The following is a 72,089-nucleotide window of genomic DNA, read 5'->3' as shown; positions in this document are numbered from 1 at the left end:
ACCTGACTGTGTGTCATTCTGGACCTCTGCATATTTCTAAGCTTCAGTTTTTCTCACTGGACAATGAGGAGCAACATATCTCTCTTTTAGAGTGCTTGGAAGACTGATAGAATATATAAAACAACTTTCGCATAGGGATACTCAAGACATCCTGGTGCTCTGTGCTCTCTTCTGCAGTCTTCACTCAGTTCCACCATCCTCACCAGGGTACTCCTACCTTCTCACACAAGAAATTGCCAATTTCTATTCATTTCCATTAATAAAATGCCTTAATGTCTTCTAACTAACACTTATATCACAGAGACTCAGAACCATAAACATGTTAGTGAATCAGGACCAACTTGGGACCTAAGATGGCAAAATCAGTCAACTTTTTCTTGAGAAGTATGGGGTTAAATGTCAATCCAAACTTCATGAAAAAGAAATTCATGAATGTGTGTCAAGAACTTTAAAACTGCTCATGTTTTTGACACAATAATTTCTCCTCTAATAATTTATCATACTTAGGAAATCTTCAAAGGTTTGCATATATGATGTTTATTATAGTATTATAGTAGTGGAAATTTGGAAGCAATCAAAATACTGTAACTGTGTAATAAACAATAGACAGAAATTATATTTAACAGTCTATAATGACATTGAAAAATGCAACTTGATTCAAAATTCTGGGTGTATCAGCTTTAATAGTATATCATATAGGAGATAAATTCAGATTGAGCAGTTTGTTTCCGATTGTATGAATGCAGAATGTATGCAGAGACCAGGTCAGATATGTACATACTTCCATTCATAGTAGCATTATTCATAACACAGTGATGGAAGCTGCTGAAGTCTCCAACAATGGGTAAAATATATAGCACAATAGAATATATTGTATGCTAAAAGAACAGAGTCATATTCAGTCCTTAAAAGGAAGAAAATTCTAAAACTTTCTGTAAAGTGGATGAAATCTGGACACATTATACTGAAGTGTATTATCAGACAGCACTGACGGTGAGACTGGTGGCTTCATCTAGCATTTGGGTGCAGCCTTGACAGAGCTACTACTGATCCATGAAGAGAGCTGCAGAGAGAGGCGTATTCATGATACTGAGCAATTAATTCCCTGATTACAATTAGGAAAACAAAGAGTTTAGCAGAACTATACTCTAAGCACATATTGGTTAGAACATGCATATGGTAGGTGCTACCTGAGAGAAGAAGGTGAAGACATGCAAAGAAACAATTCTCTCAGCACGTAGAGGACAGTTCAGGCTCTCAGGCATGGAAAAGATGTGTAAAGGAGATCACCAGGTTTCCAAAAGAGAACCCAGCCTACAGCACTCCCTAGGGAGAAAGCAATAAGAAGAGACAGGCCTTCCCCAAATGTCCCTTGCTTAGAAGAAAGATCAGGTACCACAAAAGAAGGCCAACTCTCTTAGAGCTCAGCAGCACCTGCTCAGGAAACAGATCACTTCTTCCCTTCCTTCCTTCCTTCCTTCCTTCCTTCCTTCCTTCCTTCCTTCCTTCCTTCCTTCCTTCCTTCTTTCCTTCCTTCCTTCCTTCCTTCCTACCTTCCTTCCAGATATGGTCTCACTAAGAAACTCAAGCTATCCTCAAACTCAAAGCAACCCCCCGACCCAACCTTCCAACTATTGGAATTATGGATGCACTCCACCAAGCCCAGCTCACAAATAATTGTCTATAAAGATTTTTCACATAAAAACAATTAAAGAACTGTCAAAAAACTAAAAGACATTAAAATATTAAATTTCATGTAGTCTATGATACAGTAAAAACACATGATACACACACACACACAAACACACATGTAATACATTTGTGTAATCCATACACACATGAAACATTGAAAGACTATAAGCCAGGATTACAAGTGACTTGTGAAACCTGAATAGGGAAGTTATCATTTTTACTTCATTATTTTTATTTTCCTATACTTTGCAATATTTCTTCTACAAACATATCACTCTATGGTGCAGAAAACAGAACAAAACAAAACATAAAAACCCTGTACTTCTTTAAAACTGCCAGTCCCTGTCAACCATCCGTTTCCTTTAATAGAGTAGGCTGGTTAGCTGATATGTATGAGGTCCAAAGCGGGAGTGACTTCTTTTCAAGAACCTGCTCTCAGTTTTTACAAGGCAATTTCAGCCTAGCAGTCATTGTAAAAAGCCACTCACTGGTACACAGGCACTGCTGAAGAGTATTTACAAGCTCTCTGAATCTCATATATGAGTTTATGGCTGTTGTAATGAGGGATGACTCTCTACAGGCCCATGAGCTATAATTTGAGCTTTTACTGGAGCCAGGGAAGTCAAGCTGAAACTTCCTGTAGCAGCATCAGAAGGAGCAGTTACAGCAGAAGCCAGCCATCACAATTCTGCAATCTGTCCATAGCTCAGTGATTCTTTCTCTGGGCTTTTGATCATGCATTGGTAGGATGACCGGCTCAATATAAACAATACCCTACTTCTGAAATCTGAGCTCAGGATTTACTCCCCTTAGGGAACCTTCCCAAAGGACTCCTCCAGAGTTTGAGACATCAAGTTAGTCCTAAAATCTTTAGAAGGTTGCAGTGAAGGTTACACCTATATGCAGTTTCCTCACAGGGCCTCAACAATACTCAGCAGGCTTTCCTAGTGCCTTTTGTTCTGCAGGGCTGTTCCCAGCAGGAAATCCCAACCATATGTGATTAAATGGCCCTCAGGCAACCCAGCAGATCCTTTGTGCACTGTGCATATCACTCACTAACCTGTTTAGAGGCCATTACTGGTGAGAGTACACTCTAGGCAAGGACTTCTTTCTGAAAAGGGACTACAAGGTACCACCCAGCTGCCTTTTGTCTTCAGTTGGCTCAGGCGGTCTGTCCTTTACCTCCTGCTCCAGAAACTCCATTATCACTCCATGGCCTGCTGGCCAGGTGCCTTTGCATCTCCTCCAGATGGCAAACTTGGTATCCTTCCAGACCCAGATCATATGATGATATTAGTACATTACAACATGACACATTCTTTCAAGTGTCTTCCAAGTAGTAACTAATTTTTATCTTTTCTCTTAACCAAGTGCTGAGCAGGTTTTGTAGACATTCTTTTTTATTTTGTTTGTGCTGCTGCCTTATTTTCCGGGTTTTCTGTTCACATTTTAACAGCAGTTATTAGCTCTCTGGTCGATTTTGCAAACCTTTTAAAATCCAGGTCTTTGATCTCAATGGTTAGGAGACAAAGGAATGGATACATAGATTTCTTATAATGGATACATAGATTTCTTATGAGTCTGACACCAACCTAATCTATAAACAAATCCAGATCAGCTCAGGCTACACAGAGAAACTCTATCTTAACAAATAATTATTATTATTATTATTATTATTATTACTATTTTAAAAATTGTTTTAATTATCAAATTGAATGTGGTTATAAGTTCGGTGGTTATAATGATATTACAAATTCTCTATAAGAAGGGTCAAAGTAGAACAGACCTAAATAAAAAAGGGGCTGCTAAATTGAATCAATCTACACTTTGATGACTTCGGGTTGCTGGACCAAGGACATGCTATTTTGGAAGAGGCTCTGTATTTGTGTTAACAGGAAAGAAAAAGAAAGGCTTTGAACTCCTTGCAAAGTAATAAGGATCAAATCTGATAGAAGAAGACCCCTGAAGATCTTGGCTGCAGACAGGAAGAAAAAAATCAAATTGACCAAACAGGACAGGTAACATGATTTGCTCATTCTTCTATGCGGAAGCAGCTCTGAAACTGAGATATAAAAATGTCTCTAGCCAGACTTGAATTATACATAGCTAATGGATCTTGTTTTCTATAGCAGAATACTCAGAAATCATCATACCATCTTTCATATGGCATGAATAAAGATTTATATCATAATTTGTTTATTGATCAAGCTAACTCATAAAAAAGACATTTGTCTTTAACCTGTTCAAACAAGGAACAAAAATTCATCATTAACTGATCTCTGTGCCTTCCACATTCCATACAAATATCTCTATAGAACTAAGGTTGTAAGGTTGATATATTACAAAATGAAGCACCAAGAGCGCAGCTCTGACAAGATTCACCCCCAGGGATGCTGGAATGACCTGCTGTTCCAGCTCTCTGCCTGATCTTGCCTGAACTAATGCTGTTTCCAGAGACTTGCTTCAAGAACAGCTTCAGAGAGGACTACTAATCTCCAATGACTGGTTCATTCAGTCTTTCAAATGGACCTAATTAGAACTTTAGTTAAGCCCTGAATTTTCTCAACACATAAAAACTGGACAACAAATAATTCCAGCTATCTTTATTTTGATGTAACCATTTTTCCAATTTCCTTTTTGTACCTAAACATGAATTCTTCATCCCAGTTCAGCAGGGAGCAATTATAACAAAACTGTTGTCTCAATCTGCTAAGTAGGGGTAGATGGTTTGGGTTACTTTATAAATTATAGGTATGTTGTCATTTTAAGAATAACTTACATATAATTATGCTTTGGGATGGGGAGGAAACGAAATAGGGAGCTTAGACTCAGGGATTTCTTTCTTAGGTAAAGGGGAAAGGGTTGAAAGAAAAAAGAAGTATGTAGTAATATTATATGAAATTAGACAGATATGCATGGATTATTAAATCTACTCTTAAACAAAAGCATTTTATAGCCATAATCTTACACTAGTAGAGATCTTCATGTTTTGATGAAGAATTAAAGTTATATTTTCTTACATTGATACAAAATTTTGTATATTGATACTGGTTTAAGGTTTTCATTAGTATAAATATTTATACACCAATACAAAATCTAAGATTAATTTTGTTACTTTTAGTTAGGCCTTGTACTTACGCAACTCATTTAAAATAAAAGGCTTAGTCCCAATCCTTTTAATAGCTGCTATTATACACTGTTTAAAATAATTAAGTAATGCAAGTTAGTAGTCAAAACTCATGGTCATATTAGATACTAATTTTGTTCACTACAATAAAATGTGTTCAAAGTTATTCAAATAGTAAGTAGCTAGAGATACATAATGTTTAACAATTCAGATATGCTATATACAGATAAATGGTATTCAAAAGCATCAGAGATCCACAAAATATGGCCTTTAAAATCATTTCATTATTAAAAGATCTTTTGACTATGAGGCAGTTCTGCTCCTAACAGTACTCCCATTCTACTTCAAAAAAGATGATGAACATAAATTACCTCCATATAGAGTTGTTTCACTTGTGTCAATCTAGTCACTGGGCAAAAAATGCCCAACTTTATCTGCAGACAAAATGCTGTATAAAAAGGACAAATGGGCGCAAAATAGTCTACTGCTAAGCTCTGCCAAGACAGGCTAAGTTAGTCCTGCTTCACGTAAGTTCTTTCAGATGTTCTGGGCCAGAAGGTAGAAGATAGATTCTCCAACATTATAATGAATATTGGGGACTGCTCAGGACTGTCATTTCTGTGATTTTTGGATACTGTGTCCCTGCATTTCCTGCACACTCAAATAATATTTACTCCTTCTCAAATCTCTGTTGGGTTGAAGACAAGAGAGTTATAGTCTCACAATTAAACCTAAGTTCTTTAGGATTTTAAAAGATGGTTTTAAGATGGTAACACAAGTTAAAATCAAAGGTGATTTAGGTACACGATTATAAACTCATTAAGTTAGGATAGATGATAAAATACTTTATCTAAATTGCCAAATAAAATGGACTGGATGTTATAATTTTTATAATTGTTATAATTGTATTCCATTTATATCTGAGAGAAGAAGCCTTTTATTGGACTAGAAAGGAGAGTTGTTGAGGTTTGGTCTTTTGCTGTGTATTGTAATGCTAAGTATGGGCCCCCAAGACCTGGTTTCCCCAAAGATGAGAGAGTCTGCACATAGACTCAAGTGACACCATGTGACTTTGTCCCAAATTATTTCTGATTGGTAAATAAAGATGTCAACAACCAATAGCTGGGCAGAAGAGACATATGCAGGTTTTAGGGTTCCCAGGCCCTGAGGGGTTGGGCAAGAACCATGAGGGAGAGAAGAAGGTGAAGGAGAAAGAGATACCATGGGTTAGGTGAGTCATGAAAACCTAAGGACTGGCCAATTGGAGTTAAGAGCAGCTCAGATGAAACATTGTAAGTGAAAACTTGAGCTTATTGATAGAAAAGTAGAGTGCTTAGCATAGAGGATAGGTATTTGCCCAACTCTTGTGCTATTTAAGGCTTATTGTAAATAATAAAAGTTGTGTATTTTTTATCTGAGAACTGACTGGTCAAAGGTGGAGTAAAAACTCTGGATTGGGATTACAAATTTCTACAACACTCTTATGTATTTGGTAAATAAAGGAAATGGCCAGCAAGTTCCCAGGATTTGTCTTTAGCATATTCATCTGGGTTTCATCCCAGCACAATCTACATTCTTTTCTTTTTTTCATGTTTCAAAGTTTGTTAGTTTCTTTTCTTCCTTCCTTCCTTCCTTCCTTCCTTCCTTCCTTCCTTTCTTTTTTTTTTTTTTTTGGTTTTTTGGTTTTTGTTGTTGTTGTTGTTATTTGAGACAGGGTTTCTCTGTGTAGCCCTGGCTGTACAGAGAACTCACTCTGTAGACCAGGCTGGCCTTGAGCTCAGAAATCCGCCTGCCTCTGCCTACCAAGAGCTGGGATTAAAGGCGTGCACCACCACTGCCTGGTGTTTCTTTTCTTTCTTTTTTTTTTTTTTTCTTTTTCTTTTTTTTTCTTTTATTGGATATTTTCTTTATTTACATTTCAAATGTTATCCCCATTCCAGGTGCTCACTGTACTGCAAGGAACCATTGATCTCTGGCTCAAGCCTTATCTCCAGCCTGTTCTGCTGGTTAGAAGGATTATTCTTTTCATTATAGACTGAGTGCATTAAGCTTTCATTATAGACTGAGGGTATTAAGCATCTTCTTGCTTTTCCCCACTTTGTTCCTTAGGTTAGTCCCTTGCTATTCCAGGCTTAGTTTTCTTCTCCACTGAATCAGAAACAAACCATCCTGAAGCTGTTCTTCCTTCTGATGCTGCTTAAATTCTGGATTCTCGCTAAATGCATTATTCTTCTGCTATTCCAATATCAAGCAGAAAATGTAAGATTATCAAATATCTTCCTTTAGTTTGTTCCTATTATTTTCTGACTTCTCACTTTAAAATGTCTTCTGACTGTCACATTTACAGCCCCCTCATATTACTACCCATCATCCTAATTTCTATACTTGTAATTTTTTCTTTTAAATACATGTCTTGCCTCCTAAGCAGTACACTCCTGGTTTTCTGGTAATTAACTCCTTGGTGGTCTTGCTCTGAATAAAAGTCATCTTCATTGTTCATTCATCTTTGCTAAATAAAAGTGTCTCATTCCTGGACTGGAGAGATGGCTCACTGGTTAAGATCACCAGGTGTTCTTCCAGAAGACTCAGTGCATGATACCAGGGAGTTGACCTGGCCTAGCTGCCTTGAGGGGCATATGTCATAGGTTTTTCAGGTTAGAGTCCATGACTCCTGGGCACAATGTGCCTTCCAGCTCCTGAGAGACCAAGGTACTCTCTCAGGCAGTAAAACATTCATAGCACTTTCTACTTCTCTGTATGTTCCCTTCAAAGTCAAGGAAGTATAGAAGCCTGACAAGACAATTGGTCTTAGACATTAATCTTTTGTACCCTGTATAGTTAGTGAATATTGAATTCTGGCAACTACAACTGCATTGATCCTGGCAGTTGCCACTATATTCTGTTTCTGATAAGCATATAGAAAGTTGTATTAGTCTAAATAAAATTGCCACAGTTTTGCTCCAGCTAACTTGGTTTAATTCCTTGAGGCCATATCAGGTTACTTTAGTGAGTAAATAAGTAAGTGTGTAAATAATTAAATAAGACCTTGGTGTGCATACTTACAACTCCAGTTCAGTACCTAGCACCCATATGTGTTAAGTGTCTGCCTTGCCACTGGGCTGCTGGAGTATTGCTGGCAAGCTGCTCAGGGGAAGCAGAACACAGTCAGTGATAGGGGTCTCAGTTTGTGTTTCTCTAGATGAGAGAAAGTGAGGTCTGAGACAAATGCTGTGGTTCTAGTCTCCTGTGAACCCAGATGCTGCTGGGGTACCAGGAGGAGTTGAGAACTGGGTCCAAGAATCTGTGTTTCGCCAATGCACCAGGCAGGAAGGGAACAGCTGATCCTGGGATGGGTCAGAATCCAGTTTGGTTTGGCAGTGTTAGTGAGTGCCAAGAGGACAGAGGGGCTGGAAGAGAGGAGTCCTTCTCCAGGAGATTTAGGTATGGCTCTTTATGATGAAGGCCTCTTCCTACAGTGATCCTTGATGAAGGAGATGGTCCTTGCCTGTCCTAACTGCTTTATTAGAAGTTGGATGTAAATTCATATATCTTACTCAAGGTGAACCAGGGATTAAATACCTTTTGCAGGAGGGCATGCCCAGGAAGGAAAGCTAATTGGCTGAACAGTTGGGGGCTATCTAGATACCACATTAGCATGGAAAATTCCAGGTTTTTATACTAAGTGACTCACTGCCACATTCCTCTCAGTGGGAGCATGTTCCAGTTTTGCAGGGGACCAGCTTTATGCCTACTGTTCTCAATTCTGAGATCTCCAGGGATTTAGGCTGGCTCAACCTTAGGAGTTCTTCTGGCTGGTGAAAAGGTCCACTTGCCCAACACATATGTCAGCTCACAACCATTTGTAACTCCAGTCACAGATCCAGGTCCTTTCTCTAGCCTCCTCAGACAACGAGGTTCTCATACATACATAAAAATAAAATAGCCAAACACAGAAAATAAACAAATTATAATTTTAGGAAGTATTCTCATTCCCAACTTAAATTTACAACACAATATTATGCTGAATAGGCATGTTATTGACAGGGATGACAAGTTACTTATCCTTGTAGAAAAATAATAACTCTAGAGTGAATAGCAATTATATAATTGCCCAAACTAAATAAAGGTGCTGACTAATGAATCAATTTTCTTAAGAAAGCATGCTGTGCTATGCTAGAGTTAAAACCACATTATTATTGTTAATACTTTACTAATGTCTTGGATACTGATGACATAAAGCTGAAAAGAATAACAAATACTTTCAACACAAATCACTTTGTTAAAAATTCTCAGTAGGTTGTATTGATGAACTGAGTAAAGCAAGACATTTTAAAGGGAACAAATATAAAGTTCTTTGAGTCAGACAAAAACCAGTAATAAATCTAGGACAGGGTTGAATTGAGCCAGAAATATCTCATTCTCAACGCAGTATGATTTCATATTGTCATACAATTGCCAACAAAATTCAGTACAATCCTAAGAAAAGTTGAAGATCTGGCTTTAGAGTAAGGGAGCTAGTACTATTCCTCTTAGTATGCATAGCATTAGAACAAAGCTGAGTTTCAGCTAACACATTTTAAGAATGGATTAAATCCAGCACTCAGGAAATTGAGTCAGGAGTGTTGTGAATTGGAGTTCAGCCTGGACTATATAGTAAGACTGTACCTCAAACAAAACAAAACAACAACAAAAACAACAAACCAAATCTTTGGGTTTATAGCTCAGATCATAAAAGAATGCTTTAAATAAACAAGAATAAATTTAGATTGAGAAAAGGGTTCATAAGATTCAAAGGCAACAGGACAGTAGCCAAGCATAAGAAATATAGTTAGGTCCTCATCTCAAAGAGCCTGCTGTCAAGCTGGTTAGGACCAGGTGTTTAATTGATAATAAATGATTATTTTTGCCTGGCATAGCTAGGGCATTTTCATAAAAGAAACAAAGCTATAACTGCATCTCAAAGAACAGGTAAAATTTCAACAACCAGCAGAACAGATCTTTTGAAGTACAGGGAACCACACATATAAACCTCTAGCCACGAGTTAAAGTAGCTGGTCAAAGGATATAGAAGATGAGTAAGTATAGACAAGTGCACAGATAAACTCCAAGTCTCCACCTAAAAGTCATGTCTTCAGAGATGCTTTGCCTGGCCTCCAACTCTCAGTCTAAAGCACATGCTCTACTATGACATCTCCCAGTGAGCTATACTTATTCTCAGATTCATAGTTTGTTGTCCATATTTATGTACATGTGTTTCTATGAGCATATGAACCAATATGTTAAATGATGCATGTGTGTGTGTGTGTGTGTGTGTGTGATACCAAACACAAAATTTCTTAGGAGAATATTATAACGGTCTAATAATAAAGAACTAATAATAAAGATCTTAGAAGAGAAAAGGCATAAGAGTAGATGAACAGGCCCAGTAAAAGCATGGTGGTGTGAAATACACAACAGATAGAAATAACTTAAAGAACTTCCATGTGTTTGTGCAATAACATTGGTAAATGTAAGGGTGTGGTCACCATTATGACTCAAACAGCAGACAAGAACTAAATCCTTTGTTCATTCAATGAATACGTATTGAACAGACACTCACAAGAGATTTCTAACCCAGGCTTTAAGAAGTTTAAGTTTCCCTGAAATTTACAATGGTGACCTGCCTTCATGATACACTGGTACAAAATGGTATAAACATTATGGGAGTAACCAAGTACTAGTTAATTTAATTTAAGATCCACTCCATGAGATGGAATCCATGTGTGACACTGCTTGGGTGACCAAAAATCTGAGAATAGACAAGCAATGAACCTAGGGTAAAACCAAATATTATTGTCCTGCTAAAAGAAGATGCCAACAAAAAGACTCCTAGTGACATTCTACTAAAGCCATAGATCAGTGTCTTACTCAGCCACCATCAGAGAAGCTTCCCGTTAGTACAGGAACTAATACAGAGACCCACCACTGAACAAAATACAAAGAGTGAGAGACCTTGAAATACTCAGTCCTATACGGAATATCTTCATCAAATTCCTTTTCTCAGGGCTCAGGAAACTATGCATAAGAGGAGGCATAAAGCTTGTAAGAACTAGAGTGAATGGGCAGCCAAATGAAACAGGGTCTTCCAGATACATCAAGACTACAGCACATATAAATTCACAGTGACTGTGTCAGTGTGCCCAGGGCCTTCATGGGTCTAAGCCAGATGGGGTCTCACTACTAAGAGGCAGAAATGGACATGAGATTCCATCCCTAAACATGAAGCTATCTCCAATTGACAACCACTTGCAAAGGAAAAGTTAATTTTCTTCAATGGACTCTCACTAGGTATAAAAGCCATGATTAAGAGCAGGCTCCATGCCCAAGAGAAGATAACCAACACAAAATAAACTCAATGATATCTTTGGAGAGTTTTTTGTTTCAAATTGTTTTGCTGGGGCCTTTTAAAAATTTTACTGGTCTTTTGATTATAACTTATGGTTTCCAATTTTGTGTTATTATAGTGTGTGTGTGCTTGCGTGCATATTCTTTCTAATTTTTTTCTTTCTTTGTGTTTTATCACCATGTCTTTTGAATCTTATTCCCTTTTTGAATCTATATGTATTATTAATGAAAGAAATTTATTTGGAAGTTGGGAGCAGAGGAGTCATTTTTCTGGACATGGTGGTTTCTAGAACTTTTCTACAATGATTATTTCCTATAAATGTTCTAGAGCCACCCTGAACTTCATTCTCTCAGTTCCTCTACACTCATGTGAACTCTGATTCCTACATTATACCTCTTACCCCAATGATGCTCATTTCTTGACTTAATCCAAACTTGATGTGCTAGCTTAGTGTTGACATTGAAGAAAAAAATAAACAAAATCTATTTATACTGACTTCCACTCAACTCTATTTTCCTTGGCAGTTTTGTCTGAAAGACAGACACTACTGCTTTGGATTCTTGGGTTCTGACACATACAATGCTTCCTGCATTCTTGAGAGTAGGCTTTTTTTATATCATCATTCACCCAGTGTCCCACATAATTAGGTACAGCCATTTCAGACTAAACCTCTGCATTCTTGGCACCACTCATCAATAAAACACCAGGCCATGGATATAGCATTTGGCACATCATAGCTAGCCCTGGATTCTTGTTAGCACTTTCCTAAGTCATGATTCACCATGACTTAACCATTGCTTATAAGACAAAATAGTTTCTTTCTGTAGCACTTGGAATCTCCTGCCCCAGGTTGTGTAGGCTCCAAGGCAATTATGTACATAGAGTAAGTTTGTGTGATGGTAAAATGTGACAGAATTTAGAGAGTCAACTTTATCTACTTTAATAGGTAAGCCCTATTCAGTATGGGCCATGTAGTGGGTACCTGGTATACCTGGGTTGTATAGAACCTGAGCTTCTGAATTCTCTTTAGCAACCAGTTCTTGTGACCAACAGTATAAACTCTATGGCCAGACTACCAGAAGTTAAGTCTTGGTTTGACTTGGAGTCAATTAACTCTCTTGCCTGTAAAACAGAGATAATAATAGAAGATTAAAGGGATAATGTAAAGTGCTATTTACATTTCTACTTTCAAATAAAACCTTTAATGTCTCTATATTAAAACCTAATTTTTATACTTGGTCATTCTCTTATTGACATTCTGCTTTCTCTCAGAAAAAGGGGAAATAGAGATATTTTATTCTAGGCTCATCAGATACATTCCTCACCCTGACCTCCATGCAGTGTACACAAAACACTGCAAAACAGCTCTCACTTGTGCTTGAGAAAATTTACCCTTTGGGCTGACATACATCCCTAAACTTTCATACCCAAGCGGCACTTCATACAAACTTATATCGTCTCCCCTTGCAGCTACAATGCTTTCTTATTATCCTTTGCCTGCACCAAACAGACTTTACCATAGGGCTCTTGATGTTTTGAGCTTTCAGTACCATAGTCTCTTTGCCCAAATGTCTCCCTCCCATTTAGAGCTTCCCTGATCCTAACCCCTAATAAAACAGCCTCCTCCCAGCTCCTACCTTCCTTATCCTGCTTACAGTGATTATTATGTCTGCAGGCTGTTTTCAAACCTACATTTACTCATCCATTCTATTTATCCTCATTAGCATCCCTAATGGAAGTTCTGTTTACATATATTGAGGGGGGATGAAGCCAAACATCTAATGCATAATCATACAATGCAATCAGACACAGTTCTCTGGACTTTTCTGATTTTCTCGTTCTCTCAGTACACACACACACACACACACACACATACACACACACACATGAGGGGGTTTTGCTGTAGAACAAACCCAGAGACTTGTACATACGAGGTAAATGTTCTAGTATGGAGTTATACCCTCAACTCTTGACTCTTCTTCCACTGTAAAACATCAAATATCACTTTTTAAGATAGTGAGTCATATATGTTTCCTAAGTGAGACAAAACAATATTTTCTGTCATATGAAAATAAAACATAGTCATTGCTTTGTAATTAAATGTGAAGTCAGAAGAATAAGCAATACTGACAGGCAGATGGTAGAAGTTGGGATGATCAGTAATGTCATATAAGTCCACGTTTAATGTTGTTGACCTAAACTGTATAAAAATATGATAGTCCCTTAAAACTCCTTCTAATAGTTTTTCTACATCCCTACTAATGATTCATCTCATAGTGAGTTAATCTCACTAGTGGAAAATGACAAATGCTATCTTAGGGTTCAGGAAGGTCTGTAGACTGTGAGGTGCTCAGCATCTGAATCTGGAAACATGTTTATAGAATAAAGATTATAAGCCGGGTGTGGTGACGCATGCCTTTAATCCCAGCACTTGGGAGGCAGAGGCAGGCGGATTTCTGAGTTCGAGGCCAGCCTGGTCTACAAAGTGAGTTCCAGGGCTATACAGAGAAACCCTGTCTTGAAAAACCAAAAAAAAAAAAAAAAAAAAAGAAAAGATTATATGTGAATCAGCCAATAGCTATCTTAGTGTCTACATCAGTATTGCAAAGTAAGTTAGAAGGCATTCAGTAACTACCCCCAAAGTTTACTAAAACAGTCATGTGGTGGCTCTCAACATGGTACCTGAGAGTTTAACAGACAGGAACCATACTATCTGAGAGTATGTAAAGACATACAACAGTGACAGAGACAAACAATGACAAATGACAATATTAATGCCTATTTCCACTATAAAACTTGTCAGAAATGTAGTGGTTCAGAAGCAATAGAGATTTTTCTCTTTCAGTTATGAAGGTAAGATGTTTGAAATGTGATTTAAGAGGTGAGCCATTGCAGGAAGGGGAAAAAGCTATGAATCAAACTCAGGGCCTTCACATACTAGGGAAAGTTCTACCATTTTAACAAGGTAAACAGCACTGTCAGGACTGTGATCTTTGAAGGTCCTAGGGGAAAGCCTTCTCCCTTCTACTTTCTCCAGCTTTTAGGGGCAAACCATATCCTTGACTGTAAACTTTGTCCTCAACCTCAGCTCCCATAATCACATCCCCTCTCTGACTTTGACCCTCTTATTTACACTTTATAAGGATGCTTATGGTTTCAGTGAACCCCTGCAAATAATCCTGATAACTTCTGAAGTTATAGATTCTTAACACACATGCTCTACTCATGTTAAGTCATATAACTTATAAGGTCTAGTAATTAAGAAGTAGGCATCTCTGGAAGGCCATTATTCTTTCTACCATAATGGCCTAATATTAGATAAATAAGCATACAGTTCTAATAACAAGGGACTTCAAGTCAGAAGTCCTAGATTGAACTATGCTTATGTGATCTTAGGCAATTCATCTGGCCTCTTTTATTGCATTTCCTCAGATAAAATGAAGACAATACTCCTAATACTACCATGAGGACCAAATGAACTAATTACATAAACATGCTTTGTCAACCAAAAGTTATTAAAACTTGGTTTGGTTTTACTTAACAAATATTACCTTATCTCATACTGATTCTAGCATGTGTAAATGTTGGAACTCCAGTGCCAAGTAATGTTCTACAAGACCTGTAACCAAAATTCTTATACTTTATAGCTAGTCCCCAATTTATGTTAGGCTGGCTTAGGACATTTTGACTTTAAGATTGTATAAGAAAAATATTAACTTAGTAGAAATTTCACCAAGCTAGCATTATGTGGTATGCCCTCTGAAAGGAAAATCAGATCCAAATAGTTGTTCATGCTGTGGGAGAGATGACTTTATCGACTTAATTTCTACATAATTCACTACACCTGACATAAGGAGGGCAAACTGAAAACAACAAAATGTCAAGAAGAAAGGAAACTGATAACTTTTTTGGTGGCTATAGTCCTGAGGAAAGATAAGGCCCTGCTAGAGAGGAAGTCAAGAGGAAGAGTTTGGGAAGTATTTAGAAAGAACAATGTGCATAACTTATTGAAATTTTTATTAGAAAATAAAGAAGGAGAGGTTAAGGATAACTCTGAGGATGTATAGTAACTGGATGACAGTAGACAGAAGTAGAGGAAGCAAAGTGATTGACTGTCTGAGATCGACTGAGTGCTGTCAGTGTAGTACCTTGCTTGGGTTTGAATTACTACACTGGGAAAGATATATGTATATATCATAAACCCAAGAGCAAATGTGCAGCAGGGGGACCAAGACATTAAGGTTCTTCTTCATAGTAGTACTCCTTCAGCCTCTGTTCTTGCTTCACTGTTGTTTCTTATGAGATATGTTTTCCTGCTCCCCAGGCTCCATGGTTCTCCACGTGGCTGCTTGTGCCTAGACTTAATCTCTCCCCATTGGAAACACCAAACTAAGACTAACAAGGCAACCACACTAAGAAGTGAATTTGAAGGACATCATACATTGTCTTTGTTCTCATGGAAAAAAGCATTCAGGAAAATGGGCCACAGTACTCACTACTCTTAAAACTGTGTATCATTAGAATAATTCTGTGAGTTATTACTATACTTGAGGTGAAAAACTCTTTCTCAGAAGAAACCATGCCAACTTGATTACCACTGCATTTTTTAACTTATTTTTTTGTAATGAAAACATAATTACATCATTTTCTCCTTCTCGTCCCGCTCTAACCCTTCCCATTGCCCCCACTTCTCCAACATCCAGAACATGCTTAGCAAGTACGTTTTATCCATCTGGGTGATTAAATGGAATGAATTTCAACTTTATGTTTGAGGGAATTGGGGTCGTGGAGAATCATTCACTTTCTCAAAAGTTACATGGCCAGGAAATATCAAGGAATGAAATCCAAACCTTGGCCACATCAGACTTTGTGTTCTCTATTGGGAAAAACTTGCTTCTGATGAGGACCTCCCTGATGCCCTGAAAACTTACACCTTCTCAAAAAAAAAAAACAAACTTGAATTTCTCTAGGCTAATAATAGAGAAGCAGTTATACTCTACTGGAGCTAGGATTATCCTCAGCACACTCACATAAACAGCTGGAGGCTAGCTCTTTGTTCTGGAACAAGTACTCATGACGAGTGTTGACATGAAATGAGGAGCGCGTTTCAGTTACAGCAGTCCTACGCACTGCTGTCACATGGTTCATCTTCTCACAAGTAAAACTGCCAGCTGGAAAAGGTTCCAGTTGTGTCACTATCCACAAGCTCAAAAATCTAAATCAGACGACCTTATTTAGGCTCTTCAGGAAGGCTAAGCAGCTTTTAATCCCTTTAACAGAACAATCCAAATCCACCAATTAAGAAGCACCTCTTCAGCACCTATGTCTGCGATGTTAGACACTGAGACAATATGGTAAATGACCACATTTTCTAAGGTGGAAAACAATATTTGACAAAAATTTCTTAATGTGTTTATGGTGACTATTTTTTTCACAGCAATGAGAAATGTGATGAATGTGGTCTGTGAATGTAAATGTCACTGCATAAATATAGTAAAAGGAGATAGTACAAGTTAAAGGCTGTGTGACTTTCAAAAGGATACTAATTTATATAGTACTATAGAGTTTATAGCAACCTTTTAGAATTTGGTTACTATTTTATCTCCATAATAGCTCCCCTGAGTTGAGAAAAACCCTCATTCATAGATGAGGTAGATGAATGAAGTTGTGTAATTTACTTAGAGTTTTCTCAAAAGGACATAGGTAAAACAAATCTTTCACTCATTTATTTATTCTCTAATTCAACAGAATTTTTAGTGCCTACCATGTGTCAAGTACTGCTATATGTACTTAGAAGTCAGCAGAAAATGAAATGGGCAGAGACTCATAAAAATGTACATGCTGGTTTAGGGTGGTGATGATATCAGACTATATAATAAATTATATTATGTGTTAGTAAGTGCTTTGCACAGTATACAGCTTGGGATAGAGAAAATTGGGGTTCTAGAAAGAATATATGATATTAAGCAGAGATATTATTACTATGAAGGTGATATTTTAAATGTCAAAATCTTTTTCTTAATGTGGCACTTATTTAAATTAGAATTTGACCTTTTTGCATAGTTCTGCAATTTGGACAAATAAATAACTATCTACATGTCACCCTAATGTGCCTCCATGCCCTTTCACAGTCAGTCTTTATCTCTATCCTTAAGTCCAGGATCTGGCAAGCAACTGTTCTTATTTGTCCACATGGCTTTGTCTTTTCCAGAATGTCAAAGCATGAAATTGTACAGAGAAAAATCTTCTGTACCTGGATTTTCACTTAGCATAATTTATCTGAGACTCATTTTAATGTATATCTTTATAATATATCATGCATTTTGTTTATCTATCAGGTCAAAGACATTGGATAGTTACCTAGTTAGATTATAAATACAATTAATTTTAAAAGAAGTCAGTTTTCCAAAGTAGATGCACTTTCCTTGATTCCCAAAGTGTAGGTCTCCTGCATCTCCTTTGTACTTGGTAGTACTAGCATAACAAATTTTAAATTTATTATAGGTTTGTTAATGTTATCTCTTTTTTGTTTAGGAGTTAATTGTGCCCTCCCCCCAGCCTTGAGCAGGCTGCCTCAGACCTGGTTTGCCACAGTTGCTAGCCCAACTAGGGTGGAGTCTTCAGACCTAGGTAAAGTCTTTTGTCTGCCACATCTGCAGTTTCCTCCAAGACACCACTACGTGCTGAGAGGCTGAACCTGTTGATTTTGGCATGGTGGGGGATGGGTCCCTCCCCCCCTTTTAAAACTCAGACTCACAAGTAAACATTGGCCTTGATCAGAGAACTTTGTTAATGTTAGGCATCTTTTCACATGCTCACTTAGTGTTAGTATATCTTTTTAAAGATTTTCATTGGTTCTTTGTGAGTTTCAGATCATGCACACCAATCCTGCTCTGCTCCCTGTCTGCTCATATCCACCCTTCCCCTTGCAACCCACCCAAATAAACACACACACACACAAACACACACACACACACACACACACCAAAAACAAAGCATGAAAAACATCTCATCATGAATGCTATAGTATGACACACGTGTGCTCCATAGTATATGTTTTGTCCACACATCTTCACTTGCAAATAAATGTTCATTGGAATTAGTCATTGGACTGGTTCAAGATCTCTGGCTTCTGTGACACCATCAATATTGGATCCTCACCTGGTCTTCTCCCAGATAGCCTGTTATTGCCCTGTGTCATGGAGATCCTGAAGCTTTGGATCAGCAGATCTTGCCCTTTCATGCATTCCAACCATTCATACATGATATAGATTTTGGGGTGGGCCAACTTGGAGCCCTGCATCTGGCCTGGCTCGTAGCTGAGCTAGTCAGTGCACCAACTTTCCCTTATCCACACCACCAGGACAAGCTCTCCAGAACTGCTCGAAGTAGGCCACCCAATACTGCCATCAGCAGGAGGTAGGTTCAGCAATTCTGTTTTTATGCTCATCAACACCCACAGCTCCACTATGCTGCCCAGTCAAGGTATAGGGCCTATTCTCCCGAGCACTCCAGCCTACAAGTGCTCTCCAACTCTCACACCCTCAGGACTGGCACACTCATGTCTTATCAACCAGGGCCAATACCACAGTGCTGGCTAGGAGAGGTGCAGTATAGTTCTCCCAAGTGCTCTCTGTGGTGAGGTGTAGGGCCAGCTCTCATGATCTTTTGAGACTGAGTCCATCTCTTTTGACTGCCATGGGTGGTTAGGGGCAAGCCGGGGAGGTCATCACCTCTCCCTATACACTAAGACACCTCAATGCAGCTCTCACCATTGGTGCCAGGTCATCTGCACCCCCACCACCAGGATCAGCCCTGCTGTGCTGTTCAGGGCCTGCTCTTCTGAGTGCTGCAGCTGATGAGTTGCAGGTCTAGCTCTCCCATGCCCATAACTCTGTGAGCACATTTCCTGACTGGCACAGGTTGGCAAATCGGGACGGCATCACCTCTGCACAGCAAGAACTTCATCCATGAAACCACCTCCCCAGACCCCATCATTGGATTTTATGAGTTCTTTACATAAGCCAGTTATATACAAATACAAAAGACAAATATATATTTCAAATACATTTCACCAATCTGTATCATTTTTAATGATCTGTGCTTTCAGTGCAATATCTATGAAACTGAGTGTGGCCAGCATACCTCTTCCCCCCTCCCCCCGAGACAGGGTTTCTCTATGTATCCCTGGCTGTCCTGGAACTCATTTTGTAGACCAGGCTGGCCTTGAACTCAGAAATCTGCCTGCCTCTGCCTCCCAAGTGCTGGGATTAAAGGCATGCACCACCACTGCCTGGCTGCATTTTCTTGATTAATGCAGCTTCATAATGGGTCCTCAAGTCAACCACTACCAATCTCCCACATTGCTTTCAGTTTGTTTTGGTTAGTTCAGTTTCTTTGCATACATTTTAGAATCAAATTGCCTATTTATATAAAAAGAAAAAGAAAAAGAAAAAGAAAAAGAAAAAGAAAAAGAAAAAGAAAAAGAAAAAGAAAAAGAAAAAGAAAAACATGCTGTGGCAAGAGAGTAGAATGCAAAGAAAGAGGCATCAAATATATGAGATGAAACGAGCCAGTTAGCAGAAATACTGGAAGTCAAGCCCCATGAGGGTAAGAATGTGAAGGAGAACTGAATGTGAAAGAGAAGTTATGTAAATGACCTATAGAGTGTCATGAAACAGTTCTTACCCATACCCCAGCCTACTTTCCTTCTCAGGAATACCTCTCTCTTTCTTAATAAACCACCTCTATTTCTATGACTACCCATGATCCAATTCTTGGAAAAGAAGAATTGGAAATCTCAGCAGGTTTCTTAGACTGAGATCCATGTGGACTCAGGGTCATACCATGACTCAGTGGAAAGAATACCATTGAGATTTTAATTATGCTGCTATTGTATCTATAAAATAATCTGAGGAGAAAATGAAAACAATACTGTCTTTGCTTCACGAACATGTATAACTTCTCATTTATTCAAGTTCTTATTTTATTTTTTCCATCTCTGTTTTATAGTTTTTAGCACATCTAATACATATTTTTCAAAATTGTAACTATTTCATAATTGCATAACATAATTTCAGTATTATAAATGATATTTTAAATTAAAAGTTTAATTATTGATAGTATGTAGAAATGATTAAATTTGGAGCACTGTTCTTATATCTCAGGATTTAGATAAACACACTTATCATTGCTTTTAATAGGTCTTTTGGTTGCTTTTGTGCAGTAGTTTCTTTGGAATTTTTCACATCAGTGATGATACCACATGTATAATTTTCTAGCCTAGAGTCTTTCTTCACTGGCTACCATCTCTATAAGGATGCTGGCCATCAGCAAGGGAGATGTATGTTTTCAATTTAAAAGTCAGAACACTCAGTCTTTTTTCTTTCAGTAAGATAATCAGCTATGGGAATGTTGTAGATATCTACTTTCAGGTTGGGGAAGGCCATTTCTATTCCACTTAGCATAGAGATTTTTCTCACAAATGGATGTTAAATTTAATCAGTGGCTCTTTTGCATTTACTGAGATAATATGAAGTTCATCTATACTACGTTAATAGATTTGAGGTGTATACCCATCCTGGCATTTCAAGAATAAACTATGGTTAATCATAACACATTGCACATCTAAATACATTATTAATAGGATTTAATAAACTTTCATTATGAATTGTGTCACCTCACCACTTGTGGTAGCACACACTTATAATCCTAGCCTGCAGGAGGTAGAAACAAGATGAGCAGGAATTCAAGACCAGACTTTGCTACCTAGTGAATTTGAGGCCAGACTGAGCTACAGGAAAATTTATCTACTTTATTTATGTGAAATATTGGACAATAGATCTCTTTTGTTTTGTCTTGGCTTTCACACTGGCCTTGCAGAATGGGTTGAGAAGTTTTACATCCCCTTCGACCTTGTGGAAGAGTTTCCACGTATGATTTGTGTTATTTCTTTCCTAAATGTCTGGAAATATTCACCAATGAAGACTTCTGGGCCCGAAGTCTCCTTATGTGGCAAAGTTTTAATTATATGTTTCACTGATGTAATAAACATGAGGCTATTCAGTCTAGTATATTTTTTTGCACTTGATTTTAATGGACGTTGACGAATCCTAGTTGCACATAGAAGTTAGAGTTAGTATCTTTCAAGAAATGTATACACCTCATCCAACTTGAGAAAACTACTGGAAAAAAGTTATTCATAATTTCACTTTGTTATCTTTTTAAGGCATACAGACTTTATGATGCTTCTCTTTCATCCTTGAAATTAGACATTTGTCTTTATTTTTATCCCTAGTAAGTTTAGTTGGTCTTTCAATTTTATTTATCTCTGCTAACAACCAAACTCTAATTTAAATACTTTTGCCCACTATTTTTCTATTTTCAAGGATTATTCTGTTCTTTATTAGTTCTTTTATTTTTGTATTATGTACAATGTTCTTTATTTCTAGTTTCTTAGGTTTAAAGTATATGTTGTTGGCTTCTGCCCCCTCATTATTTGAGAACTTTGTCCATATTTTGGTCATATTTACCCCTGCCTCAAATTCTCCCAGATCCAGCTTTCCACATCCAACTTTGTATCCTCTCTCTTGTTTTTTTTTCTTCCATGCATAAAGTCCAATTTGTGCTGCCCACCTATTCATGAATGTGTTGTATTACTGGACTGTGGTTGACCTGTAACTAGAAAAACTTAAAAACTGACTCTCTCCTTCACAGCTGCCATCAATTTCTGGTAGATCCTTGGATAGGAGTGATACTTCATATCTAACTCATCTCTATGCTCAGATTTAGTCTGGCTTGAGCCTACACAAAACTCGTGCAAGCTGTCATAACCTCTGTGAGTTCATAGACATAGCTGCCCTATTGTGCCTGGAGGACACCATCTCCTTGTATTCATTCACTATTCCTTCTTTCACAATGATATATGAGCCTTGGAAAGACAAGGTTGAGTATATATGATCCATTTATGGTAGACCATCCTGTAGGCTCTTATTTTCTGCACTTAGGTCAATTATGGGTCTCTGTCTTAACCACTTCCTACTGGAAACAGGAGCTTTCCTAATGAGGGTTGAGAGATACTCTGATCTATGTGTATAACAAGTCATTAGAAGTAGGTTTAATACTATGTCCATTTAGCAGAGTAAAGTAATAGGGTCTCCCCTTGGGGCTTATAAATTGTCCAGCCACAGGTTCTTGATCCAACAATGGTGCCAAATATGGGTTTCCTTGTGCAGGGGGACTTAATTCTAATCAGAAAATCTTTTTTAAAAAAAGTATGTAACGATTAACATTAAACACAAGTTTTTCATAATAGCATAACTAATTAACATAAACTTTAAAGCAACATATAAAAGAAATATAAACTGTATGGTGTTTCTTTTAAAAAACAAGAAAAATTAATTTTATTTTGAGATTATAAATCATAATCAATGCTTCTCTCTTTCCTTTCATCCTTCCAAATCATCTTATATATCCATTCCCACTCTCCTTCAAATTCATGGCCTTGTTTTTCCGTTAATTGCTTTTGCATACATACATGTATTTACATAAGTAGTGGTTTTTCTATCTTTTCCTTTTTTTTGAAAATAGATTTTTTTCTCACATAATATACTGATTATGATTTCTCTTCATCCACTCTTCCTAATTCCTCTCTATTTCCCTTTCAATCCAGATCCTCTCCCTTTCTGTCTCTCATTAAAAAAACAAACAGGCTTCTATGAGACAAAAATAAAATAAAACAAGATGAAACAAAAACTAACACATCAGAATTGGACAAGACAAAGAGAAGGAAAAGAACCCAAAAGAAAAGAAAATACAGAGACCCACTCATTTGCACACTCAGGAATCCCATAAGAACACTAAACGGTAAGCCACAGTTTATATTCATAGGACCTGACACAGACCTGTGCAAGCCCTGTGCATGCTGCCTCTCCATGAGTTCCTATGCTTTTTGATCATGTTGACTTAGAGGGTCTTGTTTTCTTGGTGTCTTCCTTCCCCTATGGCTCTTATACTCTTTTAACCTTCTCTTCCACTGGTTTACTTGAGCCCAGAGAAGAGGGATTTAATAGAGACAACCTGTTTTGGGCAGAGTGTTCCAAAGTCTTTCATTCTCTGTATAATATCCAGCTGTGAGTATCTGTATTTGTTCTCATTTACTGCAGGAGGATTATTCTCTGATGATAGCTGAGCAAGGCACCGATCAATGAGTATAACACAATGTCATTAGGAGTACTTTTATTACTATGTGTTTTATTGTTGTCGTTGTTGTCTTTGTCATCATCATTGTTGTTGTTTTAAGAACAGTAGTGATTGGTTTTACCCTATTTCCCTAGGCTAACTAGTCTTACATTCTTGGACAATCAGTGTTATGTATGGATTCCATCTCATGGAGTGGGGCTTAAGTCAAATCAGATATTGGCTGGTTACTCCCACAAGCTATGTGCCACCATTGCTTTAACATATCTTGAAGTCAGGACATCACTGTAGATCAAGGAGTTGTAGCTGGCTTGGCATTTATGTTTCTGTTTTGGCAGCATTCAGAGTACTTTCCTGTACTATGGATACTAGTATATATGAGTAAAGGCTCTATATAGGTACCACATTGACACTTCCATGTTTAATTAGTTGTGTGGATGCTATCATCAGCAATGGGGCCTACTAATCAGTTTGGAGAGAGTGACCTATATAGTCTTGGCAACAGCCTACTCCCATGATCTTCATGCCATTACTGCATTAGTGGCCATTTCCTACCAGGCCAGCTATTATTGAGCTTCAAATCATCCACAGCCGGGTAAGATTGATGGTTGTTTTTCTCTGGCAGCACACACAGCATCTTCCAGCACTATGACACCTAGTCAGAGGTATGAAGCTTCCATGTCAGTGCCAGGAAGCTCTATGTTTTGTCCCAGAAATAGGTGTCCTCAGAAATAGTGTCGGAGTGAAGTTACTTAAACCCTGAAAGACAAATGTCATATTTTTTCCTCTCTTTTGTTGATGTTAGTTTTGTATCTTCAGATACATTTCATTTGGAATAACCATAGAGGTCAGAAAATTAGTAAGGAATCATGGGGTCTGGAGCTTTGAAGAAGAGAGGATAAAACCGTGGTAAAGGCTTAAAGAAAGAGGAACAGGACGGGAGAGGTCAAATTGTGATGAGGAATGGGAGAGCAAAGTACAGGAAGGAATACAGTGAGAGATAAGACCTTTTGAAAGGGTCATATGGAAACCTACCAACTATAGTAGAAGCTTACGTGCACGCGTGCACACACACACACACACACACAGAGATAGAATGTTGTTAACCAATAATGGACAACAATGCCCCTTGGATCTTAAATGTGTTTTCTTTTATGGAGTTGTTGGCCAGTGAGTACTCATAGAACTTCAAACAATTGCTTACCCATTGGAACTTCATGGAAATACCATTCTTCTTTTCTAACACAGACAGCATTAGTGGTTTGATTTTTTTTCTAACCCTGGTTTGACTGCAACTCAAAATTTGAAATATATATTCATTTCTATCTAGTTCAGAGAAATTCATAATTTTCTTTTGCTTTTTTTGAGTCACAATTTATTTCTAAATATTTTAGTTTTGTGGAATTTACTATTAGTTTCTATCTTTTCCTTAGGCTTCTTATTATTGATTGGTATTTTTTTGCATATTATGTGTTTATGTATGCATGTGTGCAAGTGGAAGACAGAGGACAACTTGCAGGAGTCAGTTCTCTCATGTGGGACCTCGGGATTGAACTCTGGTCATCAAACTTGGTAGCAAGTGCTTTACCTACAGAACCATCTCACTGGCTCCCTTCCCATTATTGCTTGTTTCTTTATTTGTTGAGAAAGGGGTTTTGCTAGTTTCTCTAAGCTTACCTTGAACTTATTATGATCCCTTTGCCTCAGTTTCTAAAGTGCTAGAAAAATAGGTATGTGCCACTATGTATATCTGTATTTCACTGTGATCAGAGACTATACTCTATAAGATTTAAACAACTTTATTGGGGACTTCTTAAGTGAGTATAACTGTTCAATGTTTACTACTAAGAATTGCATTCTGATATTGCTGAATGAATTACTCCATAAATATTTATTAGACCAAACTGGTTGATGGTATTCTTTAGGACTTCTATATCCACACCAATTTTCTAATTGTTTTCTTAATTATTATGAATTTTTGAATCTCTGGCAGTAACTATTTCTTCTTTCCATTTCTGTCAGTTCACATGTCATTGCACTGTCCTATGGATACACAGACCCTGTCTGGTTTCTTCTATTGTCCAGTGGGTCAGGAAATCACAACAGACTTGAAGGTTAGCCAATCACTGTTCTTATTTCATTTACCTTCCTTGTCTTTCAAAATGTGGAGTTTTTCCATTCTTTTTGGATATTAGTTGTCAAAAGATAAGAGGAAATCTAATCCACGTTACTCCATCTTTCCAGAAATCCTGAAGGCAATAAATGGGCAGAGAAAGAAAGGAGAAGAAAGAGCAATATTTTAAAATGGCACCTCTGAAGCAAGAAACTGAGCGGAGAAAGCCCCTGGACCACAAGGAGGACAAGGTGGCTATAGTAAAGATTTAACAGGCATATCAAGAGATATAAAAGCAGAGAAATTCAGGTCTTATCAGAACCGTGGATAACTCTGAAAAGGAGAGTGGACCCGATCAGTGGTTTTAAACAGAGGAGTGACATGTTCTCACTCATGTTTTAACATGTTCTACTATGAAAAGTTACTGTGCTGGGTCTATTTAGAATAAAAATAGATGCAAGCAAATCAGTTCGTAGGCCAACAGTACTAGCACCATATGATAAAGATGTACAAAGATATAGTAGTAGAATTGCATTACTTTGCCTTTTTAAATTGTAATAGTGTTGTATGTCTGAGAGATAATTTTATAAATTAACTCTCCTGTTATGTTTACCAAATAAGCAATAGGTGTGTATCCATTTAAGGCTTTTTCTTGCCTTTCACAACAGTAAAATGCACATCTGTTCTTACTTACACTTCTTAGGTATAATAACCGAAACATATAGGACTCATTTTTCAATTGGCCATCACTGAAATGGGATGGATATGGATAGAGATCAAATCTCCAACATTCATGTTTGTTAGTGTAAGAGCAACAGACCCTATCCTACTCTCTCTTCATACAGAGCCCTTGCCCAACAAATAGTTAACCCCATGTTCTAGAATGCTGAGTGTGGAAGTAATAGGTAAGGGAACCAGATCTACAGGAGGCAGATCCTGCACCTGATTGGTATGTACCTGACTCAACTTGCCTCTGACTTCTGAGACCCAAAAGGATTGGGCTTTGCCTAAAATGAACTCTAGCTGACAACCTTGAGTAGCTTGCTGGAGAAATTACAGTGAAGTTTAATAAGTCAATTTATATTTAGATAGAGCAATATTTAAAAGTTGCAAAATACACTCATACATGGCCCATATTCAAGAAATGTCCCGATTCTAGTTAGACTAATCTGATTTGCTCTACACTATCCATCCATCTGAACCCTATGGGGTGAAAAAGTGGGAGGAAAAAAGTAGAGATGTCCAGAAATCTGTGGTCTATTAGAGAACATTTGTTACCTGGCTATGTTTTTGAAGAGAAAATGTATAATTCTCTATGTAGAAAGCCACAGAAAACTCCCTGACTTCAATGTTTGATAGGTAAGGCTTCATGGAGAAGATGAAATGGCAAAGAACACAACCAGCCATGAAGGAGCTTCCAGGATGCAGAGTTCAAACAAACGTAATATTAAAGAAGCAGGATAAGTTACCCCACATATACCTGCCCCAGTGAATCAGTATAGACTAAGTGGAAGATAAGGTATAGTCCTTGTATCCCAAATTCAGGAATGTGCCCCAAACTGGTACCCACAGAGTAAGTCCTTCTGATCTGAGGATTTCATCTCCTTTTGAGAGGCAAGTTCTCATCATTATCATAACCATTACAAGAGGCATCAAAATTACTGGCATAATAGTCATCTTTAATGAAGGGCTTATTAGCCAACTGAGCCAAAACTACAAACCACTTTGGAGCAGACCAATCACAAGACAGGTTTTTATAATAATGTCCTAAAATGATGATTAATTCCAAGTGCAGTATCTGACATATAGCTTTTAGCTTTCAAAATAAAACTGCTAATGACACTTTGTTATATTATCACTAAAGTAGAGAAAATATAATTATTTTCACAAAACATATAAGACAAGACAGCATTTTAAAATTTTGAGTTAAAACTATGATTTCTGTTACTTAACTACATTTTGTTTTAGACACTTAAACTTTTCAGCACAATGAAGTAAATGTTAGACATTCACAAATACAAGTCTACATAGCTAACAAAAGAGCAAGACAGGCTTCCTCATGCTGTCAGATTTCAAAATATATGAGCTTTATCACTGGGCTTAATCACTTGCAATGGAATTTAATTTGGTTCTTTAGACAGACCCCAAGAATCACAAATTTAAGAATTCTATATCTGCAGTCAAGTCTTCTGGTTGGAGCAAATTCAGGAAGCAGGTATCAGGGTGGCCCTGGTGGGCACCTAAGCTCAAAACTATTCCCATTGAAGCAAAGGCCCACCCTCTTTCTCTATGTGGATTCCCCCCTTTTTAAGTAATAGCCACCCAAGAGCTTTAACATCTTACATGTTAAGTAGTAGCCTCCCTAAGCCAAGGATGCTGATCAATTATCACTAGATCAAAACTGGTGATGAAAGGTGGGGCAGTTGGATTGGGGAGCTAGGGAATCCCTGAGACATTAGTCACCCAATCATAGTAAAATAATTACTCTATCTGAGTCTTGCAATTATCTTTCTAAACTAGTGATCTAGTGTCCCTTTTCTAAGACTCAAATCACTAATGAAGAAAATTCTCACTAAGGAAAAAATGAGGCACTAGGTGAGTTTTGCGCACATCCCACTTTATCACATTTCTTTTAGTCTTTATATTCACAGGTGGCTTAAACTGAACAGAGAAGATTTAAGCACGTGGCTTAATTAGTGTCAGAGGGAAGGTATGAATATGTAGGTGGATTACTTTATTTATACTAAGCTAAAAAAACATAATTAAAATTTTAAAGGGAAAACAAATAGCATTGTTAAACCCAACAGTAATAATCCTTTTTTCTCTTACAAACCCACTACCAAATACTTACAAATGGCTCCAAAAATTACATCCATGATTAACAGGCCAATGTCACCCACCAAGTGACATTTTTAAAAATGCAATATCTGGAATGCTCCAACATTTCATCACACACAACTTCAGATGACTTCATATTGATTGCAATGTTTCTAGACTGTATAAACAAAGAAACAAACAAAATCAATTCATTTACCTAAGAGCAATTCCTTCCAACTTGTCAAAATAAAAGTAGCTCACTTAGTGAAATCTACAGTGTCAGCATTAATTGGATTCCTTCTCCTTCAGTCAGATTTGACTTTCAGTAAGGTTACAAATCTATCTTGAAGTTATTTCTACCTTGCTGCCACAGGTTAGTGTTTTTGTGATTGCAAGGGCCATCAGAACTTCAGACATCTTGAGATGTGCAGCTGTGTTGACTTCAGTAAGCACCAGAATGTTCCAGATGGGACATGTGGGTTAAGTTTGAACTAAACAAGTTGTGAAAACCCTGTGTTGGCTTCCAGAAGCCTGAGTTTGCTGGTGGGCTTCTCCACTAGATTCTATTTGTCTGACACATGAAACTCCAGATATCTATAATCATGTGAAAAACTAAAACTGAGCTCTGGAAACGAAAGGCATTATTAGACAATGCAGCTAGCAGTTCCCATCTTCCTCATGTACTTTTTATAATGAAACTTTTGAGCATCTTTAAAAACAAACTTCCAAATGCTGGTGTCTGATCTTACCTAGAGAGGCCATGTCATAAGAAGAGAATAAAGTTGAGAATCATTTCTAGGAATCAACTTTACTCATTTCTAAGCTATATTAAACTTGACTGGAAGAAGAAATACACTGAATTTCTGTTACGTGCTAAGCATTTTCTAAATGTTACACCAAGCTATTCTCACTTCCCAAGTGGACAAACACACTCAGATCTAGAGATGTTCCCAAATTTTGCTGGTGGTATTTGCTGAGGTCTAATACAAAAATGATCTATGTGTCCTGATGTAAAAAAACCAATGTTTTTTTTTTCTTTTTACTCTAAAAATAAAAATACTTACTGTATTTTTTTAAATCATTCTACACTCCAAGAACAGACCTTTAAACCACTCCCAGAAAAGAATGCCAATGGACCTGGAGGAAGACTCAGGCTGCAACTCTCAGCTGACTTCACTAAGTACTTCTGTAATAGGGACTCCTAAGAATCACAGTGGGTGGATATGTTTGTGTCTTATATGATAAAGCAATACTCACTTGGGTCCTAAGACAAAATCTTAATTTGAACATGAGAAGATGACAGAAAACAAAGCAAATGAATTTAATTCTGATAAAGCCATCCCATGTATAGTATTATATGTGGGGAAAATTTTTATCTGGAATTCAGTAGAACTGAAGTTCAGACTTTCACATATTCAGTTAAAGTTTGCATTAATAGTCTAAGGTGAGTATGCTGTGGTCAATAACACATGAGCTTTACCAAATGGCTACTGAAAACCCAGAAAAGGATGGATGTGGGTAGATAAGAAAAGAGTAATGAGAAAATGGGGAGGAAGGAGGCCTGGGTACGGAGGAATAGCATACCCATGACTGCCCTTGCTTGGTGCCCAAAGACTCTGCTTCCTTGGACTGTAACCTTTTTGAAAGTAAGGTAAGCAAAAGTCTCTAGAGAGAGTATCATGGCAGTCTTTACATCCTAAAACACCATAAATTTTGTTCTTTGTCAGAAGGCACTTAGGCCCCTCATAGGTGGGAATAATACTTTCTCCAGATTGCTGCTCAGATGGCCTGACATGTCCACTCATACTCTGACAATAATAGCATTTGGTAATTATCAAAGAGAGAAACTGAAGCAATAAAAATTTCATGGGGGCTTCTTTAAGGATACTGACATCATAAGAGCCATTACTTTATTTTACAACCCAGCATAATTATGAGCCACGAAATAGTACACTTTTAAAGAACAACTTTCATAGTATATGAAACATACATACTATATGAAACAATAGATACGTTTTGTTTTTAAAAGGAGAGGCCTTTGGTACTGCGAAGATCATATGCCCCAGTACAGGGGAATGCCAGGGCCAGGAAGCGGGAGTGGGTGGGTTGGGGAGCAGGGCAGGGGAAGGGTATAGGGGACTTTGTGGATAGCATTTGAAATGTAAATGAAGAAAATATCTAATAAAAAAGGAATTACCTTCTGTATAATGCTTTTGACAAACAGTATTTTTGCCTTTTCAAGTCCTATTACTGGCCCCTACCTCATTTTTTAGAATTAATTATTATATATAAAATACTCCAGATGGCATGAAACACCCCATGTGATCTTGTACAGTTCACTGGGCATTAATATAGCCACATATATCTCCATCAAGAGAGGTGACTGCTCTTATTCTGACTCTTTAAATTAGTTGAGAAGCAGAAGCCAAGGGAATTTTTGATTATTCAAGAAATGCAGCTATAAAGAGGTAGGGCTGAAAGTTAAACTCCAGTCTTTCTGACTACAAAGACTATAATTTTATCTATTATGCTAAGCAAGTAATAAAAAGAAGACAGGCGCAACAAAAAGAATACAAAATATCGAACTGTTGAAGTTCTCACAGAAGCTTATGGTAGAGTTTCCAAGTTCTAAATAAATGCTGAAATTCAGTGCAAGGCTGACTTTAAACTTTTACTTCAGTATGGGTGTGAGGCCCCAAAGTCTTTCTGACACGCTCACTTTCAGAAAAAGAAACACAATTCCAAAAGAGTCAACAACTGAGAACTATAATAGCCACAGGAAAAGCCTAACTTTATGGGGTTGTATTAGTTTAGGACTCTCTGAGAAATAGGGGCAGTGTTGTCTCTCAGGGACTAATCCATGAGCATGTTTGTGAACAGAAACTCATTCTAAGTAGTTGCTAAGATCTAGGGTCTTTCTAGATGATAACTATCCCCAAATTAATACCCATACAGGAGATAGTTGACCCCAGACACATGGCAAATCTGCAACTCTAGGCCAGGCTCCAGTATCTAGTATGGTGAGTCACTTTTCCTTCTGATACTGCTGTGATTTTAGTCACATTTTAAATTTTCTTTATACTTTCATTTCATGATACTAACTTCATAAAATTATCTGAAAAAATAAAGTAGTAAAGCAGACAAAACAGAAGACAGTAATCAAGTAATGCCAGCTGCTGCCACCATTGCCTGGTGGTGAGTACAGAAGAGTTCATTCGTCATGCCTAATGCAGTTTTCTAATTATTTTGCTACACATCAAAACATGATATGTGTTATATACATATTCTTTTCCAAGAGACATATATTTTCCCAAAAGGCTAGGCCCAAAGATACCAGAATAACAGTGAGAAGTAGGGTACTGAAAGAAAATCTCACTCTGTTCATCTTAAACACTTCTGAAAACATTACTTTTATTTGAAGCCCTTATACTTAGCCACAAAAAAATAGCTTACACATGATCAGAGATTATTTCTTCTTCTCATGGCTTGCAGCATCCCATACATTGCCTTTTCATATTATTCCTGTTTCAGAATACATGACAGTCTTAAAATGTATATATGCTATAAAGCCCAGATTCAATTTTTTTCATAATGGTTATATAATAAGGATAAACTAAAATAATGATTACAGCGTCAGCATTGCAATAAGATAGTTATATGTTCAAATCTTGGTTCTTGTATCATATAGCTATAGCTTTGAATTCTTTTAAATCTACGTCTTAATCTGTAATGTGGGACAAACATACCTATTCAAATGTTATTAGACAACATGATAAGAGAGGCATATTCAACACACTTATCTGAACACAGTAAGTTCTCAATAAATGGTAACAATTACTTCAAAAGACATGAATTGGATGAGCTTAGTGGCCTGGGTTCATTTGCAATTTAAAAAACCCTTTATTGTGCACCTGCCAAGTATTTTAACACTCTGCTACCTTCTTTGAATGCTATGATAAAGAAAACCAATTGCACACACAAATCCTCTACATCAAAGTCTCTGCTTTTCACTATATAGGACCCTACAGGAGAGTGTCCCAGAGTATGTCTTCATTGTGGAAGGTGGGGTCACTACCACCCTTTCTGCAATCATCTTAGAGATGAGAATGTAAGGAAGGAAGATAAACATGCAAGGGGTGGGGTTAAGTTTGATTAGAAATGAATCAGTCCATCCCACAGAAGACAGCACCCAAGATAGAAGCTATATAAGGGTCACTGTCCTGATCCATCAACACCCTGCAAGCTGCATCAGGCCTTATCCTACTTGTTCCTTTGGTGAACCAGGTGAGAGGAATTGAAATCAAAGACATTTGGTGCTCTTGTGCCAGATATCCTGATATGAGTCTGAACTTAGAGATATAGAGTACTATATTTTTCTACTTTTCTTTTTGTTGTTGATTCTTTTATTTTTGGTTTGCTGTTTAGTTTAATTTAGTTTATTCTTGAGTCTTTAGAAATAAATGTCTTTATTGAGGTGAAGAGCCAGTAAAAGTCTGTCTTCATCTAGGCCAGTGATTCTCAACCTTTGGTCAAGACCCCTTCAAGGGGTCATTTATCAGATATCCTGCATATCAGACATTTACATATAACTCATACAAAATTACAATTATGAAGTGTTAATGAAAATACTTTTATGGTTGGAGGTTACCATAACACGAGGAACTGTGTAAAGGGATCACTGCATTAGGAAGGTTGAGAATCACTGTTCCATGCCATCTCATATGCTTTGTATTTTCACATGGCATCTTTTCTGAGCATATGAAAGAGACTGGTAGTATGGTGGTGTTTCTTTATTGTTCATTGTTGTTTCATAGAGCTTTGAAGTCTAATTCTCTACTTTCAAATTCTTGGGGGTTTTTTGTTGTTGTTGCTGTTGTTTTTTGTTTTTTGTTTTTGTTTTTGTATTTTTGAGACAGGGTTTCTCTGTGTATCTCTGGCTGTCCTGGAACTCATTTTGTAGACCAGGTTGACCTTGAACTCAGAAATCCGCCTGCCTCTGCCTCCCAAGTGCTGGGATTAAAGGTGTACGCCACCACACCCAGCGTTCAAATTCTTGTCTGGATTACTAACTTTAAAAAGAAAGGATGTTTAACTGAGTGCTAAGATTGTAAGAGTTTCAGGCCTGTGATAAGGGCTAACTCTAGGTTCTACCAAGATTTCATCGACACACTTGACACATTTTTAAATTTTCTGTAGGAATTTTGGGTCTAACTTGCTTTCTGATGAACAAAAAGGATTTAGGTGTTAAATTATCTGTCACTTTTGCCCCAACTGGGAATGGTGGAACATGAATATAATTCTGCAACTTGGGAGGTGGAAGGAAAGATCAGGAGTCAGTGGCCAGACTTGGCTACAAAGCAATTTTTTTTAGGCCAGCCTGAGCTTCATGAGATCCTGTCTCAAAAATAGATAGATAGATAGATAGATAGATAGATAGATAGATACATACATACATACATACATACATACATAGGAAAAAGAAAGAAAAGAGAAAGAAAGAAAGAAAGAAAGAAAGAAAGAAAGAAAGAAAGAAAGAAAGAAAGAAAGAGAGAGAGAAAGAAAGAGAGGAAGGAAGGAAGGAAGGAAGAAAGGAAGGAAGGAAGGATGAGCCTGGGCAAATAACTTAACAGGTAAAGTTCCTGCCATGCAAGCATGAGGATCTGAGTTCATATGTATAGCACTTTTGTAAAAGCTAGCTATGGTACCACGTGTTTGGAACTTTTGTGCTGGGGTAAGGACTGAAACAAGTAGCTCTCTAGATCTCATTTGCTAGCCAATTTAACCAAATCAGTGAACTCCAAGTTCATTGAGAGATGCTGTCTCAAAATACAAGGCAGAGGGCTTGGAAAAGCATGCAATGTCTACAGAACTTACAATACATGTGAGGACCTGGGTTCAAATGCCTAGAACTGACATAAAGCTGGGCATAGTGAGTGAACATCTGAAATTCCAATGTACCTGGAGCTAGTCTGGCAACAGGTGATGAACAGCATACAAACAGGAAACCATGATTCAAACAATGTAGAAAGTGATGAACCACACCTGAAGTTGTCCTCTGATCTCCACACATGCACCATGGTATACACATGCCTATACTCATGCACAAATACAAACACATACATACACACACACCTTCATATATTATACACATGTTTACATACACATACACAATCCCCTCATACATAAAGAACAGATATAAAAACAATGTAAAGGCTAATTGAAGAAGACACCAAATGATGATTCTGGTTTCCACACACATGCCCACATATGTGCAAAAGTTCCAAAACACATATGAATACACACCCACACAAACACATACATGTATCACATTCATGCCAGGAAAGAAATGAAAAGGAAGAGGAAAGAAAATCAGAGTTAAGGAGAGGGATACGATGGAGGAGAAAAGGATACAAGAGAATAGGACAAAACAGACAAGGCAGAGTAGAAGACTCATTGTGTATGTGGAGTCCTAGGAACTATGGAAGCCCACAGTAACCCCCAGGACATCAAAGTACCCAAAGAGATATTATATAAAGAATATAGTAATCAAAGACAAATAATATGGAGACCTGGGATCATCTCAGTTGAGTCAGTAACATGCCCAAAGTTTCCTTTGTGTTGATAAAAACGCTGACCCATACTTGTATGTTGAGGTGGAAGAAAAAAAAGAGGTTTAAAAAGTTATTTTATCAGTAGTTCTCAACCTGTAGGTCTAAATCCCTTTGGTGGTCCAACAATGCTGTCACAGGGGTTTTCTTTTTTTTTTAAAGTTTTTTTTTTTTTTTTTTTTTTTGGTTTTTCGAGACAGGGTTTCTCTGTATAGCCCTGGCTGTCCTGGAACTCACTCTGTAGACCAGGCTGGCCTCGAACTCAGAAATCCGCCTGCCTCTGCCTCCCGAGTGCTGGGATTAAAGGCGTGCGCCACCACGCCCGGCACACAGGGGTTTTCATATCCAAAATCCTGCATATAAAATATTTATGTTATGACTCATACCAGTAGCAAAGGTACAGTTATAAAAGAGAAAGAAAGAAAGAAAGAAAGAAAGAAAGAAAGAAAGAAAGAAAGAAAGAAAGAAAGAAAGAAAGAGTGAAAATAATTATATTGGGGGGTCACTACAACATAAGTAACTGTATTAAAGGGTCACAGCATTAAGAAAGTTGAAAACCACTGCATTATATTAAAATAAGACCTGCTGGTAAACTAAAAGAAAATGAGGCCTCTCTCTTTAGTTCTCTATATATCTCTGTTTCTTCTCCATCTAGGTTCATTTAAACTTGAAAAAAACAAAAATGGCATATCTCTTAAGAAGTGTTGTCACCATCATTGATGTATTCTACCAATATACCAAGCAAGATGAAGAATGCGGCACACTGAGCAAGGATGAGCTAAAGGAACTGCTGGAGAAGGAGTTCCGGCCAATTCTGAAGGTATGTGTTAAGTCAGGATTTTAAGACCAGATTAGTTGGAACATGCACTGCCCCACCTGACTCTGAGAAAACTCCAGTAATAGTCTTTTGGGCTAGGTCATCATAAATCTATTAAGTCAGCATATATTTTTTAAAAGCAGATGTTTCTTCCATACTTTCCTGTGCTCTTCCACTTATACTCTAACTTCCTCATGCACTCAAGCTTCCCATCTAACATAAATAGATAAATTTGTGCTAACAAATTGATCAATTGATCGATTAATTGATCAATCAATTGAAAGTTTCTAATAACCTTTCACAAATGCTAGCCCCTATTAACCTAAAGTAATACTCAAATATTTATGTAACACACAGTACACAAATATACTAGGTGCTGCTAGGTTATTTTATCTGAGAATGTGACTGAACATGTCTTTATTGGTGTGTCTTTCATATACAGAATCCAGATGATCCGGACACAGTAGATGTCATCATGCATATGCTGGATCGAGATCATGACCGAAGACTAGACTTTACTGAGTTTATTCTGATGATATTTAAACTGGCTCTGGCCTGCAACAAGGTTCTTGGGAAAGAATACTGTAAAGCTTCAGGGTCAAAGAAGCATAGGCGTGGCCATCGACACCAAGAGGAAGAAAGTGAAACAGAAGAGGAAGAGGAGACACCAAGACAGAAATCAGGTTTCAGATTTTCAAGTTGGAGTGAGGGAGAGGAGCATGGACATAGTTCTGGGGGCTCACGGGGACGTGCAAAACATAGACGTGGGTCCAACTCTAAGAGGTTGGAAAGGCAAGATGAATTATCCAGCTCAGAGGAATCAAGGAAAAAACACCATGGGTCTATCTTTGGTCACTCTTGGAGTAGTAACAAAGAGAAAGATGGTTCCAGATCTGAAGAGCTAGGAGAAAAAAGAGACAAGTCATATGATAGCCCCTCTAGAGAATCTGGGGAAGAGTATGAGTCTGGATATAGGTTAAACCACCAGGGAAGGGAAGGTCATAGTGGATTGTCATGTGGATTGGAGAAGAACAAATATGAGTTAAATTACATTCAGTCAAGAAAGGGTGGAGAACAAAAGCTTGGGTATAGTACTTCAAGTTCAGGAAACAGTAAGATACAAAGTCATGTATATGGTTTTAGTAATTCTACTGGATGTTGCAGACCACAAAATGCTTCAAGTTCTTGTCAAGCAAGTAGATCACAAGGGCAAGGAAATCAGTCTTGCTGTACCCAGTCAAACTGTCAATCAGGAACTAGTGGAGGACAAGGATATGGGTGTGTCTCAGAAGGTCAGTCCTCTAGATGTTGTCAACCTAAACCTAGATCCTGTAGCCAGTCTCCTAGTCAGAGAGGGTATGTATCTAAACAATGTGGTCAACCACAGAACTGTGGAAGACAACAAAGAATGGGTTCAAGTCACTCTTCTTGCTGTGGACAATATGGGTCTGGAGCAACTCAATCTTCTAGTTGTGGTCAACAGGGAATGAGTTCCTGTGGACATTCTTCAAGCTCTCATCAAAAGGGGTGTAGTTCAAATGGATTTTCCAAAGGTGATCAGCATTCATCTGGTTCGGGGCACTCATCCTGCTGTGAACAACATGGAACAAACTCAAGTCAGTCCTCTGGCTTTAAACAACATGGACATGAATCAGGTCAGTCTTGCTGTGGCCAACATGGTACTGCATCAGGTCAACCCTCAGGTTATAGTCATCATGGGGTTGGCTCAGGGCAGTCATGTCGCTATGGGCAGCATGGGTCCGGTTATGGTCAGTCATCTAGCTGTGGGCATCATGGATCTGGCTCAGGTCAGTCACCTAGCTCTAGGCATAACAGGTCAGGCTCAAGTCAGTCATCTGGCCTTGGGGAGCATGGGTCCAGTTCTCAAGGGTCGCCTCGTTCTGGGCATCATGGATCTGGCTCAGGTCAGTCACCTAGCTCTAGGCATAACAGGTCAGGCTCAAGTCAGTCATCTGGCCTTGGGGAGCATGGGTCCAGTTCTCAAGGGTCGCCTAGTTCTGGGCATCATGGATCTGGCTCACGTCAGTCATCTGGGTCTGAGCAGCATGGTGCTGTCTCAGGTCAGTCATCTGGCTCTGGGAAGCATGAGACTGGACCCAGTCAGTCATCTCGTTCTGGGCATCATGGTTCTGGCTCTCAGCAGCATTGGGGTGGCTCAGGCCAGTCAACTGGCTTTGAGGAGCATGGGTCCAGTTCTGGACACTCATCTAGCTCTGGCCAACACAGGTCAGGCTCAGGTCACTCATCTGGCTCTGGGAAGCATGAGTCTGGACCCAGTCAGTCATCTAGTTCTTGGCATCATGGTTCTGGCTCTCAGCAGCATGGGGGTAGTTCAGGCCACGCAACTGGCTTTGGAGAGCATGGGTCCAGTTCTCATCCATTGCCTAGTTCTGGTCAACATGAATCTAGCTCACGTCAGTCTTCCAGGTCTGAGCAGCATGGGACTGGCTCAGGTCAGTCATCTGGCTTTGGGAAGCATGGGTCGGGTTCTCGTCAGTCATCTAGTTCTGGGCATCATAAATATGGCTCAGGTCCATCATCTAGATCTTGGCAGCATGGGAAAGGCTCAGGTCAGGAATCTGGCTATGGAGAGCAGGAATCTGGACATGGTCAGTCTTCTAGCTCATGGCAACATGGGACTGGCCCAGGTCAGTCATCTGGCAGTGAAGAGGAGGAATCTAGACCTGGCCAGTCTTCTAGCTCATGGCAACATAGAAAAGGCTCAGGTCAAGAATCTGGCTATGGAGAGCAGGAATCTGGACATGGTCAGTCTTCTAGCTCATGGCAGCATGGAAATGGTTCTGGCAACAGGTCATCTGGCTTTGGAGAGCATGAGTCTGGACCAAGTCATTCATCTAGATCTTGGAACCATGGGAATGGCTTGGGTCAGTCATTGGGCTTTGGGCAGCATGGGACAGGTTCTCATCAGTCAGAAATTTCAGGACAATATGAATCTGGCTCAGGACCATCATATAGCTCTTGGCAGCATGGGAAAGGACTAGATGAGTCTTATGGATATGGAGAGCATGAACCTGGACATAGTCAATCATCTAGTGCTTGGCATCATGGAAATGGATCAGGTCCCTCGTATCGATTTGGGGAGAAAGAATCAAGACCAGATCAGGAAGACTATCAACATGGAGAGTCGGATCATGGCAAATATAGACATAGACTATCCCAAAATGAACATCACACAAAGTATGGCTCTGTTAGATCTCCAACGAGATCACCAGTCCACCCCGAAACCAGAAAGGGTGAGGAACACTCAGTAGTCCCACAGAGATATTCTGGATCCAGTCTCGGTCAGGCAAGACATCAACAGAGAGAATCTGTTCATGGCCAACAGAGCAGACATCAAGGGCCCTCTCAGGACAGCAGTAGACAGCCTCAGGCCAGCCTGGGACATCACTCACAGTCTGGCTCTGGTAGATCACCAAGGAGATCACCAGTCCACCCTGAGTCCAGTGAGGGTGAGGAACACTCAGTAGTCCCAGAGAGACATTCTGGATCTGGTCACGGTCAGGCAGGACATCAACAGAGAGAGTCTGTGCATGGTCAACGGGGTAGACCACAAGGGCCCTCTCAGGTGAGCAGTAGACAGCCTCAAGTCGGCCATGGACAGCACTCACAGTCTGGCTCTGGTAGATCACCAAGGAGATCACCAGTCCACCCTGAGTCCAGTGAGGGTGAGGAACACTCAGTAGTCCCACAGAGACATTCTGGATCTGGTCACGGTCAGGCAGGACAACAACAGAGAGAGGCTGTGCATGGCCAACGGGGCAGACCTCAAGGGCCCTCTCAGGACAGCAGTAGACAGCCTCAAGCCAGCCAGGGACAGCACTCACAGTCTGGCTATGGTAGATCTCCAAGGAGAACACCAGTCCACCCTGAGTCCAGTGAGGGTGAGGAACACTCAGTAGTCCCACAGAGACATTCTGGATCCGGGCACGGTCAGGCAGGATACCAACAGAGAGAGTCTGTGCATGGCCAACGAGACAGACCTCAAGGGCCCTCTCAGGACAGCAGTAGACAGCCTCAGGCAGGCCAGGGACAGCCCTCACATTCTGGCCCTGGTAGATCACCAAGGAGATCACCAGTCCACCCTGAGTCCAGTGAGGGTGAGGAACACTCAGTAGCCCCACAGAGACATTCTGGATCCAGTCACGGTCAGGCAGGACATCAACAGAGAGAGTCTGTGCATGGCCAACGGGGCAGACCTCAAGGGCCCTCTCAGGACAGCAGTAGACAACCTCAGTCCGGCCAGGGACAGCCCTCACAGTCTGGCTCTGGTAGATCACCAAGGAGATCACCAGTCCACCCTGAGTCCAGTGAGGGTGAGGAACACTCAGTAGTCCCACAGAGACATTCTGGATCCGGTCACGGTCAGGCAGGACATCAACAGAGAGAGTCTGTGCATGGCCAACGGGGCAGACCTCAAGGGCCCTCTCAAGACAGCAGTAGACAGCCTCAGGCCGGCCAGGGACAGCCCTCACAGTCTGGCTCTGGTAGATCTCCAAGGAGATCACCAGTCCACCCTGAGTCCAGTGAGGGTGAGGAAAGCTCAGTAGTCCCGCAGAGACATTCTGTATCCGGTCACGCTCAGGCAGGACATCAACAGAGAGAGTCTGTGCATGGCCAACGGGGCAGACCTCAAGGGCCCTCTCAGGACAGCAGTAGACAGCCTCAGGCAGGCCAGGGACAGCCCTCACATTCTGGCCCTGGTAGATCACCAAGGAGATCACCAGTCCACCCTGAGTCCAGTGAGGGTGAGGAACACTCAGTAGTCCCACAGAGACATTCTGGATCCGGTCACGGTCAGACAGGACATCAACAGAGAGAGTCTGTGCATGGACAACGGGGCAGACCTCAAGGGCCCTCTCAGGATAGCAGTAGACAGCCTCAATCCAGCAAGGGGCAGCCCTCACCGTCTGGCTCTGGTAGATCTCCAAGGAGATCACCAGTCCACCCTGAGTCCAGTGAGGGTGAGGAACACTCAGTAGTCCCACAGAGACATTCTGGATCCGGTCACGGTCAGGCAGGATATCAACAGAGACAGTCTGTGCATGGCCAACGGGGCAGACCTCAAGGGCCCTCTCAGGACAGCAGTAGACAGCCTCAGGCAGGCCAGGGACAGCCCTCACATTCTGGCCCTGGTAGATCACCAAGGAGATCACCAGTCCACCCTGAGTCCAGTGAGGGTGAGGAACACTCAGTAGTCCCACAGAGTCATTCTGGATCCGGTCACGGTCAGGCAGGACTTCAACAGAGAGAGTCTGTACATGGACAAGGGGGCAGACCTCAAGGGCCCTCTCAGGATAGCAGTAGACAGCCTCAATCTGGCAAGGGACAGCCCTCACCGTCTGACTCTGGTAGATCTCCAAGGAGATCACCAGTGCACCCCGAGACCAGTGAGGGTGAGGAACATTCGGTAGTCCCACAGAGACATTCTGAATCCTGTCACTGCCAGGGAGAACATCAACAGAGAGAGTCCGTGCATGGCCAACGGGGCAGACCTCAAGGGCCCTCTCAGGACAGCAGTAGACCACCTCAGGCCGGCCAGGGACAGCCCTCAAGGTCTGGATCTGGTAGATCACCAAGGAGATCACCAGTCCACCCTGAGTCCAGTGAGGGTGAGGAACACTCAGTAGTCCCAGAGAGACATTCTGGATCCGGTCACGGTCAGGCAGGACATCAACAGAGAGAGTCTGTGCATGGCCAACAGCGCAGACCTAAAGGGCCCTCTCAAGACAGCAGTAGACAGCCTCAGGCCGGCCAGGGACAGCCCTCACAGTCTGGCTCTGGTAGATCTCCAAGGAGATCACCAGTCCACCCTGAGTCCAGTGAGGGTGAGGAACACTCAGTAGTCCCACAGAGACATTCTGGATCCGGGCACGGTCAGGCAGGATACCAACAGAGAGAGTCTGTGCATGGCCAACGGGGCAGACCTCAAGGGCCCTCTCAGGACAGCAGTAGACAGCCTCAGGCAGGCCAGGGACAGCCCTCACATTCTGGCCCTGGTAGATCACCAAGGAGATCACCAGTCCACCCTGAGTCCAGTGAGGGTGAGGAACACTCAGTAGTCCCACAGAGACATTCTGGATCCGGTCACGGTCAGGCAGGACATCAACAGAGAGAGTCTGTGCATGGACAACGGGGCAGACCTCAAGGGCCCTCTCAGGATAGCAGTAGACAGCCTCAATCCAGCAAGGGGCAGCCCTCACCGTCTGGCTCTGGTAGATCTCCAAGGAGATCACCAGTCCACCCTGAGTCCAGTGAGGGTGAGGAACACTCAGTAGTCCCACAGAGACATTCTGGATCCGGTCACGGTCAGGCAGGATATCAACAGAGAGAGTCTGTGCATGGCCAACGGAGCAGACCTCAAGGGCCCTCTCAGGACAGCAGTAGACAGCCTCAGGCAGGCCAGGGACAGCCCTCACATTCTGGCCCTGGTAGATCACCAAGGAGATCACCAGTCCACCCTGAGTCCAGTGAGGGTGAGGAACACTCAGTAGTCCCACAGAGACATTCTGGATCCGGTCAAGGTCAGGCAGGACATCAACAGAGAGAGTCTGTACATGGACAAGGGGGCAGACCTCAAGGGCCCTCTCAGGATAGCAGTAGACAGCCTCAATCTGGCAAGGGACAGCCCTCACCGTCTGGCTCTGGTAGATCTCCAAGGAGATCACCAGTGCACCCCGAGACCAGTGAGGGTGAGGAACATTCGGTAGTCCCACAGAGACATTCTGAATCCTGTCACTGCCAGGGAGAAAATCAACAGAGAGAGTCCGTGCATGGCCAACGGGGCAGACCTCAAGGGCCCTCTCAGGACAGCAGTAGACCACCTCAGGCCGGCCAGGGACAGCCCTCAAGGTCTGGCTCTGGTAGATCACCAAGGAGATCACCAGTCCACCCTGAGTCCAGTGAGGGTGAGGAACACTCAGTAGTCCCACAGAGACATTCTGGATCCGGTCACGGTCAGGCAGGACATCAACAGAGAGAGTCTGTGCATGGCCAACAGGGCAGACCTAAAGGGCCCTCTCAAGACAGCAGTAGACAGCCTAAGGACGGCCAGGGACAGCCCTCACAGTCTGGCTCTGGTAGATCTCCAAGGAGATCACCAGTCCACCCTGAGTCCAGTGAGGGTGAGGAAAGCTCAGTAGTCCCACAGAGACATTCTGTATCCGGTCACGGTCAGGCAGGACATCAACAGAGAGAGTCTGTGCATGGCCAACGGGGCAGACCTCAAGGGCCCTCTCAGGACAGCAGTAGACAGCCTCAGGCAGGAGAGGGACAGCCCTCACATTCTGGCCCTGGTAGATCTCCAAGGAGATCACCAGTCCACCCTGAGTCCAGTGAGGGTGAGGAACACTCAGTAGTCCCACAGAGACATTCTGGATCCGGTCACGGTCAGGCAGGACATCAACAGAGAGAGTCTGTGCATGGCCAACGGGGCAGACCTCAAGGGCCCTCTCAGGACAGCAGTAGACAGCCTCAGTCCGGCCAGGGACAGCCCTCACAGTCTGGCTCTGGTAGATCTCCAAGGAGATCACCAGTCCACCCTGAGTCCAGTGAGGGTGAGGAAAGCTCAGTAGTCCCACAGAGACATTCTGGATCCGGTCACGGTCAGGCAGGACATCAACAGAGAGAGTCTGTGCATGGCCAACGGGGCAGACCTCAAGGGCCCTCCCAGGACAGCAGTAGACAGCCTCAGTCCGGCCAGGGGCAGCCCTCACAATCTGGCTCTGGTAGATCACCAAGGAGATCACCAGTCCACCCTGAGTCCAGTGAGGGTGAGGAACACTCAGTAGTCCCACAGAGACATTCTGGATCCAGTCACGGTCAGGCAGGACATCAACAGAGAGAGTCTGTGCATGGCCAACGGGGCAGACCTCAAGGGCGCTCTCAGGACAGCAGTAGACAGCCTCAGTCCGGCCAGGGACAGCCCTCACAGTCTGGCTCTGGTAGATCACCAAGGAGATCACCAGTCCACCCTGAGTCCAGTGAGGGTGAGGAACACTCAGTAGTCCCACAGAGACATTCTGGATCCGGTCACGGTCAGGCAGGACATCAACAGAGAGAGTCTGTGCATGGCCAACGGGGCAGACCTCAAGGGCCCTCTCAAGACAGCAGTAGACAGCCTCAGGCCGGCCAGGGACAGCCCTCACAGTCTGGCTCTGGTAGATCTCCAAGGAGATCACCAGTCCACCCTGAGTCCAGTGAGGGTGAGGAAAGCTCAGTAGTCCCGCAGAGACATTCTGTATCCGGTCACGCTCAGGCAGGACATCAACAGAGAGAGTCTGTGCATGGCCAACGGGGCAGACCTCAAGGGCCCTCTCAGGACAGCAGTAGACAGCCTCAGGCAGGCCAGGAACAGCCCTCACATTCTGGCCCTGGTAGATCACCAAGGAGATCACCAGTCCACCCTGAGTCCAGTGAGGGTGAGGAACACTCAGTAGTCCCACAGAGACATTCTGGATCCGGTCACGGTCAGACAGGACATCAACAGAGAGAGTCTGTGCATGGACAACGGGGCAGACCTCAAGGGCCCTCTCAGGATAGCAGTAGACAGCCTCAATCCAGCAAGGGGCAGCCCTCACCGTCTGGCTCTGGGAGATCTCCAAGGAGATCACCAGTCCACCCTGAGTCCAGTGAGGGTGAGGAACACTCAGTAGTCCCACAGAGACATTCTGGATCCGGTCACGGTCAGGCAGGATATCAACAGAGACAGTCTGTGCATGGCCAACGGGGCAGACCTCAAGGGCCCTCTCAGGACAGCAGTAGACAGCCTCAGGCAGGCCAGGGACAGCCCTCACATTCTGGCCCTGGTAGATCACCAAGGAGATCACCAGTCCACCCTGAGTCCAGTGAGGGTGAGGAACACTCAGTAGTCCCACAGAGACATTCTGGATCTGGTCACGGTCAGGCAGGACATCAACAGAGAGAGTCTGTACATGGACAAGGGGGCAGACCTCAAGGGCCCTCTCAGGATAGCAGTAGACAGCCTCAATCTGGCAAGGGACAGCCCTCACCGTCTGGCTCTGGTAGATCTCCAAGGAGATCACCAGTGCACCCCGAGACCAGTGAGGGTGAGGAACATTCGGTAGTCCCACAGAGACATTCTGAATCCTGTCACTGCCAGGGAGAACATCAACAGAGAGAGTCCGTGCATGGCCAACGGGGCAGACCTCAAGGGCCCTCTCAGGACAGCAGTAGACTACCTCAGGCCAGCCAGGGACAGCCCTCAAGGTCTGGCTCTGGTAGATCACCAAGGAGATCACCAGTCCACCCTGAGTCCAGTGAGGGTGAGGAACACTCAGTAGTCCCAGAGAGACATTCTGGATCCGGTCACGGTCAGGCAGGACATCAACAGAGAGAGTCTGTGCATGGCCAACAGGGCAGACCTAAAGGGCCCTCTCAAGACAGCAGTAGACAGCCTCAGGCCGACCAGGGACAGCCCTCACAGTCTGGCTCTGGTAGATCTCCAAGGAGATCACCAGTCCACCCTGAGTCCAGTGAGGGTGAGGAACACTCAGTAGTCCCACAGAGACATTCTGGATCCGGGCACGGTCAGGCAGGATACCAACAGAGAGAGTCTGTGCATGGCCAACGGGGCAGACCTCAAGGGACCTCTCAGGACAGCAGTAGACAGCCTCAGGCAGGCCAGGGACAGCCCTCACATTCTGGCCCTGGTAGATCACCAAGGAGATCACCAGTCCACCCTGAGTCCAGTGAGGGTGAGGAACACTCAGTAGTCCCACAGAGACATTCTGGATCCGGTCACGGTCAGGCAGGACATCAACAGAGAGAGTCTGTGCATGGACAACGGGGCAGACCTCAAGGGCCCTCTCAGGATAGCAGTAGACAGCCTCAATCCAGCAAGGGGCAGCCCTCACCGTCTGGCTCTGGTAGATCTCCAAGGAGATCACCAGTCCACCCTGAGTCCAGTGAGGGTGAGGAACACTCAGTAGTCCCACAGAGACATTCTGGATCCGGTCACGGTCAGGCAGGATATCAACAGAGAGAGTCTGTGCATGGCAAACGGAGCAGACCTCAAGGGCCCTCTCAGGACAGCAGTAGACAGCCTCAGGCAGGCCAGGGACAGCCCTCACATTCTGGCCCTGGTAGATCACCAAGGAGATCACCAGTCCACCCTGAGTCCAGTGAGGGTGAGGAACACTCAGTAGTCCCACAGAGACATTCTGGATCCGGTCACGGTCAGGCAGGACATCAACAGAGAGAGTCTGTACATGGACAAGGGGGCAGACCTCAAGGGCCCTCTCAGGATAGCAGTAGACAGCCTCAATCTGGCAAGGGACAGCCCTCACCGTCTGGCTCTGGTAGATCTCCAAGGAGATCACCAGTGCACCCCGAGACCAGTGAGGGTGAGGAACATTCGGTAGTCCCACAGAGACATTCTGAATCCTGTCACTGCCAGGGAGAAAATCAACAGAGAGAGTCCGTGCATGGCCAACGGGGCAGACCTCAAGGGCCCTCTCAGGACAGCAGTAGACAGCCTCAGTCCGGCCAGGGACAGCCCTCACAGTCTGGCTCTGGTAGATCACCAAGGAGATCACCAGTCCACCCTGAGTCCAGTGAGGGTGAGGAACACTCAGTAGTCCCACAGAGACATTCTGGATCCGGTCACGGTCAGGCAGGACATCAACAGAGAGAGTCTGTGCATGGCCAACAGAGCAGACCTCAAGGGCCCTCTCAAGACAGCAGTAGACAGCCTCAGGCCGGCCAGGGACAGCCCTCACAGTCTGGCTCTGGTAGATCTCCAAGGAGATCACCAGTCCACCCTGAGTCCAGTGAGGGTGAGGAAAGCTCAGTAGTCCCACAGAGACATTCTGTATCCGGTCACGGTCAGGCAGGACATCAACAGAGAGAGTCTGTGCATGGCCAACGGGACAGACCTCAAGGGCCCTCTCAGGACAGCAGTAGACAGCCTCAGGCAGGAGAGGGACAGCCCTCACATTCTGGCCCTGGTAGATCACCAAGGAGATCACCAGTCCACCCTGAGTCCAGTGAGGGTGAGGAACACTCAGTAGTCCCACAGAGACATTCTGGATCCGGTCACGGTCAGGCAGGACATCAACAGAGAGAGTCTGTGCATGGCCAACGGGGCAGACCTCAAGGGCCCTCTCAGGACAGCAGTAGACAGCCTCAGTCCGGCCAGGGACAGCCCTCACAGTCTGGCTCTGGTAGATCTCCAAGGAGATCACCAGTCCACCCTGAGTCCAGTGAGGGTGAGGAAAGCTCAGTAGTCCCACAGAGACATTCTGGATCCGGTCACGGTCAGGCAGGACATCAACAGAGAGAGTCTGTGCATGGCCAACGGGGCAGACCTCAAGGGCCCTCCCAGGACAGCAGTAGACAGCCTCAGTCCGGCCAGGGGCAGCCCTCACAATCTGGCTCTGGTAGATCACCAAGGAGATCACCAGTCCACCCTGAGTCCAGTGAGGGTGAGGAACACTCAGTAGTCCCACAGAGACATTCTGGATCCGGTCACGGTCAGGCAGGACATCAACAGAGAGAGTCTGTGCATGGCCAACGGGGCAGACCTCAAGGGCCCTCTCAGGACAGCAGTAGACAGCCTCAGGCAGGCCAGGGACAGCCCTCACATTCTGGCCCTGGTAGATCACCAAGGAGATCACCAGTCCACCCTGAGTCCAGTGAGGGTGAGGAACACTCAGTAGTCCCACAGAGACATTCTGGATCCGGTCACAGTCAGGCAGGACATCAACAGAGAGAGTCTGTGCATGGACAATGGGGCAGATCTCAAGGGCCCTCTCAGGATAGCGGTAGACAGCCTCAGGCCGGCCAGGGACAGCCCTCACAGTCTGGCTCTGGTAGATCTCCAAGGAGATCACCAGTGCACCCCGAGTCCAGTGAGGGTGAGGAACACTCGGTAGTTCCACAGAGACATTCTGGATCCTGTCACTGCCAGGGAGAACATCAACAGAGAGAGTCCGTGCATGGCCAACGGGGCACACCTCAAGGGCCCTCTCAAGACAGCAGTAGACAGCCTCAGGCCGGCCATGGACAGCCCTCACAGTCTGGCTCTGGTAGATCTCCAAGGAGATCACCAGTCCACCCTGAGTCCAGTGAGGGTGAGGAACACTCAGTTGTCCCACAGAGACATTCTGGATCCCGTCACGGTCAGGCAGGATATCAACAGAGAGAGTCTGTGCATGGCCAACGGGGAAGACCTCAAGGGCCCTCTCAGGACAGCAGTAGACAGCCTCAGGCAGGCCAGGGACAGTCCTCACATTCTGGCCCTGGTAAATCACCGAGGAGATCACCAGTCCACCCTGAGTCCAGTGAGGGTGAGGAACACTCAGTAGTCCCACAGAGACATTCTGGATCCGGTCACGGTCAGGCAGGACATCAACAGAGAGAGTCTGTGCATGGACAATGGGGCAGACCTCAAGGGCCCTCTCAGGACAGCAGTAGACAGCCTCAAGCCAGCCAGAGACAGCCCTCACAGTCTGGCTCTGGTAGATCACCAAGGAGATCACCAGTCCACCCTGAGTCCAGTGAGGGTGAGGAACACTCAGTAGTCCCACAGAGACATTCTGGGTCCGGTCACGGTCAGGCAGGACATCAACAGAGAGAGTCTGTGCATGGCCAACGGGGCAGACCTCAAGGGCCCTCTCAGGACAGCAGTAGACAGCCTCAGGCAGGCCAGGGACAGCCCTCACATTCTGGCCCTGGTAAATCACCAAGGAGATCACCAGTCCACCCTGAGTCCAGTGAGGGTGAGGAACACTCAGTAGTCCCACAGAGACATTCTGGATCCGGTCACGGTCAGGCAGGACATCAACAGAAAGAGTCTGTGCATGGACAACGGGGCAGACTTCAAGGGCCCTCTCAGGACAGCAGTAGACAGCCTCAAGCCAGCCAGGGACAGCCCTCACAGTCTGGCTCTGGTAGATCACCAAGGAGATCACCAGTCCACCCTGAGTCCAGTGAGGGTGAGGAACACTCAGTAGTCCCACAGAGACATTCTGGGTCCGGTCACGGTCAGGCAGGACATCAACAGAGAGAGTCTGTGCATGGCCAACGGGGCAGACCTCAAGGGCCCTCTCAAGACAGCAGTAGACAGCCTCAGGCCGGCCAGGGACAGCCCTCACAGTCTGGCTCTGGTAGATCTCCAAGGAGATCACCAGTCCACCCTGAGTCCAGTGAGGGTGAGGAACACTCAGTAGTCCCACAGAGACATTCTGGATCCGGTCACGGTCAGGCAGGATATCAACAGAGAGAGTCTGTGCATGGCCAACGGGGCAGACCTCAAGGGCCCTCTCAGGACAGCAGTAGACAGCCTCAGGCAGGCCGGGGACACCCCTCACATTCTGGCCCTGGTAAATCACCAAGGAGATCACCAGTCCACCCTGAGTCCAGTGAGGGTGAGGAACACTCAGTAGTCCCACAGAGACATTCTGGATCCGGTCACGGTCAGGCAGGACATCAACAGAGAGAGTCTGTGCATGGACAACGGGGCAGACCTCAAGGGCCCTCTCAGGACAGCAGTAGACAGCCTCAAGCCAGCCAGGGACAGCACTCAGAGTCTGGCTCTGGTAGATCACCAAGGAGATCACCAGTCCACCCTGAGTCCAGTGAGGGTGAGGAAATCTCAGTAGTCCCACAGAGACATTCTGTATCCGGTCATGGTCAGGCAGGACATCAACAGAGAGAGTCTGTGCATGGCCAACGGGGCAGACCTCAAGGGCCCTCTCAAGACAGCAGTAGACAGCCTCAGGCCGGCCAGGGACAGCCCTCACAGTCTGACTCTGGTAAATCTCCAAGGAGATCACCAGTCCACCCTGAGTCCAGTGAGGGTGAGGAAAGCTCAGTAGCCCCACAGAGACATTCTGTATCCGGTCACGCTCAGACAGGACATCAACAGAGAGAGTCTGTGCATGGCCAACGGGGCAGACCTCAAGGGCCCTCTCAGGACAGCAGTAGACAGCCTCAGGCAGGCCAGGGACAGCCCTCACATTCTGGCCCTGGTAGATCACCAAGGAGATCACCAGTCCGCCCTGAGTCCAGTGAGGGTGAGGAACATTCAGTAGTCCCACAGAGACATTCTGGATCCGGTCACGGTCAGGCAGGACATCAACAGAGAGAGTCTGTGCATGGACAATGGGGCAGATCTCAAGGGCCCTCTCAGGATAGCAGTAGACAGCCTGAATCCGGCAAGGGACAGCCCTCACCGTCTGGCTCTGGTAGATCTCCAAGGAGATCACCAGTCCACCCTGAGTCCAGTGAGGGTGAGGAACACTCGGTAGTCCCACAGAGACATTCTGAATCCTGTCACTGCCAGGGAGAACATCAACAGAGAGAGTCCGTGCATAGCCAATGGGGCAGACCTCAAGGGCCCTCTCAGGACAGCAGTAGACAGCCTCAGGCCGGCCAGGGACAGCCCTCACAGTCTGGGTCTGGAAGATCACCAAGGAGATCACCAGTCCACCCTGAGTCCAGTGAGGGTGAGGAAGACTCAGTAGACCCACAGAGACATTCTGGATCCGGTCACGGTCAGGCAGGACATCATCAGAGAGAGTCTGTGCATGGCCAACGGGGCAGACCTCAAGGGCCCTCTCAGGACAGCAGTAGACAGCCTCAGGCCGGCCAGGGACAGCCCTCACAGTCTGGCTCTGGTAGATCTCCAAGGAGATCACCAGTCCACCCTGAGTCCAGTGAGGGTGAGGAAAGCTCAGTAGTCCCGCAGAGACATTCTGTATCCGGTCACGCTCAGGCAGGACATCAACAGAGAGAGTCTGTGCATGGCCAACGGGGCAGACCTCAAGGGCCCTCTCAGGACAGCAGTAGACAGCCTCAGGCAGGCCAGGGACAGCCCTCACATTCTGGCCCTGGTAGATCACCAAGGAGATCACCAGTCCACCCTGAGTCCAGTGAGGGTGAGGAAAGCTCAGTAGTCCCACAGAGACATTCTGTATCTGGTCACGGTCAGGCAGGACATCAACAGAGAGAGTCTGTGCATGGCCAACGGGGCAGACCTCAAGGGCCCTCCCAGGACAGCAGTAGACAGCCTCAGTCTGGCCAGAGACAGCCCTCACATTCTGGCCCTGGTAAATCACCAAGGAGATCACCAGTCCACCCTGAGTCCAGTGAGGGTGAGGAACACTCAGTAGTCCCACAGAGACTTTCTGGATCGGGTCACGGTCAGGCAGGACATCAACAGAGAGAGTCTGTGCATGGACAATGGGGCAGACCTCACAGGCCCTCTCAGGACAGCAGTAGACAGCCTCAGTCTGGCCAGGGACAGCCCTCACAGTCTGGCTCTGGTAGATCTCCAAGGCGATCACCAGTGCACCCTGAGTCCAGTGAGGCTGAGGAACACTCGGTAGTCCCACAGAGACATTCTGAATCCTGTCACTGCCAGGGAGAACATCAACAGAGAGAGTCTGTGCATGGCCAACGGGGCAGACCTCAAGGGCCCTCTCAGGTCAGCAGTAGACAGCCTCAGGCCGGCCAGGGACAGCCCTCACAGTCTGGCTCTGATAGATCACCAAGGAGATCACCAGTCCACCCAGAGTCCAGTGAGGGTGAGGAACACTCAGTAGTCTCACACAGACATTCTGGATCCGGTCACGGTCAAGCGGGACATCAACAGAGAGAGTCTGTGCATGGCCAACGGGGCAGACCTCAAGGGCCCTCTCAGGACAGCAGTAGACAGCCTCAGTCCGGCCAGGGACAGCCCTCACAGTCTGGGTCTGGAAGATCACCAAGGAGATCACCAGTCCATCCTGAGTCCAGTGAGGGTGAGGAAGACTCAGTAGACCCACAGAGACATTCTGTATCCGGTCACGGTCAGGCAGGACATCATCAGAGAGAGTCTGTGCATGGACAACGGGGCAGACCTCAAGGGCCCTCTCAGGACAGCAGTAGACAGCCTCAGTCCGGCCAGGGACAGCCCTCACAGTCTGGCTCTGGTAGATCACCAAGGAGATCACCAGTCCACCCTGAGTCCAGTGAGGGTGAGGAACACTCAGTAGTCCCACAGAGACATTCTGGGTCCGGTCACGGTCAGGCAGGACATCAACAGAGAGAGTCTGTGCATGGCCAACGGGGCAGACCTCAAGGGCCCTCTCAAGACAGCAGTAGACAGCCTCAGGCCGTCCAGGGACAGCCCTCACAGTCTGGCTCTGGTAGATCTCCAAGGAGATCACCAGTGCACCCTGAGTCCAGTAAGGGTGAGGAACACTCAGTAGTCCCACAGAGACATTCTGGATCTGGTCACGGTCACGCTGGACATCAACAGAGAGAGTCTGTGCATCGCCAACGGGGTAGACCTCAAAGTCCTGTTCATCTATCACATAGTATCCATTGGCAATCACAGAATACCATAAGCAAAAAATCAAGTAGACTACCTGGCCAATTTGGCAGAAATCATTTTCGATCACCCATTAGTGTTAACCAGTATGAATCTAGTCAATCCTTGAGACATGGTAGCTATGGCCCTCAAGACTATGACTATGGTCAGTCTGGGTATGGACCTTCTGGCGGGAGGAGAAGCAACAGCCAGAATTCTATTCCTTTGAGTTCTGCAGGTAGAGCAACAAATATGGAAGTCTTACCTTGTGGACAATCTTCCTCTATTTCTGATCATGTAGGATCCAAAGCAAATGAACAAATCGGAGAGCTAGTTTTTAAATACAGAGGGTCAGAAACAGGTCCTGACCAATCATTTGATTATTACAATCTTACTGAGTCCTGTAGTACAACTAGAGAGCATGAGTGTAGTCATGGTCATTCTGTAGTAGTACCTGAACATTCTGATGACAATGATTTCCATTATGGCCACAGTCATAAAGGCAAACAACAAATTTGTCAGATCCAGCCAATTGTCCAGTCTTGTTTTGATGATAGCCAATACATATTATTTCAGAAACATTCAGAATCCCCTTTATTTGGAAATCAGTCTGGATTCAGCCCTAATGAAAGGCAATTATATACCCGTAACGAATCAATTGATAGCTATCATCTGTCAAGTGATAACAACAATACAAATCAAATATCTTCTTCCAATAACTCCTTTCCCAACCTATCCTGCATTGGAACTGAAGAGTGTATATATTTACCAAGTGCAACCATATTGGGTGAAGGAACAGAAGGACAGGAGCCTGGATCTGCCCAACCAAGGACCATCCGTAAATATAATCAATTTTTAGATGACAGGAAGAGAAGAACCAGAGGTAACAATGAAAAGGGGAAAATGAAGTCAGGTTCTGCCTACTTAGATAGCAATACTCCGCTATATACATATGTCCAAGAACAGAGATCCTATTACTTTGAATGAAAAGCCAGTATAAAATATAATAAACGATAAGTACTAAACACAAGAGGAAGGAGATGCTTAGTAAGACAAAACATTTAACATGATTCCTTATTTTGGCAGTAGGTGGTATATTTTATATTAACTGTATTACTATTTTAATGTTGTTTGGTGCAAGATCTGTTTGTAGGTCTACATAGTTATTTAGCTTCTTGGATAGAAGAAACTAAATGAAAAAAGTAAAACATATTTGAACCATAGTCAGAAATATATGATTAAAATATATATGATTTTGGTTTGGGATTTAAAAATCAACATTTAACAATTATTTGAGGCAATCATTTGGTTTTTCCGTATGCTGTTTTAATTTATGGTTAAAAACCTATCCAAGAAGCAAGGGACATACTTTTAGAAGTCAGAGTTTTTCTTGTAGTATTATAATAAATTTCATGTCCTAAACAAAGAATTTGATTGCTTCCTGGTTGGGGATTCACAATATTTTCATCTTTTGTGTCACTTGTGGTATTCTGTATTTCTATTGAATTTACTGTCCTGATTTCCTAGATAGAGGAATCAGAAAATTGTATCAGATTAAAATTGCCAATAAATGTTTCATCTGAATATATATTTATTGTTTTTCTTTTTATTGCTACAAACATAACTCCTTTCCAAGTAGTCAGTTGTACATTTTTTTTTTCTAAAATACTCTAATGCTAACAATAGAGTCAAAAGAAAGGGAGAAAATCAACCACCTCTAGTCCTTTCCTCCCTTCAATTACTATCCATATTATTTACAGAAATATTTTATACTGAATTAACTGGGTGTCCTTTAATTAATCAATATCAACACAGCCAACATTAAATATAATTCTAAGTGACCATTTCCTACTATATTACAAATTCTGGGAATAAGATTTATTGTTATAGACTTTCTCTGTTAAATACATGAATACAAATATCCATGACAGTGGAGGTTATGGGAACCTTAAATTTTCTATAGAATAAAAGCAATTAAATCGTTCCCAACTAGGAAAAACTGCATGAATTTGTAAACATACAAGATATTAACTTCAGCAGAGTTTACTACTACTATTACAACAGTGACAATGTCCAAAATGTCAAGACTAGTTAAGAGCTTTAAAATTTTTCTGCAAGTTTGTAGTTTCAAAGAAAACACTAATCAAAGATTATTTAGTAAAACACCAACAATTTCCTAAACATAATTTTATGTTCTACTCCTCTTTTCCCCTAATTTAAGCTCTTTTCTTGACCTTTGTTGTGGAATTCAAACTAAAGAGAAATCCCTGGGTGAGTATATAAAACCACTAACCCTGACATTTCAAATTGGTAGAATTGAGGTACCATGCCATCATCCCTTCTGCAAGGAAGAAACAAAACAGGAGGCTTAGATATATTCTTAGGTGAGTGGCTATGGGAGAACATAGAGTGAAACATTGTAAGAGTCAGAGACCTGGGACAGACCAATAGGGAGAAACAAAGATTCTGGTATGTGCTCCACAACTTGAGGCAACGAGTATTTGCAGTCACATGTAGGTTGTGGCCTTTGCAGAGTAAGAGTGAGAGTCCTACCAAACTCTACCACCATGGATGTGGACAATCCTACCTACTGGAATATTTCACAACACTCACAGAGCTTTACCTAGACAATAAACGAAAATCCGTCCAATCAAAGTATAACACAAAATCACAACATGCAAACTAAGTAAAAGATCAAAAACTATTCAATCATTTCAATGGATGAAGGATTAAAAAAACATTCAAAATCCCTTCAGGATATAATCCTTGAGTAAATAAACTATGAAATTATTATAACTCAACATGTAAACACTGTATTTAATAAACCCACAGTGAGCATCAAATGATAAAGAAAAATATCTAAAACCAAAAGCAACACAAAGGTGTACACTTTACCAAAATTAAACAGTATTAGAAATTTTCACCAGAATAGTTAAGCAAGGGACAGAATGGGGTTAGAGACGTGGCCCAACAGGGAAAAAGTGCAGTTTTTCTAAAGGAACATATTTCTGTCCCCAGCACCATACAAGGTGGCTCACAACTTTTTAATTCCAGCTCTTAGAGATCTTAGCCTCGGAGGACACCTGTGCTCACAAGCATATATCAACACACAGACACACACATAATCATATTTATTCACTGCCTGTGGGAGCCTAAACTGGCGCTGCCACTATGGAAATCAGTGGGCTTGTGGCTCAGAATGTTGGGAATTGATGTGCCTCAAGATTCAGCTATACAAGTGATGGGCATACACCTGAAAAGTGGAAACTTTACTATAGAGGAATTTGCTCATCCATATTTGCTGCTGATATATTCATAATAGGCAGAAATTGGAAATAGCCTAGATGTCTATCAACTGGAGAATCATGAAAATGTTTATATTTACACAATGAAATATTATTCACTTGTTAAAAAATGAAATTTGCAAATAAATGGATGGAGCTAGGAAAGTTTATCCTGATGTAATCCAGACCCTAAAAGACAAATATTCTGCTTTTCTTATATGTGATTATTAGCTAAATGTGTATATATATGAAAAGAGTCTAAATGAAGTCATCAAATAATGGAGGAGACACTGTTCCATCTAGACATCTTAGGCCACCAAGTACAGTATCTGATAACAGTTTACATCTTGTTGAGACATTGGCCAAAGGAACCCATGGAATCCTCCAAACATCACAGCTATTACCAAGACTATTGGCTCTTCACTACAACCTGATGGTAAGGCCCTATTTCTTAAGATAACATTTATATAGCTTACTAAACATGAAAAAGTTGATTGAACATGTAAAAGCTGAGTGCCTAACTAGAAACATTACTCCTCCTGACTGGTTTTCATGGTCCTGGAAGTTACACTACCAGAGGAGAAAAGCAATCATCAAACTCACCTTCTATAAACTCTGTGATCTAAAACTAAATGCCTGCAAGACAAACGGGTGTAATTGTGAAACAACCACTTTTTGATTGGATTTAAGGACCATGAAACCCATACCTGACACTGGTAAAGTATCTAGATAGACTAGAATGAGACTAGAAAGGTCTACGGCAAAGGGAAAACCTAATACTATTATTATGCTAAAAAGAATATAGTGGTAAAATTACTCCTAGTAACATAATACTATGTAGATCAGTGCCTCATTCAACCCATATCAAAGACACATCTTGCAGTAGATGGTTGTTAATATACAGGGACCCACTACTGGACAATGCAGAGAGAATGAGAGACTTTGAAGCACTCAGTCCTACATGGGTTCAAACCCCACCCATCAAGGATAAGAGATCTAAGTAGGAAAAGAGGCTAAAAGACTGCAAAAGTGGTGAATGGCTCCAAAGAAACATTCTCTTCCAGATACAACAGAACTGGTATACATATGAACTTACAGAGACTAAAGCAGCACACACAAGACCTGCATAGTTTCAAGCCAGACAGGGTCCTACCCCTAACCAATAAACTGATAACTGCTAATAAAGAAAAAAAAATCAGCTTTCTCCAATGGAGTACATCAACCAGCCTAGACTCTGGGGTAGGCCTCAACCCCAGGGTGGCTGGCCAACAGTAAAAAAACTCAGTGGTATTTTGGTAGACTTTTTGTTTCATTTTTATTTGTTTTGGCATTTTTATCTTCTCTTTTGCCTGTATTTTTTTAATTGTGTTTTTTCTAGCTTTGATTCTTGTTTTGTTTTCATTTTTGTTTCTTTCTTTTCCGAGAGAGAGAGAGAGAGAGAGAGAGAGAGAGAGAGAGAGAGAGAGAATATAGAATTGAGTGGGCGTGGAGGTGGGATCTGGGAAAAGTTGGGAGAGAAGAAAAATATGGGAGAGATCAAAATATATTGTATGAAAAAAATGATTAAAAATGAAAATGCATAAGATATCAGAGGCTGCATAAGGGAGAAGGACTGTGCCTGGCAGAATGAAACAAAGTCATGTGGGAGAGGGAATGTGAGATTAAATTAAAGATTGTTTTTAAAAGTGAAACAAAAGGGCAGTGCTCAAGAGGCATCTTGATAAGATCTCATCAAAGTCTTTGGGAGTTAAAGGCACCTACATTTTCCTGTCTTTGGAAAGGTCAGATGCACTAAATGTTGAAAGGTTACTGTTACAATGGAGGGAAGACATTGAGTCAAAAGTTAAAGACTCCTGGGATGAAGTCATGTTCTAAAAAGCTCCATACTTATGGTCTATGTAATTAGAAGAGTCAGAAAAACAATGACAAACATTATTAGAATGAGAAATAGAAGGGGTTGGGGAAGCACAAATGAGGTCACATGACAGCTTAAAGCATAGTAAACAGAAAGGTTATGCAAAGGGAAGTAGGAAACAGTTCAAAGTTACCTGTGAAAAGATAAAACCAAAGCCACAAATCCAACATAAACTAGGCATCCATGATGAAAGCAGATTGTCAGTCACAGCCTCAGATATGCCCAAAGTTCCCCTAAGCCTTAAGTCTAGTGGTGAGATTTGATATGGCAATGAGTTCTCCTGTGTGGAAGAACAGAATCAAAGAAGAAATTCATTTTGTCATTCCCCACATCGCAGAGTGCCTACCTCATTGTAGTGTCTCAGTGGGAGCTGGGATGTTTACTGTTGACACAGAAAACGTACTCAATGAAATTGTACCAGAAAAGTTCAAATTTAGAAAAAGACGGTAATATGCAATAGTGCTCAGAGAACTATTGAGAAAGAAGAGGACCAGTGCCAGGAGGAGGGAGCAGAGAAGGAGGACAACAGTGGGGGAAATATGCATAAAGTACATGTGCTGGTTGTTTTCTGTCACCTTGATACAACTACTACAGTCATCTGGGAAGAAGGAATCTCAATTGAAAAACTACTTCCAGTGGATTATAGATAAGTATGTAGGGCAACTGACTGACATGACATGATATGATATGATATGATATGATATGATATGATATGATATGATATGATATGATGTGATATGGCTCAGCCCAGTATGGGTGGTGCCATCACAGGGCATGGTTCCTAGGCCGTATAAGAAATTAAGCTGAGTAAGCCACAGAGAGCAAGTCTGTAAGCAGTAGTCCTCCATCGTCTCTGCTCCTCTAATCCAGGTTAATGCTTTCGGTTCCCTTGATGATGGACTGGGTGACTTGTAAACCAAATAATTCCTATCCTCCTTCAAACCCACTATCATCTGGGAGAGTCTTGTACATTATTTGCCCAGTTATGCAGCCAGTTTGATGTGCAGCTATGGCCCCCTTGGGACCATAGATTTTTGTGTGCTGACCCCAAAAGAATACTTTCCAGGAGATTTCGCTCCAATGACGATGGCCTCATAATCACAGCTGATTCTTCAGCCCCAGATAATCAGCACCAACTTCCTCAGAAACAAATCTTTAATTTTTCCATAAATTCTTAATCCAAAATATCACATAAACAGTCCTGACAGTCTTTGCTTCCCTCTGAAATTTCACAAGTCAGACCTCCAATGTGTATACTGCTTCCAACCTTCTGTGGGCATTAATGGCCTTTTGTAGCAAAAATACAAAATCCAGTCAGTCTTTTCCCAAACCACCATATTCAAGTTCATCACAGTAATATCTTATTCTCCTGTACCAATTTCTATCCTAGTTTACTTAGCTGTTGCTGTGACAAAACACTATCCAAAAGAATCCTGAAGGGGAAAGGGGGTTGTTTGGCTTACAAATTATAGTCCATCATCAAGGGAAGCTTTGGCAGGAGTCCATGGCAGAAACCTGAGACAGGAACTGAAGCAGAGACCAGGGAGGAATGCTCCACCTTGGCTTGCTCTCCATGGCTTGCTCAGCTTGCTTTCTTATATAACCCAATACCTCCTGTCCAAGTGCCCACCACCCACAGTGGGCTGGACCTTCCTTCCTCAGCATTTCTTATGCAATATAATGCCTGCACACACATCTGTAGGCCAGTATGATGGAGGCAATTCTTAAATTGAAACTCCCTATTTCCAGATAACTTTAGTTTGTGTCAAGTTAACAAAAACTCACACAGTACATTACATACATGTATGGAAATGATACGTTAAGCCCAACATATGTTTAATTATGCTAGTGCTTTTTAAACATGGATTTAAAAATCTTAATGAAAATCTGAAACTTTGAAACTACTAGAAGAAAACATACAGGAAACATTTTAAGATAAAGGTGTATGCAATGACCTCATGAATGGAACTCTGTTTGCTTAGGAAGTAATAGCAAGAACTGACAAATCGAACTGCATCAAACTAAAACACTTCTACATGGAAAAGGAAGTAATTATCAGAAGAAAAAAATCAGCCTACAAAACAGAAGATAACTATTTGTCAGTTATTCATCCAGCTAGATTAATAACTAAAATATAAAAGGAACACAAGAAACTTAAGCCCCTTAAAAGAAAAACTAGTCTAGTCAAGAAATAAAGAGGTGACCTGGGCAGTCATTGCCTAAAGGAAGCTTCCAAAGCCTGGGGGATACTGCAGAAGAGGAGGAGAAACAAATGTAAGATGGAAAGAAGGGCTGTGAAATGATACCTTCTGAGCATGACACAACCAATGCAATCATAATCTCACAGCAGCTGTAGCTTCCTGCAATATGCCAGCCTAAGACTGGCCTGCCAACAGACAACCAGAGATCTGGGAGGGGCTCATAAGAGCCTTACCCTTCCCTATGGAACTATGGTATTCATAACTATTGGCTATTGATGGATCCTGGGAGAGGAGCAAGTATGACTTCATACTTGTTAGTTCCCACCAGGCTCCAACGCACACCTCTAAACCCATCATACAGATGTCTCTGGTTAAACTCAGCAAGATATAATGTGAAATGAAAAACATGAACTGAGGAAAGGGACTTGTAGGAAAGAAGGTGTGCTGAAAGGGACTGGGGTTGTTCAGACAGCGCAGGGTGACATTCATCAGAATGCACTACATACATATATGACAAAAACCACATTTAATACAAGTATTTTAAAAACAGAAATTCAAGTTCTGTACTTACCTCAAAGACTTTCTATTGTAGGTGAAGTGAATCAAAGTCAAAGAAATGGACCTGCCAACACTATTCAATGACTCAAAAATGCTGCTGGAACTAGGGTATAGTTTTCTAATTCTCAAGCCAAAGCATGTTCTTAAGTCTGTATGTAAACATCTAAGAGTGCCTGAAACTCATTTGGTTCATAAATCAATATTCATTTGCCTGTGTGTGACAATGTATGAAACAGAGGTCGTATACATGGGTGTCTCCCATAAGCCTCTGACCACAACTTGAAGTTTAAGCATACTTGAAAAATTGTATATTCCAGATCCTAAGATACTTGATAATGTGTTTTAATAAAAAGTGTCTTTTGATAATGTGTTTTAATCAAATTGAACACAATCTTTTCCAACAAATTACAACAAAAGTACTTTAAAATAAGAACTTTTGGGGGCTACAACAGAAGATCAGAAGTTCAAGGCCAGCATGAGCTAAGTAGCAATTCCTTGTCTCAAGAAATAAATAATAGAAAGGCAGCAGATGGTGTTTCCAGCAGTGTTAGTGGTCTGAATTGAGGTGCTGTGGCCAAGGGAAAACGGAGCTAATTTTAGAGCAGCAGCAAGGCATTATCATGAGGGGAAGGAATGGCTTATGGATGTTATGGCCAAAGAGATGCTTACTAAGAAGTCTACACTTTGGAACCAGATCAGTTCCAGTCACTGCACTCGGGCCATGCAAGATAGGTACATGGAGGTCAGTGGGAACCTGAGGGATTTGTATAATGATAAAGATGAACTATGAAAGGCTATTTCAGGACCCAACAAGTTTGCTGAATTCTATAACAGACTCGAGGATATAAAGGAATTTCATTGGAAGCACCCAAATGAGATCTGTGTGTCAATGTCAATGAAATTTGAGGAGCTACTGAAGGCTCAAGAGAATCCAAGAGAAGAGGTACAAAACTTGGTGGAGTTCACAGATGAAGAGGGATATGGTTGCTACCTTGATCTCCATGACTGCTATCTCAAGTACATTAACCTGAAGGCATCTGAGAAGCTGGATTACATCACATACCAGTCCATCTTTGACCAGTTATTTGACATTCCTAAAGAAAGAATGCAGAGTATAAAAGATACCTGGAGATGCTGCTGGAGTGCCTACAGGACTACATAGATAGAGCGAAGCCCCTTCAGGATGAGAACGAACTCTTTGGGAAGATTCAGACCAACTTTGAGGAGAAGTGGGATAATGGCACCTTTCCTGGATGGCTGAAAGAGACAAGCAGCGCCCTTACTCACGTAGTAGCCCATCTTGACCTCTCCAGATTCTCCTCCTGGGAGGAGTTGGCATCCCTAGTTCTGGACAGATTGAAATCTGCACTGTTGGCTTTGGGCCTCAAGTGTGGTAGGACCCTAGAAGAACAAGCTCAGAGGCTCTTCAGCACCAAAGGAAAATCCTTGGAGTCACTGTTTGCCAAAAATCCCAAGTCAAAGGGCACAAAAAGAGACACTGAGAGGAACAAAGTCATTGCTTTCCTGGAAACCCAGATCTATGAATATGTGGAGATTCTCAGGGACCAGCAACAGCTCACTCATGAAAATGTACAGTGCAAGCAAGCCGGGGGGGGGGGGGACGGGGGAGGAGAAAGAGGATGAGGAGGGAAAGGGGAAGGAATTGGAGAATGAGGAGGGGAAGGGGAGGACGATGAGGATGAGGAGATGATCAGTGACAGCAAAAGTGAGGATGAAGAGAATGAGATCATTAACCATCCCAAAAACTTGCCTTTGGGCTGGGACAGCAAACTTATCCCTTACGGGCTGTATAAGCTTCATGGCCTGAATATCAGCTACAACTGTGAGATTTGTGGAAACTACACCTACCGAGGGCCGAAGGCCTTTCAGCGGTTCTTTGCAGAAATGGCGTCATGCTCATGGCATGAGGTGTTTGGGCATCCCAAACACTGCCCACTTTGCAAATGTGACACAGATTGAAGATGCTGTCTCCTTGTGGGCCAAGCTGAAACTGCAGAAGGTTTCAGAATGATGGCAGCCTGACACCGAGGAAGACTATGAAGACTCCAGTGGAAATGTTGTGAGCAAGGAGACATATGAGGATCTGGAAAGACAAGGGCTGCTCTAGTGGTTGGCCATGCCCGGGCTTCCCTGAGAAGCCTGAGACAAGTTTTCCCAACCAAATGTTCTTAAAGACTTTTTTGCTAGGTAGTATCTACCTTGTAGAAACAAGACATGCTGGCAGATTGCAGAGTTGAGATGTGTTTTATCTTTGTTTTATATTAAAAATAGCTGTGGGAAAATAAAAAAAATAAATAATAAGCTCAGTGTAGTAACATACAGCAATTTTTTTTCATTTTACTTACTTATTGTATTCTTAAAAAACATTTCTTTATTTTTGAGATGATATTTACATCATTCACTCCTTATTCTTCTTTCTTCCAAGCCTTCAAAACACGGCCTCTTTTTTTCATTAGTTGGTGTGTGTGTATGTACATATTGATCAATCTGTATAATGTCACTTGTATGTATGTTTTCAAAGGCTGGCAATTTGGTATTGGATAACTAATTGGTGTGCCCTTCCCCAGGTAAGATTATTAACCTCTCAGCATTCCATAGTTGCTTGTCATTCTTTATATAGAATTGCGGCCTTATATATTTTCTCCATCCATTCCTCATCTAGGAATCTTCTCTTTGCAACATATGGAGAACATACATAAAACCACAGCCAGTCAAAATGCAGAGTTGTGGAGTCCAGTCCCAATGGGTACACCTACAAGAAACTCCAGAACCTAAGGCTTAAGGGTCATTGTGAGAGGAGGGGTGGAAAGATTGCTAGGAGTCAGAGGAGAAGGTGGTTTACTGAGAGATTGTGTTTATTGGGAATGTCAGAAGCTATACATATAAAATCTCACCACATGACTGACTAAACAGGAGCTGAACATGGATGATATGAATAGACATGCCACAGCACTCACATTTAATCCCAGCAGGGAGACAAGGGCAGATAGATCTTGATGAGTTCAAGGCAAAATTGGTTTTCATTAAAAAAAAATCCAAGTCATAGTGAGACCTTGTCTAACACACACACACACACACACACACTTTTATCTTGCACACTTTTGTCTGCAAGATAAAAGATTAGAAAGTAGGGTACCTACCATGCACAATTTAATTCATATGTGTTATTCTGCAAAGAAGAGGGATGAACCACAAAAACATGGACTCATAGAATCTACCCTATACCTACCTACACCTGTGGGCAACAAATTATAGCTAAAATATGTCTATGTCCAAGAATACTCAGTGCTCTCAACATACTCTTCCCAGACTTCTAGGACTCAGAAAAGAACAAGCACTGAACAGGAATCTTGAGTGGCCAAATTTTCAGGAACAAAAAAATTAAACATCTTCTACCTGACATGACCTTAGATAAGTAATTTTTTGTAAAAAATTGTTGAGAAATAAATTTAATCTCAATCAGGGGCTTCTACCATGCCTTTCAATATTCAGTTCCCAAATAAAAGATAAGTACAACTTTTGTATTTATGATAAGCCTTTATCAGCACTAGAGATGGGCAGATATCTATCCTCTATGCTATTATGTCTATTTCCTTGCCAATAACCCCACTATGTGATATGCCATGCTTTGTTTGGGCTGTTTTTAACTCCAGTTAACCAGCCCTCATGGCCATTATTTTAAGATTCTTACCCCATGGCATCTTCTCCTCTCTCCAGTTTCTTCTCTTCATAGTCTCTTCTGACCCATAGCCAGGAACCCCAAATCCCAAATGCCTCTTATGCCCAACTATTAGCTGTCAGCATCTTTATTTAACCAATAGTTTTAAATTAAGGAGCAAGGTATGTGCAAATTCTCTCTTCCTTGGGGTCAATCAGGCCTTAGGAACCAGTATTTAGCATTACATTATAAACAGCATCAAATGAACCTACTATAAAATTTCTTTATTTGTTTTATAAAAAAATTTGAAAGTTTTGTAAAATGTTTTTTGTAAAAAAAAATTTTTAACACCACCTTTGTACAATCAACTTAGTTTAAGTTTGTTCTCTGTGTCTAAGAGCTTTCGAGTGCATCCTATGTTGTATATGCTAATGTAGCCAAAGATGAGCATGTAAGCTGTGAGGGAAATGTGAAAAAAAAGTAGAAAAATAGAAATAGAGAGAGACATGGTGGATTAGACTGGAAATTAATCAAGCTATCAAAGAGAAAGTAGCTTTCTGCACAATTAACTTGTTTGACAAAATTAGGCTAGTTGAATTTGTTTTAAGGAACATCTAAAATGATATTTGGGGACAGCAAAAGAATGTGAGAAAAGCTCTATTTACAAACACAGCACATAGTAATCACAGGTTTGAGGTTTGTATTATAAAGTCATCTAGCAAAAGGGAGCGTGGAACTTAAAAGAAAAATGGTGTCTATGCTCTAAAGACTATTTAGCTACATGAAATTGTTTTATATTTTTTCTTCTATACAAAATGCAGACAAAATCTTGTGTCCTTTTTGCTTACAAATAAAATGTCAGGATGAGGGTGAATCACCTTCTCTTTCCAAACCACTCCAATAAATTCTGCCTTCACTGGATCTTTACAAAATAAAATCTTTAAGGAATGGCTGACTGTCAAGCCTTAATAAGAACACAGACATAAGTGTCAGTACATGCAGCTTCCTAGATTCAGACAAAATTGTCAATATTTGTGTTATTTATCCCACTATGGATAAAAGGAAAACCAAAATGTATTCAATGCCAATTCATTATTTTAGGCACTTTCTCTAAAAAACCCTTCCATGTCAAATATTGTGTATACTCACTCCGTAGACAAAACTGACAGTCTTAAAGACTAAAATTTAACCCAAATAAGTACAAAGTAGAAATCTAAAGTCAGACCCTCATCACTCAAAAGCTCAGTTGTTTTCTACATTATCACAGTACTTGACATAGAACTCTAACACCCAGAGAGCATACAATTAATTGCTTCCCCCTCCCCAAGCATCGGTTTATATTTCCCCCTTTAGAATACATTGATGTATATAAGTGAGTATGAAATATAGATGATAGATATAGAAGATAGATAGATTTGTAGGTAGATAGATAGATGGTATATAATAGACACAGTCAAACACTTGGTAGAGTTTTATATTTTTAAATATTAAAATCTTCATACCTCATTTATTGGTATCACTCTTTCCTTTTTTGTCAAATAAGTTTTAATAAGACAGTTCAATCCATCTTCCTCAAATTCTCAAGATGAGATTTTTGTCAGATTTAGTGTTGTTTGCTGTGTTGCTGAGCTGCATGGATATGTTAAGAACCAATCAATTCATAAACACAATCACATCTCATTCAAACTAATTTATGCCAAGTAACTTTTAAGAATGTATGACAACCTAAAATTATTTCTAATTGATGTAATTTCAGAGGATGGACAAAGGTTATGCACACATTCTAGATTTGAATATTTGGGGATTAGGGAAATAATCAATAACCTTGATTTATAACAGCTTTACTGTTAGTTTCCTTCTGAATCCTTGCTTCATCCTTACTAATACATTCCTGACAAGTTTTGTCAGGCTTAGCTAGCCAAGCCGGAAAGAACAGGTGGTTGAACTCCACCTATGTGTGACAAAGTATTCATTTCTACCGTCTCCTTCGACTAGAAATCCAAGAATGTGGACTAGGCTGATCAGCAATCCCTCTCTGATTACTTTAATGACAGAATCCAGATGATCTGAATAATGTGGGTGTTGCTAATGTGGCATTAGGGTCATTCATTCACTCATCTATTCATTGGGAAGAAGTTAATAACAACTTAATTGACAGGCATCATCCTTGGTATTGATGTTACAAATATGAGAAAGATGCTGTGTTGTCCTTTCAAAGTTAATGTATATCCAGGAGACCAAAACGTGATAAAACATCATATACTCATACTGCGGGGAGCTCTTTAATAGCAATGCTAATGGAGCTGAGTTTGCTGTAAGGTGATCAAAGCTAGTCCTGATTAAAGTGATGAAATTCTTTAAATCCTAAGAAAAAAAAGTATCATGTACAGCAGGTCTCTAGAAATTTGCAGCCCAGGCTTACATGTTCCACAACTCCGAAAATGTCATCATTGGGAGAAGAGGCCCTTGGTCTTGCAAAGATTATATGCCCCAATACAGGGAAATGCCAGGGCCAGGAAGCGGGTTGAGTGGGTTGGGGAGCAGGGGGGAGGGGAGGTATAAGGGACTTTCGGGATAGCATTTGAATTGTAAATGAAGAAAATATCTAATAAAACAATTGTTTAAATTTTAAGAAAAAGTGCATGTAACCACCCAAAGTAAGGAAATCCAGTGACAGAAAGGAACATGAAAATAATCCAGTATAGCAATGATATAAGTTAAACTGTAGCAAACAAGAAAAGATGTCAGGGCACTAGGCCAGGGTTGGATTACAATGAACTTTACAACTAAGCCTTGCTAAGAACTTAAGCTGCTATGAACAATGAACAATTGCCAAATAGATTTTAATGTCACCTGATCATATTTTCACTTTGTAAAACCTTTATGGCAGAAAAACAAGAACAGATTTGTGAAGACAATTCAGACTACTAAAAAAACCTTAATGGAAAATTACAGAAGTTACATGGAATCGAAGTGAGACAGGATGTTGAACATATTTTTTTTTTAAAAAAATGAGATTACATGGTATATAGAAATGGAATGGAAAGAAGGTATATAAAATGATCTGCTAGATTTCTGGCTTAAATGAATGGAGCTATACATCAACAAACTTCTTTTAAGATTAAATAGAATTAATGAATTATTGAAATCAGTTAAATGAATTAACTTAAATGAATAATTTAACAAAGCTTAGAAATTGAAAGATGATATAGACATTCTGGGCCAGAAAAGAGTAGTTGCAATCTCACTTTGGACGAGATACCGAGTTTCCATAATACCTCAGTGTCTCCCCAATACTAAAGCTGGGTTCACTCAATCATTGGGAAGACATAGGTAATCTAAAAACAATCTCCCAAATCCTCAATGTCTGCCTGAAGCCTCTTAATGTGTTTCTAAGATCACATGATACATTTGAAACAGGCCTACCTTATCATAAATCATAGAAAATCTTGTTTGTTATTCATTCCAAATCTAAGATGAGTTATCCCAGACTAGAAAATTCTTCTAGATCAAATAAAAGTAACTTTGAAACATTGATTTTAAAGTTTTCTCCTTTATTGATTGATTGACTGAGTTATTTTATTTTGTGCACATTTCTATTGTTTTGGGGGAAAATCTTAGTCACAACAAAATTTTAAATAATTTGAATAAGAAATGTGTTATGAATTTAAAAAGGGCAGAAATGGGGAGATCTAGATATGATAAATTGCAGAAGCAAAACATACTTGATTGGTTTGTGTTTACTTGTTTGAAAGAACCCTTGTTACAAATCACCCAATCACATAATCATAGGCTACTTCACTCCTTAAAATTAGCTGAGGTCACATTTCTGTCTAATAAACATTCGCCAGAAACGACTCACACTAAGTTTTGTGTATATTTGCAGTTATGGCTCAAGGTGAGGATCACTCATGTTTTCAATTGACTAGATTAGAGCTAATATTAAGGCTTAGTTGACTTTACCTGATCAAAAATGTCCCAGTCTCTACTGCAAATTTGTCATAACACTGTTAGTAATAAACAATAACATGAAAATAGGTGTATTTGGACTTTTGTTGAAAAACTTGAATTTACATGCTATTTAGCACACAATAAGATATTTTGTTATAGTCTTTACTTTATTTTCTACAATGACCTAGAAGAAATAGACTTCAGAAAATGAAGCAAAATGAGCATCAGTGTAACATACTAAAATCAACAACTGTCTTTTTCTGGAAACAGCAAAATACAATGTTGTTATTACTCATTCCTAGAGTTTATCACTTTCTGAAAAGAAAACTCACTCCCAATAACCCAAATACTGTGAATCACTTTTAACTTTAATTAGAATGTACTTCACAACGCTAATCAAGCAGTATACATATCAAAATAAAAAAATTCAGAACTGGAAAATATATGGTCAAAAGGCTGAATTTTAAATGGAGGAAATAAAAATGTCTTTTTAAAAACCTCTTAACAAGGTTTGGATAATATAATGAATTGTGGAATAGGTGATGTGGAGGGGGGAAAGTATAAGCATTATAGCTTCAATACTAACTGAATAGTCAGCTGATGGGTCCTAAAATTAGATCATCTAAGTTTTCAACCTAGTTTGTTATGACGTCATTACTATCTATTTTCTTTTAATCTTAAAGGAGTAATAAGCATTATTAGCACTAGCAAGGAAATATCTTTATTTTAACCTTATTATCTTTTACAATAAGTTAAACATGACTAGAATTTCAGACACTTTATATAACTATTAGATTTTTTATTTAAAACTATAAAAATAGGGAACCTCTCTTTTGAATAAATTTTGTCTATTTTTCATCCTGCTGTATACATTCAAAACTAAGTGATATTTTTCAAAAGTTAATCCTGAATATTTATATATAATGGGTGATGATTTATTGTTGTTTCTTACAGTTACAAGAAAATTATAATTTCTTATAACTGCATAAAGATTTTCTGTATAAAATCAGCATACTTTTTTTAAAAATACCATTAATATATAAAGCAACCCACTTTGCTATTCCCAGAAAGGTGGAGCATGATCCAGACAGAGGGGAAACTTCTAAGTTATGCTCCAGTGCTCTGGGAAAGCACTCACTCAGAGATAAGATGCAGAATGAAATGTATTCCAGCTTATCAATGTACTTCAAGATTAGAGTATTTTACTGGTAGCAGTCAAATGTTACCATAACATGGGGATACAAAAAGAAGATCTAATCTGGGTAGAAAACCAAGCATTTGCAAGTAATAATAATGAATCGCAAAAGCCCAAGTGGACTTAACTTTGTGAGAAAGGTCTCGCAGCACTAGTCAGTTTTGGCAATGGGATCAACTCTATACTACTGCCTTGACTCTTGCCAGCCTCCTCACTAAAGAATATGATTACAAGAAAATTTATTTCACTGTATTACTGAGTAAAAAAGAAAATTAAAAATTTTTTTCATAGAATCAAACAAATAAGCCTGGTAACTATCTCCAAGGTGAAAACAAATCACAGGTATTTCCCCATAATTTTATTCACTCAATAAAGTTATTTTCAGATAAATAATTTGCAAATTTTTCTGTGACAAATCTCTATTGCACTTAAGAATTAATTGAGACCCCAGATGGGCTTTATTTATATGAATTACATCATCTACTAATTTTCTTCATATTAGGAATTAGAATAGAAAATATAAAAAATATTCCTTTAATAGTTATAATAAATCAACCAAGTTCAGAAGTTCCCATCTGCAATTCTAGCACTTGTGAGGATCTGGAGTTCAGTGGTAGCTTGGCTTCCATAGCAAGACAGTATCTCATATAAACAAAAGCATTACTTGCTAGCAGAGTTTTGCATATGTATAACATATATATGTATGTGTGTGCCTATATAGTTGTATATAATATATAAAATGCTAGAGACAATAGTAGCCATATTTTACATTTTTAAAAATTTCATTGGTACCTGTATTAATCAACAAAACTGTAGTATCAACTTCTGCATGATATCCATTGTGATAAACTGAATTGAACTTATAAGAGAATGAGCATGGAAATGATAAACAGCATATTAGTCTTATTGTATAAGTAGTTTCATCTCTACTTGTGCTACAGGAACATGTTTTGGAAAACATGACCACACACAATTTTAGTAAGCTTTTCATCCCTAATTGCTAACTACTTTAAAACTGATCACAGTTCTCCAAAATGTCGAAAAACCATAGGATTCTCTTTCTCTATTCGAGATTCAGTCATTGTTGTAAGCATCACATGCTATGATGTATAGACAGGGATAGGGAGGACTTAGCATGGGCTATTCTACTAAGCATTGTATTTACTTTGGAAGATGGTTGTTCTATAATCTATGAAAAATTTTAGACAACCTCAGTTTTGTGTTAATTTGGATGTTTAAAAGGGGGCGGATAGTGAGAATTTTGATTTCTTAAATAACTCAGTTACGTTATACGTACAAATGACAGGTATGGGATTAGGCACTGTTTCACAGCAGTGATTGTGATTTTTTTTTTCTCATGAACTAGCAGAGGTGCAATTTTGCCAGGTGAAGATAATTTTAATTCTGGAAACTCTGGAGAGGATATAAATAGAAGAGCCCTGAGAGGACCTGGGGCAGCTGCTGCTCTCCCTTCTGTTCCTCGTTACTGTTGATTTGGTTAGTCAAGAAGAAGCTGAAGATATCCTGTTGATGAAGACTTACATCAAGGAATCCAATACTCCTAATCAGCAGGAAGTAGTCTATTTTGTTGGCTGTAAGAGGCCTACACACAGTTTCCCTTTTAACATTCTTCCTCTTTCACCTAGTGTTGAGGAATTGGATGAGATGAGGGAGGAATAAAGGTTAGAAGGGAGGTAGAGGTATGAAATAGCCCTATACAAATACCCCACCCCTGAAAGTTCACCAACAAGTGGCACCCAAAGTGTGGCTACACAGAATGGGAAACATGGTTTATAATGCAGTAGATGGCAGGACAAAGGAATAAATACACTGCTTCAGAATCTCAACAAAGGTTTGTTGCTGTTCTTGTTGCTGCTGCTGTTGCTGCTGCTGCTGCTGGGTTCTGTCCCGCTATGCTTCCAGAGGGGATTTTTTTGGTTTTTTGTTTTGTTTTAGTTTGGTTTTGGTTTTGGTTTTTTTTCTGCTGCTTCTTATATTCTGTCTCAAAAAAAGATTGCGAAAATGGCTGAACAATTGAAAAAATTGCATATAGAAGTGGATGCTCACAGTCATCTATAAGATGGAACACAGTGCCCCCAATGGAGAAGCTAGAGAAAGCACCCAAGGAGCTGAAGGGATCTGCAACCCTATAGGTGGAACAACAATATGAACTAACCAGTACCCCCAGAGCTCATATCTCTAGCTGCATATGTAGCAGAAGATGGCCTAGTCGGCCATCACAGGGAAGAGAGGTCCCTTGGTATTGCAAACTTTATATGCCCCAGTACAGGGGAATGCCAGGGCCAAGAAGCGGGAGTGGGTGGGTAGGGGAACAGGGCGGAGGGGGGGTATAGGGAACTTTCGGGATAGCATTTGAAATGTATATGTAGAAAATATCTAATTTAAAAAATTAAATAAATAAATAAAAGAAAAAATTGCAAGTGGATCTGTGTCAGGATCCATCTAGGATACACTAAGGCTGGCAGGTGGTCTTCCTGGAGGTGGCCCACTGTTTTGTTTTGTTTTCATGGCTTATGATGAGTGAGGTCTGTGAGGCAAGGTCTCATCCCAGGATTGCTTTATTACTTTTGCAGCTAATATACCTTCTCTGTTATTATTAAGTGTGTGTGTGTGTGTGTGTGTATCACTGGGCATTAGCCAACACTTTGGGGCAGATTTCTGCAGATCAACGAATATATACTGTCTTGTAGTGATGCTTTGTAGACAAATGGATGGTTTCTTAATTCTTAATGATGATTCTATAAGAATTCCTAAAATTATACTAGCAATTATTAAGCCCTTTATAATAGGGCTGCTATTAAAATTCTCTCTGATATTAAAAATTACAACTAGAATTCTGCCAGTCTTCAGGTGTCACGAGTTAATTGCTTCTGAGATAGAGAGCAGGCATTTACAACTTAGAACATATTCCAAGAGGCTGTAAAACAATTAATCAAAGGTCATAAAAGGGAACTAATGATTTATTATGGGTGCAAGGACAGGAGATAAAATATTGACTGGATTTACCTACGAAAACCTTCAATATAACTTAGTCACAAAAATTAAGGATTTTAACTTTCAATGAACCTGTAGAGCCAGTGACAGATAATGTCTAGTCTGAATGAAGACATATATAAACAAACATCTTTGTTATAAACTTCTTATTCGATTTATAATTTGAATTTATGTTTGAGC

The 72,089-nt window shown here is 41.3% G+C and overlaps 3 protein-coding genes and 1 pseudogene across 3 annotated transcripts; all 4 read left to right on the top strand.

The window, feature by feature from the left end:
* The first annotated feature begins 35,622 nt into the window (after positions 1 to 35,622).
* LOC110291868 (uncharacterized) lies at positions 35,623 to 39,266 on the top strand. The gene is made up of 4 exons (XM_085836058.1): positions 35,623 to 35,760; positions 36,200 to 37,565; positions 37,683 to 38,933; positions 39,076 to 39,266. The coding sequence occupies exons 1-4, from the start codon at positions 35,623 to 35,625 to the stop codon at positions 39,264 to 39,266; spliced, it is 2,946 nt and encodes a 981-aa protein (XP_085692184.1).
* Positions 39,267 to 39,392: 126 nt separating this feature from the next.
* LOC147005580 (filaggrin-2-like) lies at positions 39,393 to 44,882 on the top strand. The gene is made up of 7 exons (XM_085836057.1): positions 39,393 to 39,464; positions 39,518 to 40,164; positions 40,579 to 40,808; positions 41,433 to 41,676; positions 42,307 to 42,756; positions 42,955 to 44,648; positions 44,824 to 44,882. The coding sequence occupies exons 1-7, from the start codon at positions 39,393 to 39,395 to the stop codon at positions 44,880 to 44,882; spliced, it is 3,396 nt and encodes a 1,131-aa protein (XP_085692183.1).
* A 2,934-nt stretch (positions 44,883 to 47,816) lies between these two features.
* LOC147005579 (filaggrin-2-like) lies at positions 47,817 to 53,098 on the top strand. The gene is made up of 4 exons (XM_085836056.1): positions 47,817 to 48,104; positions 48,221 to 49,236; positions 49,867 to 51,170; positions 51,360 to 53,098. Exons 1-4 carry the CDS (start codon positions 47,817 to 47,819, stop codon positions 53,096 to 53,098), a joined length of 4,347 nt encoding a protein of 1,448 aa, XP_085692182.1.
* A 2,991-nt stretch (positions 53,099 to 56,089) lies between these two features.
* LOC110291869 (splicing factor 3A subunit 3 pseudogene) lies at positions 56,090 to 62,197 on the top strand (annotated as a pseudogene).
* The last annotated feature ends 9,892 nt before the right edge of the window (positions 62,198 to 72,089 follow it).

The sequence above is a fragment of the Mus caroli genome, unplaced genomic scaffold (genome assembly GCF_978045245.1).
Source record: "Mus caroli unplaced genomic scaffold, Mus_caroli_1 scaffold_3, whole genome shotgun sequence".
Lineage (NCBI taxonomy): Eukaryota > Metazoa > Chordata > Mammalia > Rodentia > Muridae > Mus > Mus caroli.
This window is presented reverse-complemented; position numbering and strand designations above follow the sequence as displayed.

Coding starts and splice junctions, on each gene's coding strand:
- LOC147005579 (XM_085836056.1), top strand. CDS start 47,817: ATGGACAGCCCTCACAGTCTGGCTCTGGTAGATCTCCAAGGAGATCAC. Junction 48,105..48,220: donor CCACCCTGAGTCCAGTGAGG/GTGAGGAACACT, acceptor GGGCCCTCTCAG/GACAGCAGTAGACAGCCTCA. Junction 51,171..51,359: donor ACAGAGACATTCTGAATCCT/GTCACTGCCAGG, acceptor AGGAACACTCAG/TAGTCTCACACAGACATTCT.
- LOC147005580 (XM_085836057.1), top strand. CDS start 39,393: ATGGACAGCACTCACAGTCTGGCTCTGGTAGATCACCAAGGAGATCAC. Junction 40,809..41,432: donor ACATTCTGGATCCGGTCACG/GTCAGGCAGGAT, acceptor CAGTAGTCCCAG/AGAGACATTCTGGATCCGGT. Junction 41,677..42,306: donor TCTGGATCCGGGCACGGTCA/GGCAGGATACCA, acceptor ACAGAGACATTC/TGGATCCGGTCAAGGTCAGG.
- LOC110291868 (XM_085836058.1), top strand. CDS start 35,623: ATGGCATATCTCTTAAGAAGTGTTGTCACCATCATTGATGTATTCTAC. Junction 35,761..36,199: donor AGTTCCGGCCAATTCTGAAG/GTATGTGTTAAG, acceptor TTTCATATACAG/AATCCAGATGATCCGGACAC. Junction 38,934..39,075: donor ACATGGAGAGTCGGATCATG/GCAAATATAGAC, acceptor TTCTGGATCCAG/TCTCGGTCAGGCAAGACATC.